This window comes from Dipodomys merriami, unplaced genomic scaffold, assembly GCF_024711535.1.
Source record: "Dipodomys merriami isolate MVZ:Mamm:240054 unplaced genomic scaffold, mDipMer1.0.p SCAF_3, whole genome shotgun sequence".
NCBI classification, from domain to species: Eukaryota; Metazoa; Chordata; class Mammalia; order Rodentia; family Heteromyidae; genus Dipodomys; species Dipodomys merriami.
The window spans coordinates 89,741,656-89,813,744 of NW_027204492.1; the positions used below are offsets into that span (position 1 = coordinate 89,741,656).

A 72,089-nucleotide genomic window follows, 5' to 3' on the forward strand; every position below is an offset into this window, starting at 1 on the left:
TTTACAATTAGGCATCTTTCGCCTAGTAATAGGCATTTAAATTTTCCCCACATCTTTTCATGGCTTTTTTTATTAGTGTATATTAATTGCCCAAAGGAGTTTCACCCTTTATGACATTTCCATATGTATATATATTATGCTTTGATCAGATTAACGCCATCTATTGTTCCTTCTTTTTCTTTGTTACTTTCCTTCCATTTTAAGCAGTGGGTTTCATTATGTTATCTCCATATATAGACACAGTGTACTAAGAAATTATTGACTTTCATCATTCTCTTTCCCTTTTCTGCATCCCACTTGTTCCTAGTCTCATGTTATGTGTGCATGGGGGGTTGTGTGTGTGAGAGAGAGTACTAGGTCTAAATTCTACATCTGAGAGAAAATGTGGTATTTGTTTTTCTGAACCTGACTTATTTGCTTACCATGATTATCTCTAGTTCCATCCGTTTTCTTGCAAACAATATGGTATCATTCTTCCTTATGGCTGAATATTCAATTGCATATATAAACTACATTTTCTTCATTCATCTGTCAAAGGGCATCTAAGCTGATTCCATAGCTTTGCTATTATGAATAGGACTATAATAAACATAGATGCACAGATACATTTATTGTATGATGATTTACATATCAAGAATGGTCTCCCTGGATCATATATATAGTAATATTTAGTTTTTGGGGGGAGAAAACTTCCATGTTTATTTCTACAGTGGCAGCATTAATTTACATTCTCACCAGATCTGTTCATAACTTGATAGTTGTTCTGCAGGACTGCCAGACTCCCAGCGGCGGTCCAGTTTCCAATATTGAAGATAAATGTAACCTTAAGGATTAAGGATTACAATTCTTCCAAGAGGGGCATGATCTTTATTCTCTAACTAAATGAAAACCCAAATAAAACAAAGACACTTCAGAAATTGATTTGTTTGTTGTAAGCCACTCAAAAGAATAATATACAAAAAATAACCAAAAGGAACATATGAAAATATAGGCAAAGTAAGTGAAACAAAAATCACTGGACCATGGAATGCTAGTAGGGAATCAAATACCACTTATCCATGGGATAAATTGTCCAAATGGTCCAGGAGGCTAGTACCTTCAAGGTAACATTTGAATGGATCCTTATTACCATCAAGTTGTCAGCAATGAAGTAAAAGATTCTTTCACTTAGGCAGACCCTCCAGTGGTCAAGACTGATTCCAAGTGGATACCTGAATAATGGAATAACAACGAGGTGTCTCAAGTGGAAAGCTGAAGGTATTTATAGCCCCAGAAGTATATTGACTCTGTTTTGAGATATTAGTTTTGGAGGAAAAACTCCGAAGCACCAATGACCTCATGGTAAATAGTTGTCAATGTGGCTATCAGCCATTTGTCTATCAGTCACAGCCACTTGACTCAGTTACAACCGGTTTTACAAGAAAAGCTCAACCATCTATTAAAGAATAGTCATATTAGTCTTAATTACAATGCTAATTTATTTGAATTTACTGGAATCACAGCATGGCAAAGAATACATCACAACAACTGGTCATTTCTTTTTAGAACTGAATAATATCTGGATATACCCCCAGTTCATCCATTTAACCACTACAGGACAATTTCTTGTTTCCAAGCTTGGAAATTACAGATAAATCTGCCACAAATATCTGTGTGCATGTTTTTATGTGTCAACTCAGGTGAATAAATACCAAGAAGCCTGACTGCTGGATCATGTGTAAGATTTTATTTAGTTTAGTAGAAATTGCTAGATTGTCTTCCTAAATAACTATACTATGTTTCAGTGCCATCAAGAGAGAATAAAAGTTTTCATTGTTCCACACTGTTTTCAGTGTTTAGGATTTTGTTGTTCTCATTGATTTGATATTTGGCCATCCTAATAGGTGTGAAATGATATCTCATTCTTGCGTTATTTGTTTGTTTTATGGTGCTAAAGATTAAACCCAAGCAAGTACTCTATCATGAGCTTTTATCCTCAGCTCTATCATTGCTATTTTAATTAGCAATTCCCTAATGACATAAAATGTAGAACACCTTTTCATATGCTTATTTTCCACCTGTATATAGCCTTTTATGAGATACTTCAGGTATTTTTTTTCTCCTTTTTTGGTTGTTATTTGTACTGGAGTTTGAACTCATCATACCTAGGTATCCACATCTTCAGTCCTATGTTTTGTTGGTTAATTTTGAGATAGGGTCTCAATTCCAGGCTGGGTGAATGCCTGAGTTAGATCCACCTATGTTAGGCTATAATAACAGATGCCTACCACCTATTCCAGTTTTCAGTTGAAAAGAAGTCTCACAAACTTTTCAGTCTTGACTGGCCTCAAACTGAGATCCTCTCTAGCGCAGTAACTAGCATTACAGGTATGAGTCACAAGTGCCTAGCATTTTTGCCCATTTAAAATCAAATTGTTCATTTTCCTATTGCTGAGTTTTGGGTTCTTTTTATACTTTGGATAACAGTCTTTTGATCAGAGGAGTCTTTTGTGAGTATTTCTTCCAGTCCATGGCTGTAATTTCAACTCTCATGGTGCTATCTTTCAAAGAGAAGTTTCTAATTTTAATGAGGCCCAGCTTAGCTGTGATGCCTTCTAGGGTCTTGCTTTCAGTGCTATAAGGGCAACTAAAAAAAAAAAACAAATACTCAGGCCCCAAACCTTAGAAATTCTGTTTTAATTGCCCTGGGTAAGACCTGAGCATTAGCAGTTTAAAGCTCTTCATTCAAAAGTTAAAAGCACAGACTTAAACCTAAAGAACTCTTCCTGTCTACTTTCAAGCAACAACTTTCTGGGATTAAAAACCAAAAGGGACTTGCAGAGCTTCTGCATGGCAAAGGACATAGGTAGCAAGATCAATAGAAAGCCCACGGATTGGGAGAAGAGGTTCACTAGCCATACAACAGACAAGGGTCTCATATCTCAAATATACTTGGAACTCAAAAAATTAAATACCCCAACAACAAATCCTCAAAGAAACAACTGCCCAATAAATAAGTGGGCTAAAGACTTAAAGAGAAATTCTCTGAAGAGGAAAGAAAGAAGGCCAATAGACACATGAAGAAATGCTCAACCTCCTAAGCCATAAAAGAAATGCAAATCAAAACAACATTGAGATTCCACCTCACTCCAGTTAGAATGGCAAAAATCAAGAACTCTAATAACAACAGATGCTGGAGGGAATGTGGCCAGAAGGGAACCTTACTGCATTGTTGGTGGGAGTGTAAACTTGTTCAACCACTTTGGAAAGTAGTATGGAGGTTCCTCAAAAGACTCCACATAGAGCTCCCTTCTGACCCAGCAATCCCAGTTTTGAGCATTTACCCAAATGATCACAAACAAGACCATACTAAAGCTACCAGCACAACTATGTTTATTGCAGCATTATTTACCATAGCTAAGATATGGAACCTACCCAGGTGCCCCTCAGTAGATGAATGGATCAAGAAAATGTGGTATATGTATGCATAGTAATTCTATGATTCCATCAGAAAGAATGGCATTGCCCCATTTGTTAGGAAATGGAAAGACTTGGGAAAAATTATATTAAGTGAAGTAAGCCAGGCCCAAAGAAACATAGGTCCCATGGTTTCCCTCATTTGCAATTACTAGTATATTCAGAAATAGTCAGATAAGTTGATGTTAGGTGAAATGAACCCCAAGATAAGGATTCAAATGTTTTTTTTCTTTCTTGTGATTTTCTAACATATTTATAAAATGATTTCTTTGTTGCTTTGTATGTCCCTCCCCCACAGTATAACCCCTGTTTTCACTGTATTTGATGTTGGTATAATTTGTGGAGGGGAAGGGAAAAAACAAATCATTTAAATAGGGATACAGGTGGACCCTCGCAACAATGAGATGTACAAGACGTTATGTTGATAAATGAACTTTACAACTTTGGCCTGGGGAGTGGGGGGGGGGGGAGTGGGGGGGGAGGGGGGAGAGGAGGGGGAGGGGAGGAGATGGGAAGGGGAAAAAAGGAGGAGGCAACAATGCTTGATAAGAAATGTACTCATTACCTTGCCCATGTAATTGTAACCCCTCTGTATGGTATTTTCACAATTAAAAAAAAGACAACAAAGAGAAGAGAAGAGAAGAGCGGAGAAGAGAGGGGAGGTGAGGGGATGGGAGGAAAGCAGAGAAGAGAGGTCTTATTTCTTAGTGATAACCCACCCCCTTTACTCTCCTTTTATTTTTTTCTTTATTTACTTTATAAAGTGTTTTTGAAACAGAATTTCATTATGTAGTTTAAAATATCCTCTACAAGTTGACAAGCTCTAAATGTCTGACTCTAGCTCTGAAATCACCCATAAAAAGTAAACTCTTTTATCATGCCATCTTCTCTACATCTCAAGTTGGATGTCTTAGTAGAAGACATCCTGTTCCAAAATGAATTAATGACTCCAGTTGTACATCTTACCAAACCAGTACTTGTTTCTCTCTACAATAAGGCAGGAATGCCCCTTAATATTTCTGTCTTTTTTTAAACCACTTCTCACATCCAGGAATAAATTTTGTGTACTTTACCACCACCAAAACATATCTGAAATCAGTTTACTCTAACTTCAATAACTCAATGTTGCTGCAAGTTGCCATCTTTTCTTGTCAAGGAAACCTCACTAGCCTCTTTTCTGCCCTTCCTGTCCCTTTCCATCTTCTTATCTGCTTATGATTCATCTCTCTATAGAAGCCAGAATGAACTATAAATCAAGGCTAGTTGTTGTGGTCCTTGTCTGTGATTTCAGCTAGGTGGGAGGCAGAGGTAGAGTGATAGCAATCTGAAACTAGGCCCAGTCATAAAATACAAGACCCTATCTGAAAAGAAAATAAACTAAAGCAGAAAGGGCTGAGGTTTTGCTCAAGTGGTAGAGTGCTTGCCTAACAAGCATGAGGCCTTGAGTTCAAAAACCTCAGTATTATCTTAGAAGAAGTTTTTAAAAAAGTAGCTAAATCATTGTTCTCAACCAATCAATGATTTCCCATCCCACTGCACAGGAAAATGTATTTGTTTCTTAGGGATGCTATATCAAAATCCCAGTGGTTTTGGACAACAACAGAAATGTGTTGTCTGGAAGTTCTAGAGGCCAGAAATCTGCCAGCAGGCCTGTGTTGACTTTGGCAGCCCGAAGGGAGAATCCTTCCTGGCCTCTTTCAGCTTCTGGTGGTTGCTGGCATCTTTGGTTCTTAAATGCGTCACTCCAGTCCCATGTTCATCCCTTCCTGGTATGTATCACACTATCTTCCCTCTGTGTATATATATATATATATGTCTGTATCTGAAATTCTTTTCATAAGCATACCAGTTATATTGGATTAGGAACCATCCTAATGACTTAATTTTAATTTAATTATCCTGTGTCTGGCTCATTCTCTCTCTCTCTCTCTCTCTCTCTCTCTCTCTCTCTCTCTCTCTCTCTCTCTCTCTCTCTCTCTCTCTCTCTCTCTCTCTCTCTCTCTCTCTCTCTCTCTCTCTCTCTCTCTCTTTTTCTCTCTGTGTGTGTGTGTGTGTATGGCAGTCCTGGGGCTTGAACTCAGGGCCTGAGCTCTGTCCCTGAGCTCAAGCTTAGTGTTCTACCACTTGAGCCACAGCTCAACTTCTGTCTTTTTGGTAATTAATTGGACATAAGAGTCTCATGGATTTTCCTGAACTGGCTGGCCTTTGAACCTCAATCCTTAGAGCTCAACCTCCTGAGTAGCTAGGATTACAGGTGTGAGCCACTAGCACCTGGCTTTGATGAACTTGTTTTCATAACAACATTCTAACATCCTGAGATAATAGAGATTAGAAGTTCAACATATCTTTTGTAGGGAGATAGTTTCATAGCCACAGACTCCACCAACCATACATTAAAGATGTTAGAAAAGTAGTAATATCAACAGCACAGACATATCTATACTTTTTGTCTTACCATTATTACCAACATAATAGAGGATAACAACTATTTGAATAACATTTACATTGTATTAGGAATTGTAACCCATCTGGAGATGATTCAAAGTATGCAGGAGAATGTGAGATTCCATGCAAACATTTCACCATTTCATATAAGAGATGTGAGTATCCACAGATTTTGATACACATGTAGGGGGAGTATCCTAGAACCAATCCCCCACAGATACCAAAGGACAAATGGATGTGGCCCCTACGTCTATCACTTGACCCCATATCCTATCACTTGCCTCTCTCACTCCACTCAGCTATCCTGCCATTTCTGCTACCAAGGCTTGCTCTTTGCACTCAAATACAGTTTTCACTTCCACAAACCATGTCAATTATCTTATATACTCACTCTTTTTTTCTGCACCATCCTGGTTATTCTCTCATTACTGTTTTATTTTCTTTACTAGCATTTGTTATACTTTATAAAGTCATCTTGTATATCTACTGTCCCTCTCATGGTTGTAGATGCTATGGTTATTTATTCATCATTCTACCTCTCATTGCTAACAGAATCTGACTGTGTTGAGTATTGTAGGCACCCAGCCCTAAGGCATGGAGCATAATTGGGCCAGGCCAGTGATGGCAACTGTTTCTCTCTGCAGAGAGTTCCATTGGGTTATCGGGCTAGGTGTGAATTCAGGATCTGGTCAATGAAATATAAAGAAAAACTTTTTAGAAGCTTAGTTCTCCTAACTGGGCACAGATGGCTCACACCTGTAATGACTACTAAACAAGCTGAGATCCAGAGGATAAAAGTTTCCCAGTCAGAAAAGTCCATGAGACTCCATTTCCAAAATAACCAGCAAAAAGCAGGGCTGGAGGTGTGACTCAAGTGGTAGAGCATTAGCCTTGCAATCAAGTTGACAAGAGAATGTCCCTAAGATCAAAGCTCAGTAAGGAAGGAAAGAAAGAAGGAAAAAAGGAAGGAAGGAAGGAAAGAAGGAAGGAAGGAAGGAGGGAGAGAAAGAATAAAGGAAGGATAAACTTTCTCCTTTTAGAAGAAGCTGAGAAAAAAAAACAACTTTTTTGTTTCTCTTGCTTTCTAAATTTTACGAGCTCTACTACTTTAACTTGTGTCTATGAAATGATCTGCCAGAAGAGAACTAAAGACACCAACAGGAGAACAAGGGACTTGGATTGTTAATGATAGCATGGAGCACTTGTTCCACCCTGAGAATTGCCTTCTTCCTGACCATATTCTTATGTTTCATGCTATTGACACTAAAAGAGTTTGTTCCTTACCAACCCAGATGCCCCTCAATAGATGAATGGATCAAGAAAATGTGGTATATATACACAATGGAATTCTATGCCTCCATCAGAAAGAATGACATTGCTCCATTTGTTAGGAAATGGAAAGAACTTGGAAAAATTATAATAAGTGAAGTAAGCCAGGCCCAAAGAAACATAGGTCCCATGGTTTCCCTTATTTGCAATATCTAGTGTATGTATAAGTCCAGCAGAAAAGGTCAGATAAGTTGATAGTAGGCGAAATGAACCCCAAGATAAGGACTCAAATGGTTTTTCTTTCTTGTTATTGTTTCTAACGTATTTATAAGGTGATATTTTTGTTGCTTTGTATGTCTCTCCCCAATAACGTATTTATAAGGTGATATTTTTGTTGCTTTGTATGTCTCTCCCCAACTGCATAACCCCTGTTTTCACTGTATTTGGTGTTGGTATAATTTGTGAGGGGGGGGAGGAGAAGGGAAAAAACAAATTGTTTAAATAGGAAAAAAAAAGTTTGTTCCTTGCCTTTCACATATCCTTACTGACATACAGCTTCACCATAACTGAAGGAGCTTTGTCTTATCCAGTGCTGGAGCATCTGGGATGCAAAGAGCATCACATGTTTACGAGGTTCTCAAATAATTCCTTTTTCTGTATCTCAAGGCACTCAATAATTCATTTTTCTGCATCTCAAAGTTTATTTTACATTCTTGACTGTGGCCTTGTGACAATAACTTGTCAGTAAGTTGTTTGAAAACTGGTTCTCTTTGTAAAAGAATAGTTGTTGAATGAAGGCCTGGATGAATGAAAGATCCTGTCTGCGCCCCTGTCTTTGCTCCTCTGCCTAAGTCTCCTTCTTTCTACTTAAGTAATCTATCCTCTGGCTCAGCCTGGCTTCCCGATCTATCCTCTCCTTTGGAATCCCCTCTGGCTCCATCTTCCCAGCCTGGCTATCCTCTGTTCACCATATCCTCCTGGCTCATCCTAGAATAGGAGGCCCAGCCAAAATATCTAGCTGCTTGTCATTCCACATACTCACCTTCTTTCTCTGCTTCCTACTCTGGGCTTTCAAATACAGACTCAGTAGAGTGGTCCATTTACTGGATGGCCCACTTCTGCTTCTTGCAACTTCTGCTTTTCTTGCGGTTCTGAGTACTTTCTACCAGACTGTCTTTGTGAGCATTTTTCCCTTCCTTATTTTATCATAAACATGTTAAAAACCTGGTTTGTGTCCTGTTTCTGTTTGTCTCCTCCACGAATAGCAGGTGCTACTCTGGGAATTCCTGTTCAATGGAGGCAGCATGATGCAGTGGTTAAGCCATGGCCATTGGAGTGGCTGAAAAACCAGAGTTTCTATCTTCCATATGCTTGCTGTGTTTACCACAGGTAAATCACTTTGCCCCTCAGAGCCTATTTGTACAATAGAAGCAGTAATAGTATCTACCTTATATAATTATTGTACATTTCTCTAAGAGAGATAATATACATGGGGAATATTTGATAGAGTCTAGCAAAGAGTAAATACCTATTAGTAAGTTGCAATTATTATTATTATTAATCTTAGTAGTAGTAGTAGTAGTAGTAGTAGTAGTAGTGTACTAGGGCTTGAATGCAAGGTCTGGGCTCTGTTCCTCAGCTTTTTTGTTGTTGTTGTTTTAGGCTGGCACTCTACCACTTGAGCCACAGCTCCATTTCCAGTTTTTTTTTCTAGTTAACAGAACATAAGAGCTTCATGGACCTTTTGGCTCCAACTGGCTTTGAACTACAACCCTCAGATCTCAGCCTCTTGACTAACTAGGATTACAGATGTGAGCCACTGGTGCCCAAATCAGTTACTATTATTATTAGCAAGCTTATTTTTGTTGGTTATAGGTCTTGAGCTCAGTGCTTTCCCTGAGCTCTTCTGCTCAAGGCTAGCACTCTACCACTTTGAGCCACAGCTCCACTTCAGTTTTCTGGTGGTTAATTAGAGATAAGAGTCACATCCTTTCCTGCCCTGGCTGCCTTTTGACCATGATCCTCAGATCTCAGCCTCCTGAGTAGCTAGATTACAGGCATGAGCCACCAGCACCCAGCTTTAACAAGTATTTTTGAATGAACGAATGCCATCATATTCATTCAGGAGGACAGTAAAGATTAGTACAGTATACTCATACATAAATGTAAAGTGCACCTAGTAAACGATGCTGGTGGGCCATGGTTACACACATAAATACACACAGGTGCACACACACACACACACACACATACACACACACACACATTTTCCATCTTGTTATACACTCATATAAGAATTTCTTCTACATTGTTTTAGCAGACTATTGCAAATTGACAATGAAGCTGAAGCCATTTATCTGTTTGGGAAAACAAGCAGGAAGTGGAGGCTGCATTTCTATTTGTATGCTAATGATGCTAGTTTGCCTGAATTTGAAAAAAAAAAGTAGCATTCAATTCAAGTCAAGACTGCTGGTTGCCAACCTCCAAAACTGTCTCTAACTAAAGCAAAAAGGAATTTACTGGCAAGATGTTGGCAGGAGTGGGGATGTGGGGCAGATCATAGGATCACCCCAAAAGCTGAAGGCACAGCCTTATGAAATGGGGTCGGGGTGTAAACACAGATGCAGACAGAAAGATCAGACTACTAATGTGTCCTCAAGGACACTCAGCTACACATTGCTGGCCTGTGATGTCCTGCCATTGGCCTACTGCAGCTTCTGGGCTCTTAATCTCAGTGTGACCACAAGGAATGGCCTTTGAAAATCTACACAGCTTTGATCACTCTTCCAGGTTGGCTTGTCTGGAAATCCAGGCTTTTTTTAACACCTGAGGAAGGGAAAGAAACTATTTGCTCCCACAAGCTCTATAGCAAGGAAGCAAGTGTTATCTTCTACCAGCTTTAGGTTTATCCATCCTGCCTCCCAGGAGAGTTGGGCTGCTGGGCTGCTCTTGGAAAGCAATGTCCACTAGGGTTCCAAGAAATGAAGTGGGTTCCTTGGGACTGCGATGTAGTTCAGTGATATGTGTAGGGCCCAGGGTTCTATCCTCAGCACCACACAAAAAGTGGTCCCTTGAAGGATTTTCCATCCAGTTGCTAGCTGATAGACATCTTCTGCAAACTCTTCCCACCCTGTCTGAGTGCATATGAAATAGCAGGTGGGATATCTTCATCCATTTTTGCATAAATGGAAATTTAAAAAACACCCTTTTCTTTGGGCAACATTAATGACAGCCAGTGAAGTAACCACATGGCATAGTGACATTTCTAAAAATGAAAAGAGTGCTGTTGCCAGATACCTATTGACAGGCTTAGAAACAGGTCCCCTGGAGTCCAATGGGCGGAGGCTAGGCTTCCCCCTTGAAAAGGGACAACAGATGGTAGTCTTCGACACCCCAACAGGGGAGACACAGGAGGAAGCCGCCGGGCTCCATCTGGGATCTCTCCCAGAGATCAGCCTGTCTTCTGTGGCCAAGCAGTCAATGTGTTTGCAATCTTTACACTGCCTGTGGTGCTCTTTCAGAAAGGCAGATTGCAGAAGGCTGGAAAATTCCATCCAGGAAGAACCGCACCTTTTCATGTCACTTCACAGCAGATAGGGCCCACCCTGAGTACCCCAAGGCGTAACCTGACAGGGTGGAGTGGTGAGTATATGTTGAGGAAACCATCCGTGATTTCTTAGGAGAATTGAAAAAGTGGATGGACGTCAATCTCTGATATTTGAAAATATTTGTGGCTGAAGACTTTATTCTCCTTCCCAACCAGACCCACCCAGTTGAGCCAGAAAATGGATTCTTGACTGTTTCTGAGTCTGTTACTCAGTGACAAGTCATTTCCCACTTCCCATTATTTCCATTTTTAAGGCCCAATTTCCATTTGCTTTTTGATCTTTTGCTTTAAGACATTTAGCCAATATCATCACTAGCCAAATGCCAAGTTTTCTTTCAGGGCTTTGAACTTGTCATTTAGTCTTCCATGTTCCTGCAGGTGTTCTGTCTGCTAGTGATACAAGGTAGATAAGTTTACCAGGTAGGACAAAAGAAATGGCACATTTTATTAAAAGATTGAGGCAAATTTGAAGCTTTTTAAAAATACCAGTCCTGGGGCTTGAACTCAGGGCCTTGATGCTGTCCCTGAGTTTTTTTTTGCCTAAGGCTAGTGCTCTACCACTTGAGTGACAGCTCCACTTCCAGCTTCTCAGATAAGATAATGTTCATGTCTCATGAACATTCCTGTCTGGGTTGGCTTTGAACCTCAGTCCTCAAAATCTGAAACTTTTATGACACCTCTTATAAATACTAACCACTGACTGAGATAAAATTCTGGGGAAAAAAAGGAATGTAATGATCAGTTTATTAATAAATAATACATGGCCCAGTGTAATAGAACATGATAATTTTGAAATTCAAACTCCAGAGAGTTCCCAAGAGAACTTTCTTAAGTTTGGTGAAGTAAAATTTTCTCTTCTGAGAAATGTTGGGTTGTTTTTGTATTCTTAGTTTAATTCTTCATGAGCATTAATAAAACAAAATAAATTATTCGGGTGCTGAATCTACCCTACATTAAAAAAAATGACTAACAAAAAAAATGACTAACAATTCTTTGTATTTTCCACAAAAATGCTGACAATTTTTCTGCTTTAATTTTAAGGTTTTTGTTTGTCTTTTTTTGGTGCTGGTACTAGGACTTGAACTCAGAGCCTAGGCAGTCTTTTAGCTTTTCTTGTTCAAGCCTGGCGCTCTACCACTTGAGCTACAGCTCTACTTCCAGCTTTGTGGTGGCTACTTGGAGATGAGCTTTATGAACTTTCCCGAGGACCCTGACTTTGAACTGAGATCCTCAGATCTCAGTCTCCTGAGTATTTAAGATTACAACTATGAGCCACCAATACCTTGCTAACTTTAAGGCTTCTACAGGCAAGATTTATGAAATATTTCCCTTTGTGGTCTTATAGTTCATAACATAGCATTCTCCAGCCTGAAACACTTAGCCCACACATAAAGTTACCTTTGTGAATTTTCTACTAATTGTGATGTGGTGAGTTGCCCTTACCTCTTACACCCTCGCATGTCTGGACCACATGTTTCTCATTGTTTCTAAATCCGATAGAAAGTTTTATTCAAAATGATGTAGATGAAGGCACTTATTAAAGTGCCACAGTGAGTTTAATAAAAATAATTTAATGGATGAACAAGTGGGAAAGGGGGAAAAAAGCCTCTCACCACCCACACACATTGTAATAAACTAGGGCAGCATTCTGCACTTGCTTTAACAACAGAGCCTGAGAAAGCTTTCTGATGTCCATCTTTCCCCCCTCTCTTACTTAGCAATTCAACTTCATCCCCGGCAGCTGCTGAGTTGTTAAACAGAATGCCACTCTTGTCTTTGCAGTTCCCAAACTGTGTATCTCTATCGCAGATTGGATGTCTTTATCGCAGCCACATGCTTAGAAAAGAATTAAACTCAGAATATTCATTTAAACTTTTATTATCTTTCAAATGACAAAAAGGGACAGAAAAAGAAAGAAAGAAAGAAAGAAAAATAAAAAGCAAGCGTCCATGCCCTTGTTCTATGCTGTTCCCATCATAAGATGCTAGGTAAAAGGGAGCCCAACGGTGGGCAAGAGCCGCGGGCCCCCCGATAATGATAACGAGCGCCTCACATTTCCGTGCGATTTCCCATTTGCTAGTGAGCTGTTGCGGCCGCATGCCTGATTGATATATGCCTGCAATGGCACTTTTCCATTTGACATTCTCGCTCTCCCTCTCTCTCCCTCTCTCTCTCCCTCTCTCTCTGTCTCCCTCTCTCTGTCTCCCTCTCTCTGTCTCCTCTCTCTCTCTCTCTCTCTCTCTCTCTCTCTCTCTCCCTCTCTCTCTCTCTCTCTCTCTCTCTCTCTCTCTCTCTCTCTCTCTCTCTCTCTCTCTCTCTCTCTCTCTCTCTCTCTCTCTCTCTCTCTCTCCCTCTCTCTGTCGCTTAAACAACAGTCCTAACTTTTGTGTGTTGCAAATATAAAAGGCAAGCCATGTGACAGAGGGACAGAAGAACAAAAGCATTTGGAAGTAACAGGACCTCTTTCTAGCTCTCAGAAAAGTCTGAGAAGAAAGGAGCCTTGCGTTTCCCCCCCCTAAGGTAAGCAGGAAAAACAAGCGCTGACGGCTGGCTTTGCCTAGGAAATTAACTTCTTTTCCAAATCCAGCATTTCATCCTCCTTGCAGACAAAGAGACAACCTTTAAATCCCACTTGTAAATTTGCATTACTTGAATTTGCATTACTCAGTATCGTGCTAGCTTTGTGTGTGTGTGTGTGTGTGTGTGTGTGTGTGTGTGTGTGTGTGTGTGTGAGTGAGTGTGTGTGTGTGTACTTTTTTTTTTTTTTAATTTTTAATGAACGTATCTTTGAAGTCTGTAACAGAGCGCGCCGGAGCGTCCCAGAGAAGCTTGAAAAATATCTTGGGGGTTGATTTCGATTTTCTTTTCAAACTCTCTGCGTAGTTAGATGTAACTTGGTAATGGTGCTTCTATTTGACCCTGTGAGATGGGGCAGAGAAGTAGCAGCAGTTTACGGGACCTGGATTCATGGAGCGCGATATCTTCCTCACCGCCCTCTTCCCACTTACAATGGGGGCACTATTAACGCAGGCAAGCTTGCGAGGTTAAATGCGCACGGTTTGCTTTTATTACTACTTATGTATGCGGCTGATCTCCTGCCAGGGCTGTGCCGGGAGTGCTCAGAATGACTTCAAACAATAGGCAACATTTATGCCTAGCTCTCTCTGTCACGCTTTGCAGGAATTCTGTTCTTTTGCACCTCTCTCCCATCCCCGCAACGGGATTTCGCTTCCATAGATGCATTCCGGGGAGCACCCGGGAGAGACGAGGATGGTTTTGCTATGTGATTTTGATTGGGGGGAAAAAAAGTCCGAGGAAATGCATGCTGTTTGCCTTGGCCTTATTGCAAGGGGTTTATTTTTAGTAGTCAGCTTGTCCCTGCAGTACGATCAAAGCTCCAATAGAGTGACAGGGGGTGTGGGGGGGAGGATGCTCCCACTAACACCCAGACCCAGAACTGGAGAGATGACTCCTGCACACACCTGAGGAACATTCAGAGGGTTCTTTCAAACTCCTAAATACAAGTTCTATCATTACATGAACAATCTAGCTGTAGGCGGTCTGGACATAACTCTTTCTTGAGGGACGGGAAGTTTGATTGTGTATAGAATGTTAATGATTCAGAACAGCACAGAGACTGAGGCTCCTTGTGTTGGACAAGCCCAGATAAGTCCTCAGGCAAGAGGCAGTCTCCCCATCTCAACGGTGATTCAGGTGCTGGAAAGGAAGTAAATTTGGCAGGATGAGTGGGAGTACAACACCTTTGCTTTATAACTGTCATTTAGAGATGGCTGTAGTAATGTGTGCCTCTTTTCATTTCTAATATTAGTGCATTTTTAATTACAAGGAGCTGGTACTGCAAATTGCTTCAGCATAGAATATTAAATACCAGGTGCATTTGAAAGTACAGAGATGCCAAAAATGCACTGTTGGCTGTGGGTGGCAACTAAGTAGAGTTAGGACTTCCAGACTTCTCAACTGAGCACTTAGATCACTGCAAAAAGATCTGCTCATTTTCTTCTCATAAGTCTTGTCTGTAGAAGTAAACTTCAGAGTCCAGTTGACAGTTTTTATTAAGGTGTTAAGTCATGATTTATGGCCAACTTTCCTGATTTCCTTTAATAACAAGCCTAAATGTAAAAGAAAAATCTGAATGCTAGATGAATTAATTCACCACTCTGGGATAGTCACTAACCAGAAAGCTAATTCACAAAAGGATACTATGGTCTGTAATGCTACAACATTTTACAGTGATTTTCTTTAAACTGCTGCTGTTAGCAAAGCATTTGGGTGATTACAAACAATTTTCTTAAACTATTATTCAGCTCATTACATGAGAGTGTTTGAATGCAGATGCAAAGCATTGCATCATTTATTTTAAAATACATTTGTTCAGGTAGTAGGAGAACTGGCCAAGGCCTTCTTAGGACTGTGTACCAAAGCAGCTGACACCCACAGATGGAAACGTGCCTATGGAGTTTTCAATCTTAATTCGAATTCCAATGACACTCTCAAGGGAAAAATAAATCATTTTTCAATACATTTAACAATTTCCAACTCATTTATTTTCCTGGGCTCTTGAAAAATGTTGGGAGTTTTCTTAGAATTATAGCCACCAAGGATGGCCTGCGAATTTCCTTCTGATTTTAAGAATTCACGATTCATGCACTATTATTTTGACTGGTTAGATATTCATTCTAGCAGTCATTTAGTAAATATTTAGCGTTTTCAATATGCCTGGTACTATGCTAGTCCTGATGGACACAAAGGTGAATGAGACATTGTCCCACACCCTAATTCTCCATCTGTATGCTCTTTCTAGTTAGGTAAAATGCTCTCTCTAGTTTACTGAAATGGACTTTGCCAGTGGGTAAACTGGACAAGAACTTTCTGGTTATAAAGAACCATTGAAAATACCTATTAGTGTCTAGGTTTTCTTGAAATGATTCTCACTCATCAATGGTGATTTCCCCATTTGGCCTTTAGCATCAGATCCTAAGTATATCTTAGCTGTATAGCTAACATGACCTGGAACCTGCTGGCCTTGGCAGGAAAAGCCTGGAAAAGAGCAGTTTATCCTTTCTTTGCTCTCTCAAGCACCCTTTGGAAAGGACCACGGCTGTCTCTATCAGGGATGGGTGTGAGTCACCTCGTCAGCAGCTGACATCAGGGCTATTTGATGAATCATTGAATTAGAAATATGTTTGGAGGAAGAGGATGCAGTCACTATCTCCCACTACTTACTGGGCCTACTCCCAGGATCTATGCAACCAGTGACCTCTAGGCTTGGCCCACATTCAAAAATCCCCTGGGAAGTTGTCGGAAGTTGTTCCCCAAACCCAGGTCTCTGTCTGAGCCACACACAGAGTTGCTTTCAAATCACAATCTGGTGTTTTATCACACAGTTGGATGACTGGGAATAAAACCCCTGAAGACATCATTAGCAGGGACCTTGATTCGGGTTCTTATCACTAGATAATTCCCCATGGTTGGATTAAAATGCCTCTGAGTCCCTGGGGTGCCTGACTCACCCTAGCCAGCCCTCAGTTTCTTGGCCAGCCCTTAGCCTTAGAGCCCATGCTCACCTCTTCCCATGACAGTCAGTTAATGCTGCTTTGTCCTGGCAGAGCAGCAGTGGCAGTGAGGATGGGGAAGCAGGTGGAATGACTGAGAAGTGTGTATCTGGAAGGGGTGAGGGGCACAGGATCATGGGAGGATGAGTGAGCTCCAGGGCCTGAGATTTTGTGGTCTGTCCAGTGATCAGCTGTCATTTCCTCTTCGTGTATGACACTGTGGAACATATTAAAATTTCTCTGGGATGGTATGTTTGGAATTCCTCTGATGCCCCACCTCACCAACTTACTCAGACAATAAAAGCAAGGTTGTAAGCCTTTGAACAGCTGGCCGGCTATATATTTCCCCTCTTTCTTTCATATAATCTAATTCAGAAAAGAATCCAGCTAGCCTGGCAGTGCCATGTCTGGGTACTTGTTTCCTTCAAGTCCTTGCTCTACCATCTCCTCTGCTCTCCCTGGGTGGCATGTGGCTTTTTCTTTTCTTTTGCTTACCACCAATCATAGACCAGCCCCTTTTCCCTTCGCCTGGGCTCCTTCCATTGTGAGCTGGCTCTTTTGCTAGTCTGTTTTCCAGACAGCTTGAGTCCTGTTCCATCCGGGGAGAACAGGCCACAAGATCTCTGCATCTCCATAGTATTCCCAGGATGTCATTCTTGGCACTATTTCTGCTGGGTTGATAGGATATGGGGGCTTTTTTGTAGCCCTGAGCCTGAACCCACTTACAGAGAAGAGCAGCCACGTGGCTCAGAGAGAGCAGGGCTTGAGTGACCCGTGTTGGCAAGGACAAGCATACCATCACAGTGACCCGGACATGTCCAGCAAAAGCTGGGGGTGGGTGGGAGCACTATGGGAATGCCTGGATACACTCTGGCCCCACATTAAGAGAAGTGTGTTTATTCTCTGTTTCAAGCGGAAGAGACAAGTGATTTGGGGCGTGCAGGGGGCGGGGGGGGGGGGGGGGGGGGGGAGGTCCTTGAATCCTAGGGCTCTTTCCCTTTCTCTTCCCCCATCTCTCCACCTCCTTCCCCAAACAGAAATAAAAAGACAGAATTTTTGATTTAGGTAGCCTAGGCTTGAAGGTCTTTATGAAACCGACTTGATGAAAGGGAAAAGGAAGAAATGGACCCTGGGTTGGGCCAAGTGAAAAATGCATGGTGCTTTGGAGATGGGGAAGGAATTTGCCTGCCCTCCCTCCCTCCCTCCCTCCCTCCCTCCCTCCCTCCCTCCCTTCCTTCCTTCCTTCCTTCCTTCCTTCCTTCCTTCCTTCCTTCCTCTTACTCTTTCTCCTTTCCTCTCTTTCTCTCTCCTTCCTTCCTTCCTCCTTCCTCTCTCCCTTTCTTTCTTTCTTTCTTTTTCTTTCTTTCTTTCTTTCCTTTCTTTCTTTCTTTCTTTCTTTCTTTCTTTCTTTCTTTCTTTCTTTCTTTCTTTCTTTCTTTCTTCCTTTCTTTTTTCTTTCTTCCTATCTCTTCCGCTTTCTTTCTTTTTTCTTTCTTTCTTTCTTTCTTTCTTTCTTTCTTTCTTTCTTTCTTTCTTTCTTCCTTCCTTCCTTCCTTCCTTTCTTTTTTCTTTCTTCCTATCTCTTCCGCTTTCTTTCTTTTTTCTTTCTTTCTTTCTTTCTTTCTTTTTTTCAACCACAGCAGAGCAGTTTTTGATGAGCTGAAAATGGAAGGTATTGCACTTGTCAATTAGAGATTCTTATTTAAGACCTACCCTATGCAGCATCCTTAAAAGGTACTGCTAATATCCTTGGGAGCAAAGGGCTTTGGTTGTCTTTTCTGAATTAGCTAAAGTTCATTGAAAGACCTAAAAGGAAAATTTTAACACAGTTGAATTAAAATGAGTGTTTTCCTGTTTGCTTGCACAGAGAGAGAGGGGGAGGGTGGTAGAGAGGAGAGGAGAGGACCAACTTCCCCTGACTGCCCCTTCTTGGGTTTTAATATGAATTATTCCATACAAGTCCCTAGGCTAGATGATCTATTTAAAGACGCCTGGCAGCACGAAGAGAGAGGGTAAAAATACAACCACTCCTTTGTCCATCAAAGGTTTTCTTTGGGAGGACATTAAGAGCATTCCTGTTTTCCTGTCTGCCCCTGCCAGTGGCAGCCTTCCAGCCGGTAGTACCCACTCCTCACCCATCAGGTCAGCAACCGAGAACTTCTCTGTTTGATTCCAGAAAAAAAAAAACAACAACAAGAAAGGGCAAAGAACCCTTCTGAAGCTCCCATGTGTGGGCAGTGGGCAGTAGAGGCAGGGACTGACATCAGTGCTTGCTGGCTCAGCTGTGAGGGTTGCATGCTGTACATTCACAGCCACATAGTGGAGTTTTGGAGGAAGATTGTGCCAATGGCATTGTTTCTTCCACCAGCAGTTCTCACATCTGCAAAGCTGCCTTCTCTTGTCTTCTTCATGCTCACTGTCCCTTTTATTAGAGCCTGATCCTTGGGTTATATATTCCCTAGACCTGTTTTCCACAGTCAGAACCTAACAGCCTAGATGGGCTTTACAGTCTAGAACAATTCCTTTCTTGTTACAGAGTGCTGACTCAGAAAATTCCAAGAATGGGTAACTTCAGTTGGCAATGCATCCTCAGGGCTGAGAGTCAGTACTTCATACAACTGGGGTCCTTTTCACCCTGTGTTGAAATCTGGACATGAACATTGGGGAGTAGTAGCTGAGTGTGAGATTTGCAATAGATATCTTTCATCTTTTATTCCACAAAAGCTAAAAATCATTCAGATTATTTGCTCTCTTCCAAGACTTAGTTTTGTCTCAACTTTTTCTTTTAAGCTTTGATCCAACTGATTGCAATATTATTTTAAAATGAAAGGGCAACAGGCTAAGACATTGAAGAAAGTCCACGAAGAAAGTCCATGTCAGAAAATGCTCAGGGGTGACCTTTCTCCAGTGTCACAAACCAACAATGGCTCTAAATGTGTAGTCACTTTGTATCCTTTCATCCATAGGGAATAAAAATAAAAAGAGAGAAGGTCAGGGGAGATGTAACAAAAGACAAGAAGAAAAGATTACTTTTGATGTAATTCTGCAACTGCCCTTTCAACTTTTCTTTTTCAAATAGTACAATTTTGAAGAAAAGGATCTCTCCTTTTCACCCACTCCCTCCCCAGAAGGGGTCGGAAGTTGCCTTCTCCTCCTGAAAAAGAGGTCAAATCCCAAAGTGAAAAACATTCCTCATCCTTCTATAACCAGTGTAAGCTAATGAAAAAAAAATTCCCTAGTGCTCAACTCTAGGTAAAGTGGAAGTACATGCATTCCTAACATGGATGTAAAGAACCTAAACAACGCAATCCTTAAAGTCCTATTTTTCTTTAAAGCTCAATGAAGATATTTTAGGAGTTGATACATTTCTGTGATCTCCCTCATTATCATTATAGAAAACCACTCTTTTACAGAGTTAAAGTTTTTCTCTTCAGAATACAAACCTTAGGCAGCAGAATAGGATTATGGCAGGAGAGGCTGGGGTGTGTGTGGGGGGCGGGTGGTTTAAGCAAAGCAGAATACAATCCAAAATTCAACAGCCCAACAAATTCAGAGTGATTAGTAGCATAGGGAAACATTTTTTTAAGTGATGTGTGTATGTTGACCATGTGTCTTTCCCTTACACCTGCATCATGAGTGTTCTGATTGAGAGCTGGTTGAATTCAGTATTCAGATCCTACCACGGAGCAGAACAGACCAATTGAATGGGGACTGGAAAGATTGAATTGCTTCTATTGTTTATGCTTCACTCCTAACTAAGGGCCCTACAGCTATTAGGTGAGATCACTACCCACTATTCCAGAACGCAGTTTCGGGTGAGGAGATTCAAATACAGCTTTGGAAACACTTCGCTGGACACTTTGAAGAAAAGCCAACCTGTTCATTTGACTCTGGGGTAAAAGGGAGCCTGAACCCTTAGCTAACACTGCTCACCTCCCTTCCCCTAAGGCCAGGCTACAGAGCATGTATGCAATGATTTCAGCTCAAGGCTATCTAGAATACCTGGTCATCTTTTCTTGTCCACAGGGAAGTCTTAGCTTCATGTGTTTCCACAGCACTGAGTCTTCTAGTTTGGATGTCTCAGAATTCTCCTGCTTTATTTCCAAAGAATCCTGTGCAAGGTGAGTAGTAGTTTATGTTTCTCCCCTTGCATGGGACCTCTCCATTCCTGGGAGGGAATGGGGAAAAGGAAGGGGACCTTACCCTTTTGGACATTGTGCTAGTTTTTTTGTTGTTGGTTTGTGGGGCTTGAACTCATGGCCTGGGTGCTGTCCCTGAGCTCTTTCCCTCAAGGCTCTACCACTTGGAGCCATAGCTCCTCCTCTGTTTTTTGAGTGGTTAATGCCCAGGGTGGCTTTGAACTGTGATCCTCAGATCTCAGCTGTCTGAGTAGCTGTGAACCACCAGCTCCCAACAATACTGTGGTATTTGAAAAAAAATTGCAAGTGTAGTGGCAGGTTTGAGACATCAAAAATAATCCTTCCTCTTTCTGTTTGGGAACTTCTGTGGTTTCCACTCAGCCTATTTTAATTCTCTGAAGGGATAAAAAGGAGCTCTGTTGTGTTTAGAGCTACTGATGATTTGTGGCACTGGAGAAAGGCCACCCTGAGCATTTTCTGACAGTTCATCACCATATCAGTCACAGCTTATAGTCGGGTGGCTGGATTTACGGAAACAATCCAAACCCCCAGAGGAAAAGACTTCAACATAAAAGTGCTTCCTGACACTTGGGTACTCAGACCTAGTCGTTTCCAATGAATGCAGGATTTATATTCTAAAAGTCAATTAGTTACGTCAACTGTTAAGAAGTCAGAGTGAGTCTTCCCATGGAAACTATGAAAGCTCACATATGCCCAGTATAGGATCCAAGAGCCAACTCTGGTGATCAATGCTTTCTGACTCAGGTCTTAATACAGGGCTTCAGAAATATCCCTTTCCTAGCAGAAGAGGTTCTGAAGATACGTTGATAGGTAAAAGCCTTATTCTTGACCTCTAGGGCCTTATGAATTCTCATTTGCAGAGAAGATAACTCTGCTGATCCATCTTTCTCTCTTTATCAAATGAAAGAAGTCTAATTCTAATGCAGTCAACAACCATTAACTTTCCCCCCTCTCCCTACTTATGTGGAGATTGGAAAGAAGCATCATAAATCTTAAGACAGCTTTAAGAGAATTAAAAACTGGTTAACTACCCTCTATACCTACTTTCTGCTATTATCAGGGTATTATTAATTTATAAATTAGTACATTATAAGCACTGGATAAAACTGGTTATTAAAGGCTATGCTCACTTCAGGTTACTGATAAGGTCTCACCAAGGAGCACATTCTTAAAGCTTAGCCTTTGGTGTGATCAGGTACTTTGTTAGAACTTGTTTCAACTCCTGGCAACCATTATTTCCTTGAAGATGAAAGAAGTCTTGTTGTAGTATTAAACTGGTGACTCTATAGCCCCAAGAGAAGATGTTATACTATGAAAGTTAGAGACTGTTAGAAATGGGTAAAGTGGTAGACATAACTAAACCAGTTTATTCATCTTGAAAATTAGGAAACAGAGTCCTACTGAAGCCAAGTGACTTCATCATGATCATGTAGCTAGTGATGTATGCACTGAGCTCAGAGCTTGAAGGCCATCAGATCAGCTTTCCTTTTACATGATCAGACAATAGTAGATGTTATATCAGTTCCTGAAGGCAGAGATGTAATTATCCGATATTTTGGATAGGTGAGTGCAACATGCCTGGACACAGACCACCAACTACATAGTCCTGTAATGGTTCTGGGAAGGGAAACATGAAACTATCAGTAAATAGGAGAGTGGATAGCAATAAGGTTCCTCTGGATTCCCTGATAATGTCTGAAGATGAGGATTTTAGGTGTTAGTCAATTTCAATGTCAAGTCCCCCCACTGAAATCCCTACTCAGTAACTAACTGTTTAAGCCAAGGGACACAAACACAGACCCACAGACCCACAGACACACAGACAGACAGACACACACACACACACACACACACACACACACAGAGGTAGGGCCATTTGACATTTGGCTCCTCCTCCAAATTATTTCTACTTCCCATCCTTTGTTTGAATTCCCTTATCTACCCCAGGATTGTGATTCATTGCCTTTTGCCCAGCTATATTCCTCCTACTTTCTTCCTCCGTAATCCCCACTATGGAACTCAGCCACAGTTGGCTAGTCATGCAAGTTGGGGAACACAGGGTCCTATTGAAGATTAGAGAACTATTGTTTACTGGCAAGGATATTGTCATTTCTCTCCTAAGATGGCACTAAAGGAGGTGGTCATTGCCTCTTACTCTAAAACAAACTTCAGGAGATGAAAGGAGGAATGGGATCTACTCTCTCTCCACTGATCTTGTGGCTTCCCATCCTTGGAGGTCCATGAGTATGTCTAACTGGATTGGGGGGGGGGGGGGATTTGGCAGCTTTGCTAGTGGGTACTGCTGCTGCTTCTGGGCCAGCTTAGGCTTGGCTGCTACTCATGGACTATCAGATAGGAAGACTATTAAGAACCATTTATTGAGGACAAGGGATGTATTTATAAAATCCATCGTGCTGTTTACAGTTTATAAATCAAGTGCCTTGGGAAGAAGCATATGACTTACTCTCCAAGGCTAGGTGATTAGATCCCATTGGATTCCTTTGGCTTTCTCAGAAGGAGCTACTTATTCTCTGAATAAGACTTTGAGTTTCATGCTTTTCCAATCTATGCAGGAAATGTTACCTATTGGCAAGCTATCTATCTATCTATCTATCTATCTATCTATCTATCTATCTATCTATCTGTCTGTCTGTCTGTCTGTCTGTCTGTCTGTCTGTCTGTCTGTCTGTCTGTCTGTCTGTCTGTCTGTCTGTCTATCTATCTAGATACATTCATATATTTTTGTTTTTGTGGCAATTCCCTTGGCTTTGTGTTCTGCTCTCTTTACCCATGCTTTCCTAGTATCATGTTTTTAAAATTGCAACAAATAGCAAATAATTCTCTCTGATGCAGATGCCATTTGAAAGTCATTATATTTTATCTGTTTCATTTGATCTCCTTGGAAATGATGCAGTGCATGTTGGATATAAATTTGATGCTAAATGAGTTTATCAAGATGTCCAAATATTAACCAGGAGAATAGGCCAGGACTCTACTTGGATATTCAATGGGTAAAAGGATCAGGATGTAGGTTAAGACCTGTTTTTTTCTCTGAACTTTATCTCTTTTTAGGTGTGTGTGTGTGTGTGTGTGTGTGTGTGTGTGTGTGTGTGTGTGTGTGTGCGCGCGTGCGCACAGGTGTGTGTGAATTGAGGCCAGGATCTTGGCAGTCTCTGTACTCCTGATCTATACTTCCTGTCCTCCATCTCTTTTTGCTAAAGTGAAAGGAGTAAGTGTACTTTGAATATGTGTTAAATATTTGTTAAAGGAGGCTGCAAGAGGGAACACCTGCATATATAGTCATACCAAAAATGACCCAGGGAGAGATTTAGTTACTGAAACAGGGCAAGAATCGGACCATTCCTGGCACAAGCCACTTAGCCAGGAATCAGGCTGGAATCCCTCATGCAAAACCAGTGCTTTACTCTGTGCTTGGGAGAAGGTCAGCCCAAGAGTGAGCTGATCTGTGGGCACAATACCATCTCTCACTCAGGAGGCTGCTCTATTATTTCTCTGAAGATGACAGGTGGGGCAATCTGGGCACCAGTTGTTCTTTTCCACTGGTAGCATTTGGAGGACAGCTCCAAAGTCGGACATGCCAGCCTACGTGCCTCTCCTGCTGGCAGAGACTCTACACTGGATCTAGGAGAATGTGGGCTCTGTACAGTGGCCAAGTTCACATCTCAGGCACTGTACTCTGAGCACAGAGCAGCCGGTTTACTGAGTTCAGTAAGAAAGTGCTTCTCTCATTCACCCATTGTTGTATGAGTTGAAGTTCTGTCTTATAGTCATGAGGCTCAAAAAAAAACACAATATTAAGGTAAGCTGGAATTCATTTAGTTTGGAGAAAATGACAGAAATTCCCATAAAACAGACATAGCCCAGGCCTCTGGCAATCCAGGATTCCATTTCTGTGAATTTTCTTAATTACAGATTTTCTTCTTTGTGAGCCCTTACTGCTACTCAATAAACCAACACAATGTCAAATCAAGTCAAGTCAAGCTTTTCTTGAACTTTAGTCTATTTCTTCTTCAAAACAACTCTGTTAATTCATTCAATTTGATCACTTAAGGCAAGAAATAAAACAAAACAAACAAAACCCACCCAAATTCCAATATTATGGTATAAGTATCTTACCTTTGTGTTTTGAAGAGCCTGTAAATTCTATAGTCTATTACCATTGCATATATTACTGTGTGAGTGTAAGTGTGTGTGTGTGTGTGTGTGTGTGTGTGTGTGTGTGTGTGTGTGTGTGTGTGTGTGTGTGGTACTGGATCTTGAACTCAGGGCTTGGACACTGTCCCTTAGCTTTTTCCCTCAAAGATAGCACTGTATCACTTGAGCCATAGCTCCGCTTCCAGCTTTTTGCTGGTTAATTGGAGACAAGAGTCTCATGGACAATCCTGCTTTCCTCCTCAGATCTCAGCCTCATTAATAGCTAGGTTTACAGGTATGGGCCACTAGCATCCACACCATGGCTTATGCTCTGAAGTATTTAATATATAAGCTGAACAAAAATGTATCATGCTTCATGAGTGTACTGGAATGAAAAAAATCTCAGAACTAGGGGTTGTGAGACAGCCGTCTTTTCTATCAAACTGGGTCGCTTAAAAATTCTTGCTTTGGCCTGGTAGTTTGGCTTTTGTTGATGATTCTGGTGAGACAATATCCATAAGTAAATAAAGTAGCAGAAGGTGGGAATAATTAAGACACAGGTTGCTCAAGAAATTAGCAGAGAGTGTGAATAATTAAGGAATTCTGTACTCTTCAAAGCAGCCAATCTGTGAGTGGATCCTGAACCTGAGCTTGGCCAATTGGACCAGAGAGGTAGAGCCTGCTGCTTTAGGTATAAAAATGAAACAGCTCCCGGTCGCACCCACTCTTCCTCCCCTCCTCCTATGCTTGCTTCCTTGCTTGGATTTCAGCTAGTGGTGCTCCCTTCTGCAGAAGTAAACTTTGCCTTGCTGAGTTCCTTTCAAGGTGGTGTCCTTATTCTTATATGACACCCTAACATCCTGAGCCATTTCTAACAGGTGAAGCAGCATTTCCTCTTATTATTTACTGATTTAATTTATACATGATATTAGGGCTTGAACTCTGGATTTCAAACTTGCTAGGAAGGTACTCTGCTATTTGATGGATGTTCTCAGCGTCTTTTTTTCCCACTCTACTCTCACATTTTCTCTTGGGGTGGGCCTCTCTGTAGCTAGGGTGACAGACCCACATCACTACGCCCAACTTATTGGTTGAAATTTTTTTTCCCTAAGTGACTTTGAAGTGCAATCCTCCTAGAATCTCCTTCCTAAGTATCTGGAATTAGAGTGGTGAGCTACCAGATTCAGCCCATTTTACTATTCAATGTGATTTCCAGGTTTAGCTTATCTGTGAAGAGACAGTATAAAGTTCATAATACTTCTGAAAGTGTTTTTATTCACTCATCAGGAAAAATGTTTTAATTGTGATTGCAATGAAGGATAGTTGTTATTTGTTGGAAATAATGTGCAAGAATAAATGGTAAGCTGGGTGTTCTGGCTCTCAAGCTAGTAATTTTAGTTACCTGAGTAGCAGAGATCATAGGATACAAATTGGAGGCCATCCCAGGCATAAAAGCTCGTGAGACTTCTTTTTAAACAATTGTGGTTCTATCTCAGTCATGGGGGAAGCATAATGGATGGGCATCCCCAGTGACACACAGGGAAACACAAGTAGGAGGACCACAGCCCAGGCCTGACTAGGCATAAATCAAGACCTTACCTTGAAAATCACACAAAAAGGGCCTGAAGGGGAGCTCAGGTGGTGGAGCACCTACCCAATAAGCTTGAGGCTTGAGTTCAATCCCTAGTACTGCAAAAGATACAAAAAAACAAAAAACAAAAAACTAAAGGAACTACCCAGAAGACTATTTGACTAAGAAAAAAAAAGACTAACCTATCTTTCTGCATTCATAAGAGATGGAAATACAATAATAAAATACCTCAAACTGATACAAACATTGGACATCCATCAACTGAGTTACCAATTGTCAGCTGAGCTTTTACAAGGGAAAGCATTATTGGTTTTCTTTTCAATAAAATTTTGGATAAGTAATATATTTAAGTTCAAAAATCTAAAAATAAGAAAAATGTATAAAGTGAAAAGTATTTCCTTTAAGCTTGTTCCCAGCCCCCTACAGGTAAGTAATTTTGTTAGTTTCTTGAAAATAACAACTGGGCACCATTGGCTTATGCCTGCACATTTTGCTATTCAGGAAGCTGAAAATGGAGGCTCTTGGTTTGAAGTAAGCCAAGACAGAAAAGTTTGCTAGATTTCATATCTAAACCATAAAAATGTGGGGCTGGACATGGGGTTCAAGTGGCTGAGCACCAGCCCAGCAAGCAAGGCCTAAAATTTGAACCCTAGTACCATATATATTACCCCCTCAAAGAAGTTCTAGAAATTCCTTCCAGAGATTCTTTATTCGAATAACAAATATTCTTATATCTCTCCATTTTAGCACCGGTCAGAATTTCTGTGCCCGTCTTTATATAGTGATCTGGCATTCCATTGTTTTAATGTTGTATAAGATAATTAGCCTATTAATATTTTGTGCTGTTTCCAGTTTTAGACCATATGCTTGTGTGATTTCATCTGAAGTTATAGTTTACAGAAATGCAACTGCTAGGTCTAAATTATATGTTTACAGTTCGAAAAGATATTGCCAATTTGTCCTCTTAAGAGCTTTTTACCAATTTATACTGTACTATCTCTGATATGGGCCCATTTTCTCAAAGCCTTGTCAACAAGGTGTATGATCAGGGTTGAACAAAGTATCTCCAAGCACTTAATTTTCATTTCTCTTAAACAAGTGTCCATCCTTTTCTACTTTTAGGGGTCCTTTACATATCCTTTACTGTGGAGAAAATGGAAATACTGGCAAATGAACTATACACACATGTGTAGAGATTTGTCATTGATGTTGTTACTTAGTTTTGCCATCATACCATACATATTTTAAATATTTGCTTTATGCATCTAACTACACCTCCTGGTCCTAGCTCTGGAGAAAAGTTGCTGGCAACGGGAGGAAGCACCAGAATTGCAATGTCTGCTTTTCCCTTCATTTTTCTGCCATTGACTCCTGGGGGAAATATCTGCAGACTGGAGTGATGAAAGGAGAAGTCAAATCAATTCTCTTTCTGAGACTAATTAAAGCTTCAAAGAGACAGATAACCACTTGGGATAATTGAGTCATATTGAAACTCAGGAAATGGTTAGTAATATTGCATCTTCTTACCATGGACCCCAAGATAATTCTGGCTCTTTGAGGTGAAATCTTTGTGAATCTTATGGTGGTATATATAGAAAAACCAAGACTATATAGTTGTTAAGAAAACAAAATATACCCATGTTAACAATTTTTATTCATATGTATTAATTATATCGATTAAGAGATTCATGTAATTTTCTATACAGTATATAGTGTGCACTATCCAAATCCAATCACCTTTCATAAAAACATTCTGCAATTTTTGCTTATTTGGAACTTTAGGCACAGGTTTGATCTACTTTAATGAGATGTTGTCATTAACATGCACATAAAAGAAGACTGTGCCAGATTGTATAAAAATAGGGTCTATTCAACTTTAGAAATACCTTCTGCATATGGAAATGTGGTATCTGAATCCATAGGCTTTTTTTTTTGTTTGGTCACAGGGCTTGAACTCTGGGCCTGAGTGCTGTCCCTCAGCTCTTCAGCTCAAGGTGAGCACTCTACCACTTGAGCTACAGTGCCACTTCCATCCATAGGTATTAAGGGGCAGTATTTTAGAGCAAGAGAGGAAAGCAGATGTCATCTCTGTCAATTCCCCTATCCTACAGGCAAGGAAATGGGCTGGAAGAATTTAAGTGACCTGAGCAAGGTGCCCAGCTGATTAATGACAGTGTCATGATTTAACCCAAGTGGGTTCCTTCATTATTAGAATTTATATGACTTTCCTGAATCAGAGGCACTTAGCCTTTACCATAGCTGGCGATGCTCTGTTCTCAAACAGCTCTGCCTCATACACCTTTTTCCACTCAGAATCTTGCCCCACATTAGGAAGGCAGCCAAGAGCAGTTAGGTAGGTCTAAGGTCACTCCGGGAGGGCAAAACAAATTGGTTTGTACCAACTTGAACTTCTAATCTTGATCCTATCAACATTTTGTCCTGTTTGTTTAGACTGTTCATGAGTAGGAAGGAGGGAGAAAAAAAGAATTGTACTATAAACAAAACAATCAAACTCTGAAATACCTTTGCAAGTTTTTCTGAAGCTTTAATTATCCCATTCTGTTCATTGTGGATATAATGTCAACTCCTCCTCCAATTTTCCTAAATGTCTGAAAATATCTTTGATACTCTTGGTATTCTGGTACCATAAAAAGCATCCGTGTGGGCCATGCCTGAGGGGTTGTAAGGTGATTTGATGAGATCTCTGGATCCCATTCCTTTGACCAAGAGGTATGGTTAAAAGAACAAAGTAAATTTCAACAATCAGTATAGCATGGTCCTATTTTATGGTAAGTCTCTGCTCCAATGATCACTTTCATTTGCAAATTATACCATGGGTTGTGGCTACAATGACTCTGAAGAAATATGTGAGTATGTTGGGAAATATACATGTGCTACCATGCTAGAGGCCAGTGAACAAAATGTGTATTTCAGATGCAGTGTGCCATTGATACTGGGTGGCATGAAGCTGAAACAAAAACAGGATGAACCCAGAGCACAGAAATGGAACATTAAATGGGTGGGTGGGTGGGTGGGTGGGTATAGACATGGAAATGGAAAATGCATTCCCAAAAGACAAGGTCTGTGTTCATTAGAGCTGACCTGCCTCCACGCTAGTCCCATAAACTGATGTTGATACCAGAGTTTTCTGAGAAGCTGCACAGACCCATCTTCTCCCATCAACTAAGGATAAAGATGAGAGGACTCAATTTAGTTATGCTGTGACTAGAATGACATGTTTAATTTTGACAGTGGGCTCAAACTACTCTTGTCCCTAGGAACATGGACTCCAGCAATTAAAGTCAATATGTCCTTCCATGAAGCCACTGTGTCTTCCTCCAAATGGTTATAAATATGTAGCATAAGCAATGGGGGATGGAGAGATAGAATAGAGGACAGCATATGCTAATGACACTCTAGAATCCAATATTCACCACTCAAAATGACATGGAAAATTTTGACTTAATACCTCCTGCATTCTATTAGTGTCACTGGATAAATATTTCTGGGGAAAATCATTTCTGTTTTCATTCCAGCTGTGCACCAGATACTGTACCAGATACTGTGATGATGGATCCCAAGTGCCAAGAGTAAGACAAAACTCAGCCATACAAAGGACAATGACAGCCAGAAAGCTTCAGCCAGATCCTGCTGCCATTGCCTTGAAAGGAACTGGATCCTAAGAGGTGAAGGCATTTCTAATTTTTTGTCCTCGGTCTCCCTCTGCTGTTCTTCTAGAGAAGTTTTTCTTCACAACAATGAGAAATCATGTACTAGCTGCATCCTTTTCTATGCTCTCCCTACTGGCGATAATGGGAGATACAGACAGCAAAACGGACAGCTCGTTCATGATGGACTCTGACCCTCGACGCTGCATGAGGCATCATTATGTGGATTCTATCAGTCACCCACTGTACAAGTGTAGCTCAAAGGTAAGCATAGTGTACACCCTCACACAGGAAGCAGAAGAGAAGCCATATTTATTAATTAGGGAAGGAGAATGGTGTCCAAAGCTCAAATTGTAGCTCTGTAACTGGCCTGTGGTGTTTGTGGGAAAATCCTTTTATAGTTTTCATCATGCTTTGCACTTCTGGAAATGTAGTGGAACATGTGCATACTCAATCCCATTAAGTGGGTGTCTTCTGTCCCTGGTTGTAAAATTCATGTGTGGTAATGTCCTTATATCAAGAAATAAATATGGAATCTACAATGAATTGTACTTCCTACCCCCTTTAACAGTAAGGAAAAAGGGAAGGTAAGGAAACATGACTGAGAGTTTCCTGGTGAATTCTTCAGAAACTAGCTGTGTGGTCTGAGTCATAGTCAAGTGATCTGAAAAACTTAAGATGTTTATTTGATCATTTCTCATTTTTTACCTTGGCTATCCAGCTCATTCCTGTTGGAAATTGATGGTGGTTCTTGTGGAGGCTACCTAGGCCTCCATGTTGAGACAGGTGATATCATGCTTTAAAAGCCACCAAAAATGCTCAGCCACATGGACCACCCAGAAAGGAAGCACACTGTAGGATAGGATGGACTCTGAATGAGAGTTCTCATGAGTGTCACCATTTCCCAAACAGTCACAGGAATGATATTTGTCCACACTTGGTAAATAAGAATTTGTTTAGCTCAACCTCAAGAGATTGTCACATTAATTCCAAGACTAAAACCACATAGTAAACACTTTCACATGGTAAGTCTCCTTTTTTTAATTACCAGAGTAATTTAGAATTTTTTGTAATGCCAAGCAATGGAATCAACCAAAGGCTGTATAATCAATCTCCATAACCTCCATTTAAAACATTATGACTTCAGTCTGCTCTTAACTTTTCCATAACTTCTGTGATTATAGCTTAGTGTTTTAGTTAAATTTGAGTTAAATCACTTTAACTATTATATTAATAAGACCTATGACTGTGGGAAAAGAAATAGAAATTTTTCACTTAAGAAAAATGTCTATTTGTGCTTGTAGAACTAAAACAAAAAAGAGAAATTACATCAATATAAGATTCTGCAAGAGGCCTTTATTAGGAAAAGGAAACTAGGGGTTAGGAGTGCAGCTTACTGATAGAGAGGTTGGCTAATGTACGCAAATCCCTGTGCTTTGTCTCCAGCACTTCAAACACACACACACACACACACACACACACACACACACACACACACACACACACACACACACACACACACACACACACACACACACACACACACACACACACAAAGAAAAGCACCAAAAAGAGAGAAAAAATAAAATAGGATAAGCATTTTTTCGTGTGTACCAGTACTGGGTCTTGAACTCAGGGCCCTGCATACTCCCTTGGCTTTTTAGCTCAAGCCTAGCCCTCTACCACTTGTACCACACTGCTACTTCCAGCTTTTTGCTGGTTAATTGGAGATACGAATTTCATGGATTTTTCTGTGCAGTCTAACTTTAAATCAAAACTCTCAGATCTCAGCCTCCTGAGTAGCTAGGATTACAAGCAGTACTGCTATTTCCCAGCTTAGCATAAACATTTTTTTTTCTGGTTTATGGGGCTTGAACTCTGGTCCTGGGCACTGTCCCTGGGCTCCTTTTCTCTAGGCTAGCACTCTAGCACTTTGAGCCACAGTGCCATTTCTGGCTTTTTCTGTGGCAATAAGAGTATCAGACTTTCCTGCTCAGGCTGGCTTCAAACCACGATCTTCAGATCTCAGCCTCCTGAGTAGCTAGAATTATAGGCAAGAGCCACTGGCACTGGCTAGGATAAATGTTTTTATGACAATGATTAGAAATTGCTGACTCCATGGGCCAGTGTGTGGTTCAAGTGATAGAACACTTGCCTAGCATGTGTCAAGTCCTGGGTTCAATCCCCCATACGGCAAAGGAAAAAAATTAAGGAAAAAATGGAAAAGAAAAGAAATTATATATTCTAGTAAGTTTGTAAGCTTCTCATCCCATCTTCTCCTTCCCTCCTGTTTTATTTTTCTTTTTAATTTTTTTTATGTTGGTCATGGGGCTTGAACTCTGGGCCTGGGCACTGTCCCTCAGCTCTTCAGCTCAAGGCGAGTGTTCTACCACTTGATCCACAGCACAACTTCTGGTTTTCTAGTGGTTTATTGGAGATAGGAGTCTCATGGTCTTTCCTGCCCAGGCTGGCTTTGAACCGAGATCCTCAGATCTCAGCCTCCTGAGTAGCTAGGATTACAGGCGTGAGACACCGGTGCCCGGCTCTTCCTTCCTGTTTTAGAAGCAGGCAACGCCAACATTCAGTGTTGATTATCCATTTATTGAGTGGTCCTCCACAATCACAGTTCTTTAAAAAGCAAAAAAGTATTTCAATAAAGTGCAATGACAAGAAGGTAATAAAAAATAGGAACATCTATAAAAACTTGAAAATGAGCTGAGGCTATAGCTCTGTGGTAGAGTACTTGTCTCACATGCATGTGGTCCTAGTTTCTACCCCCAACACTCCAAAAACAAAAACAGAATAAAAAAACTGGAAAACAATCTGGAGAGTTTGGGCAACATAGTGGAAGACCTCTTGCCTTAGGAACGAGCATGTCAACCCAAGGAAGGTCAAGTTCAAACTCATAGCACTTGGACATTCACACTCTTAGAAACAGATGTCAGTCTACTACTATTCACCTTCACTTTTTTCAGAATGCCACAGCAAGTAACAGCCCCAAATTGTGATAATAGAAGAAATATTTGTAATTTCATGGGAACAATCTGTTTTCAAATCTCCCTAACTGTACCAAATATAGCAATGGCTTCATGTTAATGGTGGTCATAATTATAAACCTTTCTTTCTTGACCATAAAATATGCCTGGCAGAATTTCAACTACCCAGCACTTTTTTGGATTACATTTTCTTTATGTATCCAGGAAGAAAACTGTTTTCATTTGGAAATATTTTATAACTTTTAACATTCACAGACTCAGGCTGGGTCTCATTTAATGTAACTACTTTCCTTTAGAGACCTTGGATAAAATACTTATTAGCCTATGTTGGAAAGAAAAGACTAAGGTAGATTTTTTTTCCCTCTACAAACATTTCCCCTCAATATCATGATGGGGGGGGTCACTGTTCACTAAACATATGCCTGTTGTTTGTTAATGCTTTCAGACATATGTACCCAGTGTCTGGCCTTGTAAAGACAGATGAAGGGCACATGTGACCCAGGCTTAAGGAGGAGAGGGCAACTGGCTTGAATATATAAGGGTCAGGCGTCTCAAACAGTATGTCCTAATCATTGCCAGCAAACATGCAATGACAGGAATTATTATTCCCATTTTCTAGGTAGGGAAACTTAAGATCCAGAAGAAGAATTAAGTAGGTTGCTTGATGCCACATAGCTGGGAATGGAAATCTCTGTTCATCTTTCGCTGCTTAATTCTTTAAATTGGAGGAATGCAGGTAGAATATAGGAGCTACTCTTTAGTGCTCAAACTTTGGGTATGCAAGCAATGATGATTTAAACCCACAATTTTTTTCCTAGAAAAAAAACTAGTACAAGTTTTTCTGGAAGCCTCCATTTGGAACTATCTACTCCAGCCTTGAATTTGCAGCTGGCCAATCTTTACCTACCACCTAGAAATTCAGGAAAGGACTAAGTTGGAGTAAAGAAAGTAGAAAAAGTGGACCTAAAAGCAGGACATTTGTAATCACCATTTAACATGTGTTTGATAACTTTCTTGATGGTAGTGCCTCCTGGAACTAGGCCCCAAAGGTCTTGGAAGTGACAGGTTCACTTACAATCTTCCCAGGAGACCATGTTTGTATGAGTCAAGGCAGTAGAACAAATAGGGCAAAGGCTAGTAGTTAGTACAAATAAGATGCTTAGGAAATGTTGAAGGGACTTGATGTAACCTCAGCTTTGAAGGGACAGAGACTTGGTTTCCAATTCCAGCTCCATAGCTTGCCCAATAGGTGACTTTGGAAAAGCAAAGTCATTCTTTGGTGGTTCATTTTCTTCCTGTACAAAATGAAACTGTATATTTATTATGGGTATCTATGGACATTGTTAATAATATTTGTTAAGCTACCAGCATAGTTTCCAGCATATAATAGATGTTTAATGCATACTATTATGCTCTTGATGATGAAATTATAAGCTAGACAGGTGTTTTGACTCACTTTTCTATTTCCATTATTACTGAGAACTCAATAACTGTTGGGATCTCCTATAGCCTTAAAGGATTAGGAAAATGAAGCTTATTGTGGTTCTGTTGAGCACAGGGTGGGGCAGAAAAGCAAAGTAGCCATAAGCCATTGTGTTGGGTGCTAAGAGTGAAAAGAGGAACAGATGTGCCGGCTGACCTTTCTTAGCAGGTGGATGGAGGAAGCTGCAGGAGTGAGTTCTGTTTCTCTAGCCAGGGATGAGATTTCAGCAACCCATGCTGGGAAAGTGAGCTGGTACAGTAGGTCTATGAAGCTTGAGTTGTATGAGAAATGGGAGATAGTAGCCCTTGGACAAGGTATAGAACAACCAGTGCACAGTAGTAAGGATCCTTAAGCACCACGGGAGTGGAAGGGGCCTGAAGTGCAACAATGAAGGAGGAGGAGGAGGGTTTAGGTGGCAAAGTCTGTAAAAATTCCCAGAGGATAAGGGATGTGATATGCTAAACACTGAGTCCTGGGATTGGAAAGGAGATGTGAGGACTCCCTAAAACCATCTTCTGCTGCTGCTTATAGTATAGCAGAAGACAAGAGGGAAGTCAGGGATATTGAATTCACAGCATAGTTAACCATTCAAGAGATGTGACTTGATTTTTCAAATAGGTCTCAATTTATAGTAAACATCTACTGTGTCCATGCCCATGCAGTGTGTAAGGGGCTGGAGACACATAAGGCTTGTAGATAAACAAGGGAGAGAAAGAAGGGAAAAGTTTAGGGTGCAAAGCCCCTTTGTGTCAGTTTGATCTGTAACCTGAGGGATGGTTCCAGGCCAGTGAGAGTGAATTGAGTTCCCACACAGCCCTTCAAAGCTTCCATTGTCCTTGTGCTGCTTTGTCCCCCTGGTTGCTTTTTTCCAATGCTCTTTAGCATAGCACAGAGCCTTTGGAGGTTGTGCTGGATCGGTGGAGATGATGTGAATAATCATGCTTCAAGGTTGTTGGTGAGGAAATAACGAGTGAATCAGCATGAATGAATCTTGTTTAAGTTCTCATATAGACATTGTTATCTTCTAGAGTGGATATAGTGAGAGAGAGAGAGAGAGAGAGAGAGAGAGAGAGAGAGAGAGAGAGAGAGAGAGAGAGAGAGAGAGAGAGAGAGAGAGAGAGAGAGAGAGAGAGAGAGAGAGAGAGAGAGAGAAAGTTGAGAATATCAAGGGTCCAATAATTGTTTCATGGTTCTTTCTTTGAGGAAGTATTTGAATTTGGGTCATAGAGGGTGGATAGGTAAGATTCCATCAGGCTGAGCTAAGTGGAAAGGACATTCTGATGACAGAGAAACAATGAAGGCAAGAGTATCTGGAGCAGTTCTTGGAATAGCATGTATTTTAGCTTGATTAAAGCAGGTAATGGATGATAAGAACATCTGGGAAATTGAAGATTATACTTCCCACTTGGGTCATGGAAAACCTTGACTCCTGCTTGGGATTTCGGATTTTATTCTGAGGGCTAAAAGCAGCTCCTGGAGGGATTTTGTAGACTTGTTTGTGCATAGTTCTTGTGAAGAAAGTCCAGCTCCTAAAGAAGAGCAGCCAGGTGCATTGGAGGTGGCCTCTGTTCCTTCAGTGCTGGAGGTTGTGACCTTCACAGTGGTCTGTAGGTGGAGCTTGACACCCTGAAAACTTTTAGTGGAATCACTGTCTAATTAGCTTATCTGTGAATGGCCTACAATGTGGACTTAGTTATTTTATGTACCCCTAAATAGTTATTTTATGCAAGGCTATTTTTAGTTCACCTGCATATGAATGTTTGTGTTCAATGCTCCATATAACTTTTGGCCCTTCTTAATGAAATAGCACAGGTTTGCTATATCCTGTGAGTCTAAAACTGGATCTCTACAAACTCCATTTGGGAAGATGGCTTTGAATAACTGCTTAATATCCCCAAGAGATGATCTAGATAAGAGATGCTTGCTTGCTCCAAGGTGAGATGTCAAGTATTTTTCCATGCATGAACACAAACCTGTTTCAGATCATGTAGTCTATCAATATGAAGAGAGAGCAAGTAAGATAAAATTAAAATCTTTAATAAAAAAATCAAACAGCAGCTGGGTGCTGATAGCTTACCCATAATCTTAGCTACTCAGGAGACAGAGATTCGAGGAGTTCGGTTTGAAGCCAGCCTGGGCAGGAAAGTCCCAGAGACACTTATCTCCAATTAACCACCCAAAAGTCAGGAGTGGAGCTGTGACTCAAGTGGTAGAGCTCTAGCCTTGAACACAAAATCTCAGGGACAGTGTCCAACCCTGAGTTCAAGCCCCAGAAGGGGCACAAAAAAATCAAACAGCAGCTCTTTGGGAGGTGGAAATAGGAGGATGGATCATGGTCTGATGCTCTCCTGGGTAAAGAAAAAAACATGAAACTCTATCTGAAAAACAAACTAAAAAGCAAAGGACTTAGATGTGATTCAAATAGAATCGCCTATAAAGTACAAAGCCCAGAGTGCAAACTCCAGTATCACCAAAGATATAATAAAATAAAAATAGTTTATGGTTATTTTCTCTCAGCTTTATTATCTTTTAAAGAAAATTAATCAGTTGGTTTAGTCCAACCTATTCTTCCACTAGCCTTTCCATGTTTTTCTTCTAGTGCTTCATATTCTTTTAGTAGTTGCTAAGTGATTATTAGATTTACCTCCAGGATATTCTCAGATAATCATGTTAATAACCTGTAATTACCAGAACTCACTCTTTCCCTTTTTTTAGAAAGATGTACTAGTCATTTCCTTCTTTTAATCCTTGAGTGTTTAATTTTTCCCTATTGGGTGATATCTGAGATAATAGCTGTGAGTCCTTAATTTTAACTGCTAATTCCCAAATAGTGTAAGGTAAATGTCAAAAGGTTTCATACATACATATATACATACATATATGTGTGAGTGTGTGTACCTTTGCATTTTTCATTTGAACTGTTTTACTTTTTATGCTCTTGCTATTGGTTCTGGAATTACAGGGTAACTTTTTATTCATCACTTGATATGAGAATCACCAAACAAGAGTCTCCCACATATACAAGGACCAGTAATCTCAGGTTCCCTACTGCCTTCCCTGCCATGGTCTATAAGATTACATAGCCTTGTCAGTTAAGACACCCCACCCCACTCATGACTTCTACTCCCAGGATATCAAGATCTTATATGGGGTGTAAAGATAAGTCTTTTGACCTTTAGAAGAAAATTCCTACATTAACACACAAAATGTCTTATCTGTTTGTTCAGGCAAAGCTTTGTGGAAAAACTGAGCATGCTCAGAAGTGTTCCTTTCCATCATTTTAACCTTTTGAACATGTGCTCCATGGCTTTGAGCTGAGCATGCCCCCCAAAATGTAGTCATCATCTTTCCTTCTTAAACTGAGCATGCTTAGGAGTGTGTCCACCCCTAAAGTGCATTTTGATAACATATATAAGCTCTTGGAACAAAATCCTCAGAATTTCTCTGTTGTGCTTTGGAAATAATTCTTGTGCCTTCCTTACCTGGTACGGGTCATATAATTTTTTCACTCTAAAAAAATAGAAACTTTTTATTTATCTACTTATGCTGTATGCAAAAAATTGAATAGATGCTTATATCCATTTTTTCCAAGAATTTTTAAAAATAAGATTCCTAAAAGAGTCTACTAAAGGAGTTTACAAAAGTCAGGTTAAGAGCCTCAATAAAGGAACACACACCTTTGTTATTCTGGCCCAAACGTTTAGAAGTAGAGATGGCTAGAATAGATAAATAAATAAATGATTCTGAAGATGCCCCATACAATTGTGTAAATCCCTGGCTTCTTTAAAGGGTCATCCCAGAAATCCATAGATTCCCTGTGTCTAATTGTTTTGTCCCAAGTTGTAGTACCTAGAACACTTCTTCACCTGTTTTTTTTTTTATTATTTTGGGTTTTTTTTCTGCTCAATTTCAATTTGTAACAGCTTTCTGCATTTTGCTAGTAGCAGAATTACAGTGCATTGGGCCAATAGTAGAACACTAACCTTCAGGAAAAATTTCTTTTGTTCTTATGTTTTATTTTCACATCATGGTTGTGGGCCTTGTTCAGTGGTTCTAAATCCTCAGTGCACATCATAATCAACTAAGGAACCTTGAAAATCATGAATGTCTGGGCCAAGGATTTTAATTCAAATGGTCTGAGATGGGAGTACTATTGAGTCTGTTTTTCCTTAGTGCTGGGGATGGAACCTAGGGCCTTGTATATATACTAGGCAAACACTTCTTTCTAATCTGTATCCCCAACCCTGATATATTAAGTTTACCCAATTGATTCCAATGTACAACCAGGTCGAATCCAGCAGGGATTGGCAAAGTAGAGTTCAACCCTTTCAAAGGAAGCTATGGTACCTGGCTGAGGGTTTGTATTCTCCACAGGGTAATCACTTCCTCCTCTTTCCCTAGATGGTGCTCCTGGCCAGATGTGAGGGGCACTGCAGCCAGGCATCGAGATCGGAGCCCTTGGTGTCCTTCAGCACTGTCCTCAAGCAACCTTTCCGTTCCTCTTGTCACTGCTGCCGGCCCCAGACCTCCAAGCTGAAGGCACTTCGACTACGCTGCTCAGGGGGCATGAGACTTACCGCCACCTATCGGTACATCCTCTCCTGTCACTGTGAGGAATGCAGCTCCTGAGACCAGCTGCCTAGTGCCTGTGGCTGGAAGAACCACAGAGCAGAGTTTGACCAGCCAGAGAAGGACCAGCAAGAAAAGGGTTAAGGCAAAGATAACAGTAATTCCCAGGGGATGCTGCATATTCTAGTAAAGACTGTGCTTCTGGACAGAGAGAACTACTCTGGGAATTGGCTTTTAGTTCCCATCTTTTACCCTCCCCCCCACTACAATTTCTTTTTGGTTTCTTTTGAGATTCAGGTATTCCCCCCATGTGCACATCCTCCCCCCATTGGCTCTGAATGCTGTTTGGGTTTGCAACAATTCCATGTGAGTGGGAAAGATGTGGAGCCCCATGCAAGAGTGTGTCAGGCTGATACTGTTTGGTGCATATTAGGGAAGAATTGGTTTTGAAACTCAGGAAAATCCAACTCTTCCTGGGACATCTGGGTCCTCCCCCCCCTTCTTTGTCTTGTCATTTTGGTCTAAAGTTGTCTCTGCCACTAAAAGTTACCAATTTCAGATTCTGGACATCAAGCATATGGATATGTTTAGCAAAGTTTATTCATAGACAGCTAACTGGCATCATAATAACTAACAAATGAATTCTTTCATGGGATTCAAGCTCTTGACAGCTCTAATTATTAATTCACAAATGACGTGGGGAAGTAAAGAAGGCATAAAGAATGTGTCACCTGAATGCTCTTGCAGATAAATTATGGTCAAATTTTTGTAAAGGAACAGACTTGCAAAGACTTGCACAGATACGGATCCTGCACTGACTTTGGAAAAGGCATCTATGAACTAGGGCCATGAAGAATGCCCTGTACTCATGCATGCACATTAGACAACCAAGTATAAGTCTATTTGTGGATGTGCTATAGCTTTAGCCATGTCTCAGGCATCATTTTCTAATATCCGCTCATTCATGTGAGGCTTGTTACCACAATGGTGGCCTGGCTCATCTTCTGAGCATTTGGTTCCAATATATTTTGGTCCTTGATGCTCAAATTTGGAGTTATTCCCATGTTTCAAAATAAAAAAAAAAAGTATCTTTACAGTTTTGGCTGTGTTAGTGTTTCCCCCTCTCCCTCTCTCCTCCCTTCCCTCTCCCCCCTCCTGCTCCTCCTCCTGCTCTTCCTCCTGTTCCTCCTCCTCTTCCTGCTCCTCCTCCTTTTCCTCCTCCTCCATCTTAATGCAGTGTGGACTGTAAGATCTATGTAACTGGTACTTGGACATTTACGATATGAAAGAGGTAGATAAGCTTCCACAATGCACAGTGGGACATTTTTATGAAGCTGATGTATTAATGGGGTTGGGAGGCTCTGAAATTTGGCTGTTTCAAATTTTAGTGTAAAGTCTAATATATTCTGGCTTCCTTAGATGCTAGAAAAGTTGCCTTTCTTTTAACGTTAACTTTTCCCAGAAGAGAGTAATCAAAGTCTGAAGAACCAGCATCATAGAGTTCACAATGACTTGTGTGTCATCAACAGTCCAGTGCTCTAGGTCCAACATATTCCTGACACTAGCCTACTGCTATGCTCACTATAGGCATCTCCATACCAAACCTCGACTTGGAAACTCAGTTTCCAGGGCAACCTTGATACCATGCTGTCCTGAATAACCAGAGAAGACAGTGTCCCCACTGTTAGCCCAGTCAACCTGTGAATTGTTTTTTCCCTGTAGCGATGATGGTTTTGCACACTCATTGGTCCCACTTCCACAGTTTTTAGAATGCCAGCAGGGTTAAATTTGTACTTGTGGCTTTGAAACAAAACCTTGACCTTGATTTTAACCTTCATGGTGATAGAACCAACCAGCCCATTAAACTGGAGATTTACCCTCTTTTGCAAACAACTAAGAAATAGCTATTTAGACCATTTTATGAAAGGAAATTTTGTCATAAAGAACTAAATTTAGTACAGAAGATTAAATGGTTATACTTCTCTTGTTTCATTTTGGGAGTTTCCCTAAGTAGCTCAAACTGACCTCAAATTCACTATCTTCTATTATCATCTCCCAAATGCAGGGATTTCTCTATGCTAGGCTAACTGGTTACAGTTCCTAACTGATAACAAAAGTACTAATGGTTTCTCATGAGTATTCTTTCATGTTGCTGATTTAAGCCTTAAAATGTCTCAACTTTGAAATCTCACTTTGCTTTCAGAATCTGTAACATATCCTCCCAAACACCAATTTTCTTTCCTTCCTATGAATTTGTTACTGGAGGGAGAATTATATGACTCATGACTTCCAAATTATCTAGAAGCCATAGAAAATGTCCCCATCAAATCCTATTACATGGTCTTTTGTCAAAGTTCCCCTCCCATGGAAATGAACAAGAGCATTAGAGAGTGTAGGACAGTGGGAGTGGAAAGACAATTAGAAAGCACTCAGCTTCTTCCTTTCCTATGAATGAATCCTGCAGAAATCCAGGAACTAGCTAAAGTCACACACTTAATTTTAGATTTGGAAGTATGGTCTAAACTTTCTGATCTCCATAGCCATGAGTCCTTTGGGGCTCTTGCTGAACAGGGAGAATGAGCTGGAAAAGAGTGTAGGGAGATAAGTCAAAGCTGAAAAGAAAAGGAAAAAAAGAGTTATATATTCCCCCAAAGACCCTCAAAATAGCCCTGGGAACTCAGAAAATTGAGACATTATTGGATATTAAGTTACGATGGAATTTGTATATATCTTTTAAAAAATTAAGCATATTTAGCCTTATTTTAGTGTTTACCCCTAAGGATGGAGAAAGAAGCAAATGAAAACATTGATCAGTTACAAATACTATTCCTGGAATGCCTAAGGAATGTTCTCTTGTCTTTCTCATTTAGTCTGCATGAAAAAAGGAGAAATTGAGATGTTATAATCTTTGTAGCTGACATCTTTGAAATCTACATAATAATTTATAAGGGTAGAGAAAAGGCTCTTGTAAACTGAACTTACTCTCATAATTTATAACATTTAATAATAATGAGTTGCTATTGCAGTGGAAGATAAAGGGTTCACTTTTAAATCCTGGTTTTTTGACATTCCGGCTTGTCAGGACAATTCTTTGAATAAACTCCTGAATTGTTTTTTACAAAAGCTTAGAATGAAGGACAAATCAACCCTTCTTGCTCCTGAGGAAATAATGGTTAAATTTCTTTTCAACTGTTTTTTGCTAATCACCCCTAAAACATTATTTTGTCTTAGACAGAGCAGTTTCATGCACATCTGAGTAAGTGGAGTTCTTCATCTCATGATCTTGGAGAAATTAAGATCTGAATTTACTTTCAGTTAAATCCTTGAGTCTTGTTGAAACACATAGAAGGCCAAATGTGTGGGGTAGAATGTAGAAGTGGGAGTCCTTCACCAGAAAGCTTATATCAGAAAAGAAATCCACATTCTGCTGACTCTTTAGGACTTCCTGATACTTCAGGAGCTACAACTTTAGAGAAGCTTGGAGCTGAGAAGATTTTGCCTTTGGCTGTGTGGTTATACTCTTAGGAAGAATGTTTTACTCAGTAATGACTATTTTCATGAACAAGCAAGTACCCAGCCTGGCTTGCTGAAAAAGTTCAGCATTTCATGAGAAAAGGATATCTATCATATGCCAACAAATCAATGTTAGAGAGCTCTTGCTTCCTCTAAGTCTGCACTATATTAATAAAATGTTTTGGTCTATTCTACCATAAGATGATGACAGTATGGATCTTTTCTTTGAAGTCCATGGTAAATGTGATTTGCAATATCCTATCTCACTGTGCCAGATGTGGTGGTATATTCCTGTAATCATTTTTTTAGTTTTTCAATTTTTATTGAAAAGGTGATGAGCAGGGGGATTACAGTTACACATTAGGCAATAAGTACATTTGTTTTTAATTATTCTTACCACATCCCTCATTATCTCCTGCTTACCCCTCCCTACTACCCTCCCCTGCAGTTTGCAATGTTCATATCCAACATTGTATCAAATGAGTATCAATGTTGCTTTGGTTCATCCTTTGTCCTTCTGTTTCTGTGATTCCCTTTCACTTCCACATATTGAATAATCTTATATGCTAAAAACGAGGTACAAAAACCAGAGAAATGAAAAAAATAGAAAAGAACAAACAGTAGAAAAGAACACACTACATACAGGGCCTAATAAGAACCTCTTGTTTCAGTATATTGGAGTTCATTACCTATGGTCCTTTGTGCTAATATGCCTGTAATCTTAACTACTTGGGATACAGAAATGAGGAGGATCCCAGTTCAAAGCCAACTCTGGGCAAAAAGTTAATGAGACCTCATTTGAACAAATGAGCCAGTCAGCTTAACAGCAGTTATTCCAGCTATTCAAGAGGTATAGACAGAAGGATCATGGTTGCCAAAGCAAAATATATGAGAACTTATCTGAAAAATAACCCAAGCAAAAAAGAGCTAGGCACATGGCTCCAGTGGTAGAGCATCTGCCTAGCAAATGTGAGATCCTGAGTTGAAACTTCAGCACTGTCAAAAGAAAAATGAAAAAAAAATGACTCTTTGATTAAGGCCATTCTGTGCTCTCACACACCAATGTCATCTTCTCTTGTGGTAAACAGAACATTTTCAATTGGACAATGATGGTGGACATAGAAATGCATCAGCAGGTTCTGCTTTAAGGAAAAGTTTGCTGCCTCATCCATGCATCTCTTCAAGAATTGACTCAGCTTCAGAAAGTCATCTTGACCAATGAAGTGCCAACTGGAACCCTTGAGTGAAATATCTGAATGTCTTGGCCTAGTGGAGTGACTCTGATGAAAGATCCTTGATCCAAATCTATGTTTGGGGTCTCCTTTCTACCTACCCTTACTTCTCTCTGTGGCCTTCCATGAGTGCTGATCCCTCATAAATACTCATCACTACAAACCCATCCGTAACTCTTTGGCCTATAAAAGGGGAATGAATATGTTCTTTTTCTTTTTCTTTTTCAGTCCTGGGGCTTGAACTCAGCACCTGGGCACTGTCCCTGAGCTCTTTTGCTCAAAGCTAGTGCTCTACCACTTGAGCCACAGCACCACTTCTGGTTTTCTATTGGTTTATTGGAGATAAGAGTCTCACAGACTTTCCTGCCCCGGCTGGCTTTGAACCATGATCCTCAGATCTCAGCCTCCTGAATAGCTAGGATTACAGGAGTGAGCCCTGCTGGGGTTCATTTCTTTTAGCATCATCATTATAAAAGTTTTGTAGACAAGAAATTGGGGTCCATCTTTTGCCTTTAAAGTCCATGGTTTTTTTTTTTTTGTTGTTGTTGTTGTTTTTGGGTCCAGTCATGGGGCCTGTACTCTGGGCCTGGGCACTGTCCCTCAGCTCTTCAGCTCAAGGCTAGCACTCTACCACTTGAGCCACAGCGCCACTTCCGGCTTTTTCTTTTTGCTTATGTGATGCTGAGGAATCGAACCCAGGGCCTCAGGCATGCAAGGCAAGCGCTCTACTACTGAGCCACCTTCCCAGCCCCCATGGTTTCTTTACTAGTCGTCTAAACTTACATTTTCTTTAAACAAACGGACTGGGATGTAGCTCAATGGCAAAGTGCTTGCAAGTTGCAGTTGCAAATACAACATTCCGGGTTCGATCCCTAGTACCTAAAAAGGAAAGACCAAAACAAAACAATTTTTAAAAACTTGCTTTAATTCAGAGCATGGGCACTGTCCCTCGGCTTTTTTTTGTTTTTTCCGCTAAAGGCTGGTGCTCTACCACTTCATCCACAGCTCCACTTCCAGGTTTTTTGGTGCTTAATTGGAGATGACTCTCATGGACCTTTCTGCCTGGGCTGGCTTTGAACTGCAATCTTCAGATCTAAGCCTCCTGAGTAGCTAGGATTACAAGAGTGACCTACTGGACTTAGCTTTAATTTTAATTTTAATATCTGACCCATTATCACCTTCCCCCTCCCACTGGTTCACTCCAATATTCCCTCCTTTTACATTTATGTCATTTTGTTTTAGGCCTAGATTCCATACATGAGAGAAAGCATGTGTTGCCTGTCTTTCTGGGACTGGCTTATTTCATTTAACATGGTGATCTCTACTTCCCTTCTTTTCCTGAAAATGACATAATTTCCTTCAAAATCCATTCATCAACTGATGGGAGTACATCTAGATTTCATTAATGATTCTTTTGGTCTAAAGCATGTAGACAGAAAGACAGGGCTGCTAAATCATCATGTGTTGATGTCAGGTTTTCATTTGCATGCAATGATTCCAGAAAGCAGAAAGCTCTATTGACACAGAGACCATACACAGCCTTGAACCAATAGGACTGAATCAAAGATACTATTCTGCCATTAATTACTGAGGAAAATAAACATATTCTAAATTTGTATATGAAACAAAGCTGTGCTTGCGAGTTTAAAACCCTATAATATTTGATAATTTTGGTAATCTTCTGAATAACTAAAGTATCCTAGTGTCAAATTATGTATGAGGTAAAAATTTTAGTGACTTTTTTTTTGTCGGTCCTGGGGCTTGAACTCTGGGCCTGGGCTCTGTCTCTGAGCTCTTCAGCTCAAGACCAGTGCCCTAACACTTTGAGCCACACCACCACTTCCAGTTTTTGAGTGGTTAATTGGAGATGAGTCTCACAGGGACTTCTCTCTCTGGGATGCTTTGAACCATGGTCCTTAGATCTCAGCCTCCTGAGTAACTAGGATTACAGGTGTGAGTCACCAGTGCCCAACAATTGAATTCTTTTTTTGTGTGTGTGGGTCATGGGGCTTGAACTCTGAGCCTGGCTGATGTCCTTGAGCTCTTCAGATCAAGGCCAGTGCTCTACCACTTGAGCCACAGTGCCACTTCCAAAGTGACTCTTAAAAATTACTAAGATTTACCAGAAGCTGAGATCTGAGGTTCACGGTTCAAAGCCATACCAGGTAGGGAAGTCTGTGGACTCTTATCTCCAATAAACTACTCAGAAAAAGCCAGAAGTGGTACCATGGGCCAAGTGGTAGAGGGCTAGCCCTTGAGTTCAAAGAGGCTCAGGGACAGTGTCTAGGCCCTGAGTTCAAGCCCCAGGAACCACTCTTCACAAACCCACCACACACAAATTAAGATTTAGAAATAGACACCTAGAAGCAGTTTGACTTGTGTAACATGTCATTGTCGTTTGATGGTGACTTTTCCTCATTTATCTCATTTAATCATCGTTGCTGGAGGTGCCTATCACCTTCACTTTCTAGATAGTATTGGGAAGTGCTATGGCTCCTACTCACTGTTTTTTAATTAACTTTCTTTTGAATCGCAGAGATCTTCATCTTCTTTAAAATAATCACCAAAACAAATGTTGTCATCATTATTACAATGTGTCTGTGCATACATGTGGGCTCCAAAACTAAGTTTAAATAAGGACATTCTCTTCTTGTGTTTGCTGACATTCTAAACCTTGGTTGTGGTTTTAAATGAATTTTAAACAATATGTTCTTTTCAGTCTTTGGTCTATTCTAGCAGTGTTTTTTCCCCCATAATCTTAATATATCCAATTGTTTTCCCCTCCGTTAGGACAGTTGCCTTCTCTTTCCCTTATTAGGTGCTACTCTATTTGCAATTCGTGGCTTTTTAGGTAGCCATTGTTGGAAGAAGCTATGAGAAGCCACAATAAGAGTTTCTGGTTTGAGTGAAGTACAGAAGGCAGTTAGTTCAATCCTTTTGGGTTTGAATGTGTCAGTCTTGAGGGTCGAACTCTGGGTTTTGTGCTTTTGCTTGGCTTTTTTGCTCCAGATTGGTGCTATGCCAATTGAGCCACACCTTCCCTTCCTGTTTTTTGCTAATCAGTTGGAGATAAGGGTGTCTCACAGGCTTTTCTACTGAGGCTGATTTTTGAAACTTGATCCTCAGATCTCAGCCTCCTGAGTAGTTAGGATTACAGCAGTGAGCCAGCTACTACCACTTTTTGTTGTTGTTATTGTTGTTGTTTTGTCAGTCAGAGCTTGGGCACTGTCCCTCAGCTCTTCAGCTCAAGGCTAGTGCTCTACCACTTGAGCCAAAGTGCTACTTCCCATTTTCTGGTAGTTTATTGGAGATAAGAGTCTCATGGAATTTCCTGCCCAGTCTGGCTTTGAACCATGAACCTCAGATCACAGCATCCTAAGTAGCTAGAATTACAGGCATGAGCCAAAGGCGCCCTGTGGTTAACTCTGGGTTAATAGAAGTTTGGGGGTCCTCTGTGTCGCTGGGCAATGCTGTGCTCTCAACTCTTCTCACAGAAATGATTTTTCCCTTTTTTCTTTTTGCATCTGTGCTGAAACCAACATTGTGTAAAGTTATTTGTCCATTCTTACCTGTCATTTTACAGTGCTCCTGGTTGTATTATTAAGAGCAGGCAGTATAAGAGCTGGCTGACAGACATACAGAGTTACTCTAATATGTTTCAGCCTTGAGACTTAAAGCAAGTTATTTAGCTTCCGTGTGCCTCAGATGTCACATTTTAAAAACAGGGATGATGATAACCTGCATATGGTTTCCTGACACTATTTCGAGGATTAAATGACATAATATATGATGTGTACAGCAATTTTTCCCATTTACACATTCACAGTTTCAAAAGGCTGTAACTTCTCAAATGTAGCATTGGTTAAGCAGAATATCATTCTTATCTCTATTTATTTTTGAAAAAAAATATATTCTTAAAATTTCTTGTTATATTACTCTATAATAAAAGTATCATTTTGTAAAGGTTGTAACACTAAACTTATAGAAAAAAATCCCAGAGCTCAATGTATTTTTGTAACTTAATTTTTAAAAATTTACTTATTGTTATTATAAAGACAATGTACAGAGGGATTACAGTTACATGAGTAAGGCAATGAGTACATTACTTGTTGATCATTGTTATCCCTTCCTTGTTGTTGTCCCACTATCCCTTCCCTCTCCACACCTCCCACAATCCTCCCCAACCCCCCTGCTGTAGCTGTAAAGTTTGTTTCCAATATACTTTCTGTGGGTATCCTTGTTGCAATGGGTCATCCTGTATCCTTGTTTCAGAACTCCTCTATGACCCAGCAATCCCACTCCTGGGCATTTACCCAAATGATCACAAACATACTAAAGCTACCAGCACAACTATATTTATTGCAGCATTATTTATCATAGCTAAGATATGGAACCAACCCAGATGCCCCTCAGTAGATGAGTGGATCAAGAAAATGTGATATATATATATATACATATATGTATATATATGTATATATATATATATATATATATAATGGAATTCTATGCTTCCATCAGAAAGAACAATACTGCCCTATTTGTCAGGAAATGGAAAAATTAAGTGAAGTAACCCAGTCCCAAAGAAATTTAGGACCCATGGTTTCCCTTATTTTCAATAATTAGGATAATCTCATCAGATGAGCTAAAAAGCTCAAAATCCATGTACATATGACCATATAAAATGATGCTAAGTGAAATGAACCCCATGATATGGACACAAGAGTTCTGTCTTTATTGTTATTGTTTTAAATTTACCATGTGATTTTATTCTTTGTTGTTGTTGTTTCCTTTGTATGTTCTTTCCCCAATGGCATATCCCCTGTTGTCACTGTATTTGCAACTTAATTTTTAGCTGTATAGTCTGCCTTCAGATTTCACTCATTCCAATGACAGAAAATGGCTGAAGCCATCTTAAGAGTTCACCTTGGGAAGTGGATCTGTGGCTTAAATGGTAGAGTGCTAGCCTTGAGCAGAAGAGCTCAGAGACAGTAGCCTGATCCAGAACTCAAGCCCCAGGACTGGCACACACACACACACAAACACACACACACACACACACACACACACACACACACACACACACACGCATACAGAAAACCAAACTATAAAACAGAAAAAAAGGGTTTACCTCCACAGTACCTAAGGTCTTCAACTGAAACAAGAAAAGCAATCAAATATGCAAATGCTTTTCCTGGGAAATTATTCTTATATAGGTGTAAGAATTTCATTTCTTCCCATTATGCACTTTCTTAAATATGCAATCCCTTCACCCTCTCAAAGGTGTGAGCTAGTCAGCTGCTCAGAAGTATGTTCTAGCTGCGATCTGATGAAAAACCCTTATGAAAGAAAATCTTCTGGTAATTTCTTTTCTGGGGGTTGGTGATGTTAAGAATTGAACCGAAGGTGTGGCTAGGTCTACTGATGAGCTATAACCTCAGTTCCAATCTTAAATCACACCTGCAGGCCCCAAACCCAATTCTAAATTTAAGAATATGGAGAGACTAAGAGCATATCCCAAGGTAAGGAATAGTATAGCAACCCAAGGCCTCTTGCATGCTAGGTAAGCACTATTAACTTACATCTTTTCTCTGTTTTTTCTTTCTTTCTTTCTTTCTTTCTTTCTTTCTTTCTTTCTTTCTTTCTTTCTTTCTTTCTTTCTTTCTTTCTTTCTTTCTTTCTTTCTTTCTTTCTTTCTTTCTTTTGCAGGGTGGGGGTACTACTAGTGCTGAACTTAGAGCTGATTGCTTGTGCTCAGCTTTGCTTGCTTATAGCTGGTACTTAATGACTTGAATCATGCCTCTAGTTTGTCTTATTGCTGATTTATTGGAGTTTGAGTCTCATGGACTTTTCTGCCCAGGGTGGCTTCCAGCCACAGTCCTTCAGGTCTCAGACTCCTGAGTAGTACCTAGCTCATTTGAAAAAAAATTTAAACATTTGAATATAGTGATTTTTTATGGAGCGTGTCTCTCAGTCTCCCCCCCCCCCCACTTTTTTTCCCTTTTTGAGATGGTCTCTTTATGTAGCACAGGATGTTCTGAAGCTCATGATCCTCCTGCCTCACTCCTCCAATACTGGGATTACAGGCATATACCACAACAGTTTTCTTCCCTTTGAAACAGGCCTGAAACAGCAGATGGATAGCAGAGGGCTGGGGGTTGGCTTGCTAGTGGGCGGGTCAGCCATCCATTTGCTTTTGTGTAATGGGGCCTTGGCAAAATGCCAGAGGTATCTAAAGAACAAAAAGAAAGATGCATGCTTTTAGGCAGAGTACTCATCCATAATTAAGTTGCTTAGTTTCAAGTCATCAAAGGAAAATCTCAAATGCCCTCATAGCAAAAGTCACTGGTGTTAAAAACAGAAGCAGCACCCTGCAGGTGAAAGGAAGCAGCAGGAAGAGAGAATAGTTGAAAAGACAAAGACCAGGCCCTGGACTCTGTTTGAAAAGACAAAGACCAGGCCCTGGGCTCTGTGTGAGGAAGCTGGCAAGTCGCTTTGTTGTGTCTAAGACTTGGAATCTATCTCTTGGGCCTGAGCTCACAAGCAAGAGAGCATTTAGCCTTGCTTTGTGTACTGTGTGGCTTCAAATAGGAAAATGGATATAAGAGGAGAATCCAATGACATTACTCACATCATCACCCCCTGTATCTAGAATGAAATTGCACACAGTGTGCACAGTGTCTAAGTGCATCCTCTCAACCACTCCATCGTTAACCCCAATGGATAGACCCGGAAAATGAGGCTTAGAGAGGTGGCATGATTTGCTTGAGATTCTCTTTTTCTTTGTTGCTTCCTACACCTTCCCTTTCTGAAGCTACTTAGCTTTGACCTTCACACAGGGCACTTTCTGACTGGATGACTATATCAGAGGGCCTATGTCAATCAAAATCCATCCCAGTCTTAAAGAGAGACCTAAAAGATCCTTGGGGAATATTCCAGTTTCTAGGGACTCCAGTGACTCCTGCTAATTACTAGGGGTCATCTAACCTTCCTAAGGAAAATTTCAGCCAGACTCTTCCTTTGTCTTAAAGCCAAAGTATTTGGTGAAACTGGCCAGGCTTGGGCTCTCTACAATAGAGATCTGCCTGGAGTAGTGTGTTTTTATTCCTTGCAATGACAAGAAATAAAGGCAAGAGGCTAGATCATCACTATCATTTTCCTGGGTAGATTAGGATCATCACTGTCACTTTCCTGTCCAAACAGGACAGGCTCCTTGTATTATGGATGAGAGGTGCAAAATGGTGAAAATCACAAACCTAGCACAGAGCAAGGCAGAATTGAAGCCCCAATCTCTCACACACAAGCTAATAATAATGGCTGTTTGATACCCACCCCAACCTTCACACCATTGCCCCTCAACTCTAGCACTCCTGGCCAAGTTTAAGACAGATCTATTGGCAGAGTGAATATCCTAAGCTGAAAAACCACAGGGCAACTGACCAAGAAATCAGGCCAGCACAGCTCCCAATGGGCACAACCTACTGTCTGACCTCTTTGAAACAGGCACAAGCTGCACACAGCATGTACTTCCCCAGAAACAGTCATCACAATGCAAAGCATGCCAAACTGGCTTACTGTTTTTAGAGGGTTGGTTCCCTCAAAGAATTCTGTTGTCAGAGCAAAGAGCAATTTTTGCAATGTGCACACTGGCAAGATATTTGGTGTGTAGCCTTTAGATGGTGCTAATGGTCTACTGTTACAGACAGCAAATGTTTTGTCCTCGGGATCAAGGAAGTGGATAAGACCTCCAGAGGTTAGCTGTATTCTCATCCCATGGCACAGGGCCAGGGTGCACATCTATCAACACATCCTGGAGGGGTCTTAATTCAAGAAATTTCTGGAGTTTTGGGTGTCATAGCAAGGTTTTTTGGTAATGCTCACTTCCTAGTCTATTTGAGGCAGGTCTAATGCAATCTGTGGCCCAAATTAATGCTTTCAACATGAATATACATCCTCAGCATTCTGATTTATGTTACATTTTTGTGCATTGACTAGAGCTTGTGAAGATTTTGGTTCATAGTCTGATTTTGTCACCATATCAAACCATTTGTTCTATGTTACCATTTTCTCCAGGAAAACCTTATTTATTTATTTATTTAAATTTTTAATTTTTAATTAATTTATTTTTTTCATTGGTCATAGGGGCTGAACCCTAGGCCTGGGTGCTGTCCCTCAGCTCTTCAGCTCAAGGTTAGCACTCTACCACTTGAGCCACAGTGCCACTTCTGGCTTTTTTCTGCTTATGTGGTGCTGAACCCAGGGTTTCATGCATGCGAGGCAAGCACTCAACCATTGAGCCAACTTCCCAGCCCAAACCTTATTTATTCACTTAAGAAAGAACTGGGAGTTGGGCGCTGGTGGTTCAAACCTGTAATCCTAGCTACTCAAGAGGCTGAGATCTGAGGATTTCAGTTTGAAGCCAGTCTGGGCAGGAAATTCTGTGAGATTCTTATCTCCAATTAACCACCAAAAAGCCAGAAGTGGAGTTGTGGCTCAAGTGGTAGACTAGACGAGCACAAAGAGGCTCAGAGACAGCACCCAGGTTCTGATTTCAAGCCTGAGGACCTGCCTACACACATAAAAAGTTCTGAAAAAGAAGAATGGAAAAGAACACATCATACCATAGCAACTATAGCAAGCTTTTATGACTTACTTGTTTTCCTTTTCACACATTATGACTCCCTGAGGCTTTATCATTCTCCTAGTCCATCTCCAAATGACAGTGCTTTGTTACCCAGTGACTGACAGGTTACATCACAGTGACATTGAGATGCCCTGGGTGTTATTGGGATTTTCTACACAGGAAGGAAAACAATGCCTTGTCTATTCACATGGGTGGTTCCACTCATGTGGGAATTGACATAGGTCCCCCAAACACCATATGGCACTTAGAACAATTGCACAATGTTTGTGAGGACGTGTGTGTGTGTGTGTGTGTGTGTGTGTGTGTGTGTGTGTGATAATTATAGAAGTACTTACAAACTGAAAGAGGCTAAGTGTCAAACCAATTTTCATTCAGATCATCTGGTAAGAAAAAGTCTTGGGCAAGTCATGCTACTATTCTTCTAATGTCTGCAATTCTTTTCTGGTACCAAAAAAAATTATCCGAAAAGATCATGTTAGAGGCAAGATTAGATCCAAAGAGACAGGAATCTTTAAGAAATAGCTTTTGATTCCATTTCAACCATTTACAGTTTCAAAAGAATTGTAAGTAATTTCTAACTTACAGAAGTGTCTCAAGAAAAGTACCAAGACTGTACAAGTAACTACCATACTATTCTGTTTCTAAGTATTTTTCTACTTTTGCTTGTTTGGTTTTTTCCTTCCTTCCTTCCTTCCTTCCTTCCTTCCTTCCTTCCTTCCTTCCTTCCTTCCTTCCTCTTTCTTTTTCTTTCTTTCTTTCTTCCTTCCTTTCTTTCTTTCTTTCTTTCTTTCTTTCTTTCTTTCTTTCTTTCTTTCTTTCTTTCTTTCTTTCTTTCTTTCTTTCTTTCTTTCTTTCTTTCTTTCTTTCTCTTCTTCCTTCCTTCCTTCCTTCCTTCCTTCCTTCCTTCCTTCCTTCCTTCCTTCCTTCCTACCCTCCCTCCCTCCCTCCCTCCCTCCCTCCCTACTTCCCTCCCTCCTCCCTCCCTCCTTCCCTCCCTCCCTCCCTCCCTCCCTCCTTCCTTCCTTCCTTCCTTCCTTCCTTCCTTCCTTCCTTTCTTTCTTTCTTTCGTTCTTTCGTTCTTTCGTTCTTTCTTTCTTGTCCAAGATGAGGACTCAAACTCAATACTTGCTTTTACTCATTGGATGGTGCTCTACCAGCCACTGTTTTTATAATGTGTGCCAGTACTTGGGCTTGAATTCAAGTCCTCATGCTCTCACTTGGCCTTTTCCCTCATGATTAGTGCACTACCACTTGAGCTACAGCTCTGCTTTTGATTTTTTGCTGGCTACTAAGAATCTCTCAGATTTGTCCACCAAATACGGTTTGGAACTGAGATCCTCACATCTCAACTTCCTAAGTAGTTTGGGACATATATATATATATATATATAATATATATATATAATATATATATATATATATATATATATATATATATATATATATATATATGAGTCTCTGGTACATGGCTGAGTTTTGACTTTTAAAAGTTCCATATATGAATAAGTCATGTAATCAGTGTCTTTTTGTGTTTGATTTGTTTCACAATCATGACTTCAAGGTTCACTCATGCTATGGCAAATATCAGGATTCTTTCAGTTGTAGGGTTGTCTTCCACTGTGAATACATATGACATTTTCTTTATGCATTCATCCATTGATGGATCCTTAGATTATTTTCACCTCCTGGCTATTTTAACAGTGCCTGCAATGGATATAGGCGCATGGCTGTCTCTTTGATATATTGATTTTGTTTCCTTTGGAGATATAGACAGAAGTGGGGATTCTGGGTCATATTGTAGTACTATTTGTAATTTTTTGAGAACCTCTACACTGTTTTCTGTGATGACTGTACTAATTTACAGTCCCCCTTGCCAATAGTGCACAAAGTTTCTTTCTCTACATCAGCACCAGAACTTATTATCATGTGTCTTTCTGGTAATAGACATCCTAACAAGTAGAATGTGACATCTCATTATGATTTTGATTTTCATTTCTTTGATGATTAATGATGTAGCACTCTTTCCATGTGTCTGCCTTCTCTGAGAAAATGTCTGTTTCATTCATTTCTAGTGTTACCTAGTTAAGCAAAATGTCTAATGTAAATCATTTATTTATTTGTTTATTTATTGTTATTGAGTTGTATTGATACTGACAAACTGTAACACCTGGATCAGATCCTTTTGTCTCTATGATCTCAAAGAACAAGTCTACGAACACAGAGGGAGGAGTACAATGGCAAAGATTTATTGAAGAAAATGATAAACAGATCTCCTGCTAGACAGGAGAGGTCCAAAAGGAGGGCACTTCCAGGGGTGCATTGTGCAGAGGTTAATAAAGTGTCTCTAGGAGAGAACTATGTAACTCTCAAGATCATTGGACAGTCTGTGGGACATATCAATGCCCAGAACCAATCAGAGACTCCATGAAGCCTGCACAGCTCTCCATGGATCCTTGCTTAACCACTATTACTAGGTATCCATTCCAGGGCACACCTATGGGATGCAATAGTCTTTTGCTTATGTGCAAGTCTTCCAAGGCCAATGGGCCATGACATGATTCTCAAAGAGTGCATGTGCAATGGCTCAAGGTTATGGTGATGTGATATCTAAAGAGCTGTGTACAGGACTGGTCAAGGCCATGGTGAGAAATCCCCTATAGCAGGGAAGCTTTAGCCCTGATTGTACAGCCAGACCGTTTTTCTATACTTAGGATGATTTCTTTATATATTTTAGTTATTAAATCTTTTTTTTTTTTTTTTGGGTCCGGACATGGGGCCTGAACTCTGGGCCTGGGCGCTGTCCCTCAGCTCTTCAGCTCAAGGCTAGCGCTCTACCACTTGAGCCACAGCGCCACTCCGGCTTTTTTTCTTTTTGCTTATGTGGTGCTGAGGAATCGAACCCAGGGCCTCAGGCATGCAAGGCAAGCGCTCTACCACTGAGCCATCTTCCCAGCCCTAGTTATTAAATCTTTATTAGATATATGATTTAAAAATACTTTCTCCCATTGCATAGGTTGGCTTTTGCTGTTTCATTTGTAAAATAAGAACTATAAAAATTAAAATTTCTTAAGCTTTGAAGCTCATCTTATTGGTTATATGAAGTGGGTTCTTGTTTTTTTGTTGTTGTTGTTTGTTTTTGTTTTTGTTTTTTTTGTCAGTCATGGGGCTTGAACTCTGGACCTGGGAGCTGTCCCTGTGCTCTTCAGCTCAAGGTGAGCGCTCTACTGCTTGAGCCACAATGGCACTTCCTATACAGTGTTTTTGTATGTTGAAAAGAATGTCTTTATTTGGTTAGCTGATTAATGATCATCTAATTCATAAATCTGAAGATCAAATTTTACTAAATATTTAGCACCATTTCTACCTTTAGTTAATCAAATTAGTCTCATGTTTTGGAACTACAATTAGAAAACTGTCTCATTTTATAGAGGCAGAGTCACAAATCTAACAAGAAAACCTTTCTTACTGTTTTTGCAGATTTTTTTGGCATTTTTTTATTGTGAAAATACTGTACCGAGGGGTTACAATTACATGGGCAAGATAATGAGTACATTTCTTATAGAACATTGTAGCTACCTCCTTTGTTTCCCCTTCCCATCCCTTCCCACCCTCCTCCCGCTCCCCCACCCAATCCTCCTCCCCACTTCCCACCAAAGTTGTAAAGTTTGTTTTTCCACATAACGACTTATACATGTCATTGTTGCAATGGATCCACCTGTATCCCTATTTAAACAATTTGTTTTTTCCCTTCCCCTCCACAAATTATACCAACTTCAAATACAGTGAAAGCAGGGGTTATACCATGGGGGAGGGACATACCAAGCAACAAAGAAATAATCTTATAAATGTGTCAGAAACAATCACCTGAAAGAAAAAAAAAACATTTGAATACATATCTTAGGGTTCATTTCCCTAGCATCAACTTATATGACCTTTTATGCTTGACTCAGACATATACTAGTTATTGCAAATAAGGGAAACCATGGGACCTATGTTTCTTTGGGCCTGGCTTACTTCACTTCATATAATTTTTTCCAAGTCTTTCCATTTCCTAACAAATGGAGTGATGTCATTCTCTCTGATGGAGGCATAGAATTCCATCGTGTATATATACCACATTTTCTTGGTCCATTCAAGAAGGAATTGATTTCTTTTCATAATATTTCTATACACATTTATGAGATGAATAAAGAGCAATTTGTCACAGAGTCAACTCCACAGCTATCACCTGTTAGTATCTATGAATCCAAACCTATTTCCTATGTTGGTAGAGATTGTAGATATATTAAATAACTGGAGGGGCCATCCATAAAAGATAGCAGAGACTTTGCAAATAAAGACCCCTGGATATTAAATTGCGACAAAACTTCTGTTCAAATAAGTAAAATTCTACTTTTCTTGATAACTAATATTGACAGTGTCATTAAGTTGTCTCATTCTCCCATCAGAATGTATTCAGCCTATAATTAAATAAAGGCTACTTGCTGGGATTTTTTTTCAATCTGTCGAGAAATCTATGTGGTGAGCAAAAGAAGATTTTTTTTCTTTAACCTCCAAACAACAATTTTTCTTTTTCAGCAATTAGAGCCATCCTTTCCCTGCTTCTAATTCTAGGCCTCCAAACTCTAGAAAATAGGAACAATTTTAACTTTAGATTTTTGGACAAAAGCCTACTTTGTCATGTTTGCATACAAGCTCCATATTCTCAATCACTGTGTCTGGTAAATGTTCATGGAATCATACTGATTTGGAAGGACCTCATGCTCATTTGAGTAATTGAGCTAAGCCCCTTTTGTTTGCATTTTGTGTTTTATGTAGGATCTCAATAACTTTGCCCAGGCGTGCTTCTGACTCCAGATCTTTCTTATCTGCCCTGTGCAATAGCTGGGGTAACAGACGTGTCACCATGCCCAGCTTGTGAATACCTCTACTGTGTGAAGAAATTAAAGCCAATAATTACATAAAAGTATCCCTTAGGGTTTTTTTTCTGGTGGAGATTGCATTGTTTTTGCCCTTTGGATTTTGTTGGTTTTTTTTATTTAATGTGTCTTGTTTATTTATCTGTCTTTGGGGAGCAAAGGGGAGGCACAGAAATGAAGGGACAAAGGTTGGATAAATGCATCAGTGGTATTCAGTAGACACTACATTAAAATGAATATACAATTTGTGGGTGGGGACAGGAGGAGGAAACTGGGAAAGAGAGCAAAGGAAGAATGATACCGCCCACAAAGAAATATTATAATTACCTGATTTATGAAACAGTAACCCCTCTATATATTACCTTAATAATAACAAAAATTAAACCCAAACAACCTACCCCTTGCATTTCTTTTTTATTAATGTTTTTTATTATGAAAATGCTGTACAAAGATGATTTCTTTGTTGCTTTGTATATCCCTTGCATTTCTATAGTCATAAGTTTGAATCACTGAATTTTCTGGCACCCTAGCTTTACTCAAAAGACATCTTTACTCTCCTAAAATTGCAAACCTTGAAATTGAAAAAAATGTTGTATCATCAATTATTATACCCTGAATTTCTACAGACTCTTTTGCCATGAAAATATATGACTCTTATGATCATTGCATCCCTTTGCTCTTTAATTAAAGCATAGATTAAATTCACTTTTCTTCATCTGAACTAGGTACTACATTGTTCAGTTTCTGATAAATTATCAGCAGTGCTTTGCTGTTCTAATGAACTCAGGACATTTGAAATCAGTATATCACACACTGTTTTTTTCCTAGCTTCAATTTTAATTTAAATGATCTCCAAGCAAAAGGTCAGAAATCTAGTATTTTGGCCTTAAAAAACTTATCCTAGAAACCTTGTTCCTATGTGAAAAGGGAAAAAAGCCTTCACAATTATAAATTTGCCTCTAAGGATTATATAACCAGTCCATGGGAAAGTATTCTTTTTTGGGGGGAGGGGTCCGGTCGTGGGGCCTGAACTCTGGGCCTGGGTGCTGTCCCTCAGCTCTTCAGCTCAAGGCTAGCGCTCTACCACTTGAGCCACAGCGCCACTTCCGGCTTTTTCTTTTTGCTTATGTGGTGCTGAGGAATTGAACCCAGGGCCTCAGGCTTGCAAGGCAAGCGTTCTACCACTGAGCCACCTTCCCAGCCCCTCTATGGGGAAGTATTATGTGGTATCTATTGTGCCTAAGACAGGAAGAAATTATTTGATGTTAAAGTAGGACTTCTAACTTTAAAAATTGTCTAGAGCACTCTATTAATCCACTGTTTCTGTTTTTTTTCTGACGTTTCTTTCTACAATATTGATAAATAGGATAAAAAGGTATAGACAATTTTAAAGAGCCTTGCATATGCTTGGATGCAGGTAGATTATTTTCAGTGAAGCCAAAATGATCATCTATTTGAATACGTAGCTGTTTATCCTTTCTTACTCAGTTCCTCATTATCTTTGTGAAAAGGGAAACAGTAAAGCAAGAAATAAGTTAATCTGCCCATCAACATTTTAAAGACAAGTACATCTTGATTTCATTCTGAGACATTAATCTCCTTCTTGAGGTAAATAAGCAGACAGACAAGTAGATGGAAGATGTCAAGAGGTGAAATGGCGGTCAAGAGGTGAAATGGAGTTGTCACAAGATGGCGAGGCTTTGGTGAGAGTTTTGGCTAATCTGTGTTCATTGAACCATAGTGACCCTTTCTTTCCACTTACAAATCAGCACAAAAAATGTGTAGCCATTAAGTAATCAGATATAGTGATTAAGAATATGGAGGTGATAAGAAAGCATAAAAGGAGGGCAAAAACATTTAGATCAGCATGGAAATCTTGTGAACAAAAGGAAGTTTCTGTAAACCCAAGAAAAAGTTTACTCACAATACTCATGTATTCCCTGGATTCCATCTCCTTCACACACATGCACATGCACCTGTGTGTGTGTGTGTGTGTGTGTGTGTGTGTGTGTGTGTGTGTGTGTGTGTGTGTGTTTGGTAATGGGGTTTGAACTCAGGGCCTGGGTGTTAGCAAACACCTGTCTATCTAGCTACATGGGAGGCTGAGGTAGGAAGTATTATAGTGTGAGGCCAGCCTTGGCAGGAAAAGCTGAAAGACTCCTCAAAAGAAGAAGGTGGGCATGTTGACATGCACTTGTTATATCAGAAATTGTGCAATGCCTAAAACAGAAGGATCATGTATCAGGTACATGCCTAGGTAAAAAGTGAGACCCTATCTCAAAAATATCCAGTGCAAAGAAGAGCTAGAGATGTGGCTCAGGGAGACAGTGTCCGTCTATCAAGTGCAAGGCCCTGAGTTCAAATACAAGAACCACAAATAATATCTTAATGACCAAATGAAAAAATGCCATTATTTGGAGACTACATAATAAATAGTTTCCAAAAATTTTTCAAGGAAATTTTTATAATTAGTGAGTAAACTTATTGCAGAGGCTCAATAAAAATGCCCCAACACACTAGCTTCTTTACGTACATGTCATTACTTGTAAAAACTGAAATTTGTTTCGTTTTAGCATTTTATACAATTACTATTTATTATTTGAGTAATGAAGTATGATAGTTGATAAAAAGAAAAAGCCACAAGTTTCAAACATGCTTATGTTTAAAGTAGTTTTCACCATAATTATATACTTAAAAATTAATGCTTTATGCTCAATAGGAAATGTACTATTACCTTACTTATGTAACTGTAACCCCTCTCTACAGTATCTTTACAATAAAAAATATGCTTTGTTATGGTAGTAGAGATTGAACTTTGATTCTTGGGCTTGCTAGCTAAGTGTTCTACCACTTGAGCCTTTAAAATTCTTTTCCTGTCCCTTTTTCTCTTTTACTTTGAGAATATCAGTTATGCACATATTACAATACTTGGTATTTCCCCACAATCTCATTAATGTATCATTTTACTTTTTTCTCTCTATTTGCTTTAGAATAGATACTGTTGCTATGTCTTTAGGTCTATCAATCTTTTCTCCTGCAAAGTCCAATGTATTATTAAAGTTATCTTGAGTAGTTTCCATCTAAAATTTTAGCATTGCAATTGAGTCTTTTCTATGTCTTCCATATCTCTACTTATATGCTTATTTTCTCCAATATATGAAGTATGTCCATAATTGCTTTCATGTGCATGTATATTATTCTATTTTTTCTCTCATTTGTGGCTATGTTCTGATACGTTGCTTTTTCTCCTCATTTTGTGTCAAAATATCCTGCCACTTTTCATGTTTGATAATTTTTGATTGGCTGCTTGCCATTGTGAAATTTACCTTGTTGCTGATTATATGGTTTCGTACTTCTGTGTGTGTGTGTGTGTGTGTGTGTGTGTATGCACGTGCGAGCACATGCACACAGTTGTGTGTATTCTGTTCCTGGGGCTTGAACTCAGGGCCTGAGTGCTATCCCTTTAGTTTTCTGGTCAAGGTTAACACTTTTCCAATGAAGCCACATATCCACTTTTGGTTTGTGGGTGCTTAATTGAAGATAAGAGTCTCACAGACTTTTCTGTCCAGGCTGGCTTCAAACCACGATCCTCAGATTTCAGCCTCTTGAGTTGCTAGGATGAGCCATTCCACCTTCACAAGGCTGATTTTGTGTTTCTAAAAAGAGAATCTGCAGGCTTTGTTCTAGGATTTACTTAAGTTACTTGAAAATAATTTATTTTGAGGTTTTGTTTTAAGCTTTCTTAAGACAAGATCTGAACAGCCTTTTGGGTAACTCTGCTTTTGATATATGATTCAGCCAATACCGTGTGATTACTCTATTCAGTGCTCCATGATTCAGGAAGTTTTCTCTCTGACTTAAGGCAACACAAGCTATTGATAATATTATACTTCTCCCTCTGCTGTTTGTTGAGTTATTGTTTTGCCCAGTCTTTAGTAGTTCCCTTATGCACATGAGCAGATCTGCTCTCAGCTGCAGAGTCAAGGACGCCCTAACCAGGTCTTTGGAAAAGACTTTTTGAAATTCCCTTCCTTGGTACTTTGTCCTACAAACTCAACCCAAGGAAATGAACAGATTTCATCTGGGCTCCCTCTGTCTGCACTGCTTCCAGGATATTCTGTCTGAACAGCAAGTTGGGATAGTCCCAGGGCTTCTGTCCTTCTCTCAGATATGACTCCCTTGCAAGTCTATTGTCCAGTGTTGGTAAGCTATAATATTACGCAGTTTTCTATTAGAAAAAGTTTCACATCTTTGCTTTTCCATTTTGAATAGAAATAAAAATAAATCTATTTCTAATATGCATCATAAAGATTTAATAATTAAAAGTTGTTGAAGGTGATATAATAAATTCCTAGACAGATCAATAAATCTATATATCATTGACAGTCATATAATGTATCATAAAGGTGACAGTATAAGTCAGTGGCCCAAAGAAGGAATTAATCAGTAAAATGAAGTGGAAACTTCTTTAGTTAATGGGAAAAAATTGATTTCTATCTCCACCAGACATCACACCTAAAATAAATTTCAGTTGGCAAAATAACTATAAATCAAGGAATGAACACAAAAATGGATATGAATATTTAATCCCTCCACTCACAGTTCTTAAATTCAAATTAAAACCTATGTTAGAAAACACAGAAGAATAGATAACTCTGATAGAAATAAAAATTACACGTCCATGGTATAACCCCTGCTTTCACTGTATTTGTTGTTGGTATAATTTGGGGAGGGGAAGGGAAAAAACAAATTGTTTAAATAGGGATACAGGTTGACCCATTGCAACAATGAGATGTACAAGATGCTATGTTGAAAAACGAACTTTACAATTTAGGGGGGAGAGGGGAGTGTAGTTGAGGTGAGAGGGAAGGGATGGTAGGGGGAAAACAAAGGAGGAGGCAATAATGCTTAATAAGAAATGTACTCATTACCTTGCTGATGTAACTGTAACACCTCTTTAAAGTATTTTCACAATAAAAAAAACTTGTTTAAAAAAAGAATTATGAATAAAAGAGCTGAATACTGGTGGCTCCTACTTAACAATCCTAACTACTTGGAAGGCTGAGATTGTGAAAATTATGGTTGGAGACCAGCCAGGATGGGAAAGGTCTCAGAAACCCTTCTTACTCTGTAGCTGGGTGAAGTTGTGCACCTGTCATTGCAAGCTAGTATGGGAGGATCTTTGTACCAGGCAAGCCCCAAGATTTCTTAATGCGATTGTGGAGATGATGGAAAGCGCAAAGGATGGCAGATTGAAGTTCAGGCTTGTGCTAGATGAGAGGTAAAACTCTATTCTAAAAGTAACTGGTGAAAAGTGGGGCTAGAGGCATGGTTTAGTGGTATGGCGCTAGCCTAGCAAACAGGAGACTTTGAGTAAGAGGATCTTCTACAAAGCTTTACTGAATAATTGTGTCTCTATTCCTGACACTTGCTGAGATACTTTCTAAGATTCACTGGTTATATACATAATCTCCTTACTAAACAGATGCCCTCTCCTTAGGTTGGTGTACAGAGTATGCTACTTGGATAGGTTGAAAAATTTCTAAACTATCAAGTACTGGTTCCTGTGGGCTTATCAGTTCATTTGTCAAGCTATCTTTTCTCTCAGTTTTTAGCTGTAAATACCAAGGAAAAAGCAGGTTATACCAACTACACTTTACTCTTTAGACTAGTATATTCTAAAGTGTACACTTTTAGAACAATAGATGGATAAATGATTAACAAGTGCATTATAAAAAGAACATGGAGATAAAAATATGTTATCCTGCAAGAAACAATTAGATGAGAAAATGAAATGCATATGGGCTGGGGAATGACTCAGTGGTAGAGCATTTGCCTAGCATGTATGTGACTCCCAGGTTGTATCCCAAATGTTGAAAAACAACAACAAAAAATCTAAACAAAAACCACAATGAAACTTTGTGAACTGGGCCACAGTCATCTTTTTCTCTGGTGGTATGAATGGAAGCCAGGGCCTCACATATGGGAGGTGAGTACTCCATCAATAAGTTATGCCTCTAGCTTGATATTAAGCTGCCTTTGTCACCACTGAGGAAAACAAAAGTCTTTCCTAGACATTTTTAAACTTTCTGTGAAACTATAAGTACTTTAGGAAGTTAAAAAATTCCTATATCGGATTATATGTAGATGATATTATCTATAGAAACACAATGTAAGCCATATATTTAGAACACATAAATTTTCTGGCTTGCATTGGCCAAGCTGAGATTTTCCACAAGTGTACACCAGATTTTGACTTGAGATGAAAAATAAATCGAAGTAAGAAGTGGGTAGTGGTGACTCACCTCTGTGATTTTAGCTAATTTAGAAGTTGAGATAGAGAGGATCACATGTTGAAGCTAAACTGGGCAGAAAAGTTTGTGAGACTGCATCTTCAATTAATCAAAATAATGAAAGACTAGACTGGAGGCATGGCTCAAGTGGCAGAGCATCAAATGAAGCACCAAGCTGAGCTCAAACCTGGGTATTGGGCTGGGAAGTTGGCTCAGTGGTAGAGTGCTTGCCTCACATGCATGAGGTCCTGGGTTCGATTCCTCAGCATCACATAAGCAGAAAAAAGCAGGAAGTGGCACTGTGGCTCAAGTGGTGGGGCATTAGTCTTGAGCTGAAGAGCTGAGGGACAGTGCCCAGGCCGAAGTTCAGCCCCCATGATTAACAAAAACAAAACAAACAAACAAACAAAAAACAAAACAAAAAAACCAAGCCTGGGTATGGGGAAAATTTTTTTTAGGTAAAGTAAAATTTGTCACTAATTATGTCATAATGAAATGATAACATTTCAAATCAAACTTAAATCAACTTTATTGTAAATTGCATATGTTTATTTTTAAGTTTTCATGTGGATGCCAGAAAAAGTCAATTAATGCAATTTGAAATACATGAATATGCACAATCAGTGGCAGAGAGTCAATATCTATTACCAAGAGGACTGAAAATTGAATAAGCAACATCAAAATCCATAACTAAACTATTAGAGTAAGATAAATACAGTGACTCAACAAGTATATGAAAAGATGACCATTGAATTAATGATGAGATTTCACTTTATAACTACCAAATCAGCAAAAGTTAAAAAAAATAACTTTTTTGGCTTGGAAAAAATTATATTAAGTGAAATAAGCCAAGCCCAAAGAAACATAGGTCCCATGGTTTCCCTTATTTGCAATATCTAGTATATGTATGAGTCAAACAGAAAAGGTCAGATAAGGTGAAGTTAGGGAAATGAACCCTAAGATATGTATTCAAATGTTATTTTCTTTCATGCAATTGTTTCTAATGTATTTATAAGATTATTTCTTTGTTTCATTGTATGTCCCTCCCCCACAGTATAACCCCTGCTTTCACTGTATTTGATGTCGGTATAATTTGTGGAGGGGAAGGGGAAAAACAAGTCGTTTAAATAAGGATACAAGTGGACCCGTTGCAACAATGAGAAGTACAAGTCGTTATGTCGAAAACGAACTTTACAACTTTGGTGGGGGTGGGGCGGGGAGTATTGGGTGGGGGGGCGGGGGGGAGGATGGGAAGGAATGGGAAGGGTAAACAAAGGAGGAGGCTACAATGCTTGATAAGAAATGTATTCATTATCTTGCCCATGTAATTGTAACCCCTCTGTACAGTATTTTCACAATAAAAAGTAAATAAAAATTTTAAAAAATAACTTTTTTGGCAAGAACTAAAGGAAGAGATTCTCCCCAGGTATTTCTGTTCAAAATGAAGAAGATAAAGTCATTTTGGAAAGCGGCCTAATTAAAAAGTGAGTATGCAGCTGGGCGCTGGTGGCTCAGGCATGTAATCCTAGCTAGTCAGAGGCTGAGATCTGAGGATTGAGATTTGAAGCCAGTCCAGGCAGAAAGTCAGTGAGACTGACTGTGGAACTGGAGCTGTGGCTCAAGTGGTAGAATGCCAGCCTTGAGCAAAATCACTTCAGGGACAGTGCCCAGGACTACCAAAAAAAAAAGTGAGTATGCCTTTTGACTGAATGCTCTGGTCTTGGAAATCTTTTCCTTAGAAAAAAATTTCCAGCACCTAATAATATTTGTAGAGGGACATTTATTGTTGTGTGGCTCATAGAAGTAAAACGCTGGAAACAAATGTAATCAGAAGGGAGATGTTTGAAACCATTATGTTTATGAGCTATGGACTATCATCACCCTACTAAAAAGAAAGCACTGAGATGGCACTATAGCTCAGTGGTAGAGTGCCTGTTTAGCATACACAAGACAATGGGCATGTGATTCTTGTTCTTACTTCTGTTAATGTGTTGTATTACATTTATCTATTAATGTATGTTCAACCAGCTTTGCCTACCTGGGATATATCTCACTTGATCATAGTGCATGTAATCAACTCAGATGCACCTCAATGGACTAATGGGATCAAGAGAATGTTGTATATACACACAATAGAATGGACCATTTGTGAAGAAATGGGAAGGCTTGGAAAAATTGTTGAGTGAAGTAAGTCAGGCCCAGAGTCAAAGGTTGCATGTTATCCCTTGTATGTGGAAGCTAGAATTAGCCTATATGCCTATAAGGAAACAAGTTGGGTGGTATGCAAATGGTTACAAATGTATTAACTGAAATACTGTAGATTCAAAGGAGAACTCAAATAGTATAATTCCTTAGAAAGGCAAAGTCAAAGCCCAACAAGAAATGGGTACTTGCAAGGGGTGGGATGGGGCCAAAGGGAGAGGGGTAGATGAATGAAGAGAAGAAGGAAGAGAAGAATGTAGTCAAGAATTCAATGTATATACAAAATCAAGAAAAGTAATAGAAGGGGTGGCTTGGGAAGGATGGGGGAGAATGCACAAAGAGATGACATAGATCAAGGTATATTATACTCATAAACTGCTTTGTTAAATGGCAACTCCTTTGTACAACTACTTAAAGATAATAAAAAAATAAAGTAACCTTGAGCTGAAGAACTGAGGACAACACCCAGGCCCAGAGTTCAGGCCCCATGACCAACAAAAAAAATGTACATGAAGACATATATGAATTTACCTGAAACTTAAACATATATTTCAAAGTTGCTTTCTAAATAAAAATTCACATATTTTGTAGCCATACTTAAAGCACATATGAACTTTGAAGCTGATGCTTATAACTGTCTTTTGTTTTGAGAGACTTACTAAACAAAAGAAGTATTGTTTTTCTTTAGGAAGGATTTCAGTATCATATATTTTATAACTTCTGATCTTATTGCCAAGAAAACATTAGAAGCTAGTCTATAAACTCCACCCTTTGGAAGTGTCACTGTGGTTCAAGTGGCACAGCACGAGCCTTGAGCAAAAGAACTCAGAGATAGCACCCAGACCCTGAGTTCAAGCCCCACAATCCACAAAAAACCCAAATCAAAATCCATCCTTTTTTGCCCATCCTTTGTTTTAAGTTCACATATATACATACACTATCTCCATTGCCTTGTCTTGGGCATAAATATCTGGCAAACTTGAAAAAATATTGTTGTTATGATCAGAATGAGATATTCTGCAGTCATTACTGACTGAAGGAACTAGAAGATAATATAATGAAATTTGTCTTAAATAACATTTTTCATTGCTCTGGATGGTTTGAATCTGAGCAATTACCTTGAAATCTCAAGTAAACAAGCTCTGTTTTCCCTCTAGAATTAAAGTAACATCTGCTTTTTCTCAGGATAGTTTTATCAATCTCCGTCATATGCTATTTACTATAAAGAAGTCCCAGATATGAAGTACCTTGGCACCGATGTCACTGAGAATGAAAGGCAGGCATCAACAAACTGGCAAAATAGCATAGGAAAAATACACGGGATATTTACACTTGAAGTCAACAGGCATAGTAGGTAGGTAGCTGTGCTTCCTTAGAATCAACATTCTCTATGGTTATTAAGGACAATGGGACTATTTGCTATTATTTACATATGAAAATGAAAGGAAAAATGTGACCAAGAAAGATACAAAATTCAGGCACAATTTTAGAAAAATCAACCATGGAAGTCTGTCTGTCTGTCTGTCTGTCTGTCTGTCTGTCTCTCTCTCTCTCTCTCTGTGCACTAGCACCTCAACATTATGCCCATGGCTGGTACTCTATCACTTGAAGCATGACTCCAGCCCAGCCTTTTGCTGGTAAATTGGAGATGGAGTCTCACAGACTTTTTTGACCAGGCTGGCTTGAACTGTGATCCTCCAGGTCTCAACCTCTTAAGAAGCTAGGAAGTGTATGCAGCTGTGTTCTGTTACTAGTACTTAATGTTTAAGTAACATTTGGAGCTGGAGCTAGGTTAAGGGGAAAAATATTTTTGTTCTATTGGATTTTTTTTTTTAAATCTTGGGAAAGGATTTGGGTGGGGGAGGCAGAAAAGGACTAGAAATAAGAACTAAAGAGTCACTAAAACCTCTTGGAGTAAGTTTAAGTAAGTTTAAGTAGCTGACCACTTCTCATTCTGTTTGAACCAAGTTATTCATGGTTTTTGCAAATTCCTATTTATTTATTTTATTTTTTGGGTGGGGATCCGGTCGTGGGGCCTGAACTCTGGGCCTGGGCGCTGTCCCTCAGCTCTTCAGCTCAAGGCTAGCACTCTACCACTTGAGCCACAGTGCCACTTCTGGCTTTTATTTTTTCTGCTTATGTGGTGCTGAAGAATCGAACGCAGGGCCTCATGCATGCTAGGCAAGCGCTCTACCACTGAGCCACCTTCCCAGCCCCCAAATTCCAGCAAGTCTTTTTTTTTGGGGGGGGGTCCGGTTGTGGGGCCTGAACTCTGGGCCTGGGCGCTGTCCCTCAGCTATTCAGCTCAAGGCTAGCGCTCTACCACTTGAGCCACAGCGCCACTTCCGGCTTTTTTCTTTTTGCTTATGTGGTGCTGAGGAATCGAACCCAGGGCCTCAGGCATGCAAGGCAAGTGCTCTACCACTGAGCCACCTTCCCAGCCCAATAAAGCAAGTCTTTAAAACACATTGGAGTTTCACACTGACCACAAATGTAAAGAAAATATATTAAGAGTTAAAGATCAACATACTCACAGTGAGAGTTGAATTAGAAGAGGCATGCTTGCCTGAGATAGTTTTATTCATATGACCTAGTAATGGAGATGATTGAGCTAATATTTCTACTACCTCTGGTCCAATTACTTTTGCGTATATGGTATGTGTGTGTGTGTGTGTGTGTGTGTGTGTGTGTGTATGTGTGTTGTGTGTTTGTCATAATGGAGCACAAAATATATACAACCTCTAACTCCCTATTTCTCAGCAGTGCAGTAAATAGGACAAGAATAACTGTAACTCAAAGCAATGCTATAAAACTGAAAGGAAATGAGATTTGTGAAGGGCCTAGTACCTTCCTTGGCCCACAGTGAATATTAATTACATTGTTAGGCAAATGGATCATTTGCATACTAAAGTTCTGTATACATTTTAATCAAGTTCAATGACACTTTACAAATTGTACACTGAATTAAACAGCTTTCATAAGTCAATTGAGCAATGCATCATACCAGACACTATGAGCACAAAATATAAAACTTAATGAATTGCAAGTTGGAGTTGGAAAATTGTTCTCGCTTTCCAAAAAGGGAAGCAAGATGGTTTCTGGAAGCCATGGAAGAAAGTGCTAGATGAGATCTCTCAACAAGTGCCTCAAGCAGATAGACTAGGACATAAGGAAGTTTTAGTCACTGAGTAACAGAATGAGCTCAACAAACAAGCCATGCTGGGTTTTCTTTGCTGGCAGCTGTAATGGGACTCTAAGCAAGGGATTCCTAGGCCTAGTTAATTTAACATTCAACAAGGTATTGGACAAAATCACTTATTAAATCTTTGTGAACATAATTGGTGAATGAATACAAAAGGTTCTTATGTCAGATTATGAGCCAAATGAATTTTGATATTTATTCAGTTCCATCACATTTATAGCATATAAGTAATATCGCAATATTTACTGTAAAAGAATATGAAATAAATGTTTAAGGAAATGTCTCTAAGAAGATAAGCTTGTGTTTTTTTACAGGCAATTAAAGACATTGTAGATTAAAAATAAGGATAACACATAGTAAAATAAGGAGATTAAGTATAATAGATACTGGAAATTGAGTAAGAATTGGCCCAAAAAAATAGCTGTAAGATTACATTGATATTTGATATTCTTTTCCCTAGGTAGGATTTATGGCTTGTATGCTTGTGGTTTTGAGATCTTAGTAAAACATCCAGAATAGAACATAAGAACAGCAAAGAGAATACATGCAAGCCTAATCTTTGTTAAGGCCTCCTCCTCTTAAGTGTCAGGCCCACATACAGGCCAGAGGTTTTAGGATCTCACTGAGCCTTTGCTATTGATAGTAGGATAGTCTGGCCAAGAAAATGTTACCAAGACTCCATCTCAATCAATAAGTGGTGGCATGCGCCTGTAATTTCAGCTACAAGGGAGGCATAGGTAACAAGATTACAGTCTAAGGGCAACACTGAGCAGAAGTGTGAGATGCTACCTAAAAAAATGAAACAAAAAGGGCTGGGGGTATGGCTCCAGCGCTAGAGTGTCTGCCTAGCAAATACAAGCTCCTGATTTCAAACTAGAACCCAGCCAAAATAAAAATAAGAAATAAAAGTAAACGGTTGTATTCATTCTGTTCTTGCTAATAGGAAAGGAGCTAAAAATGAGGGAATAGCCCCAGGAGAGTCACTTAACCAGGAGAACAAAAGCTATAAAATTATTTATTTTTATTCTTGTCAGAAAAATGAGATCAAAGGTCTACTTAATAGGAATCTTTAAATACACAAGCCACAGATTGATGACCGCGAGGTTTATTTTTCCTTTACATTGAAAGAAATCTAACAGAATGATGAACTTAGATATGCTGGAAGAAAAGGAGGATTTTAAAAAAGATTTTCATTAACATATGTTAATTATAAAGGGAGATTTCTTTGTAATATTTCCATAAGTGCATGCAATGAATCCTGATCAAATTTACCCCCTTCCATCTCTCTCCCTCATTCTCTCTCCTTAAAACAATCATTTTCATTGTTCTATTTTTCATACAAGTACATAAAGTACTTTGACCATAATCCACCCTTTCTTTGGCCTCCTCCCTCCCAATGGAACCCACTGCTCAACATAGGCTGATTTACTTTCCTGTGGTTCATTTTTTTTCTTATAATAATTGTGCAGAGTTGTTTCACCTGTGATTATTATGATTTAGTCAGATAACTCTCTCTTTCTGGGTCCTGTTACCCTCAGTAGGGTAATAATAGGTGGAATAATAGGTTTAACAACTTTCAATGAGCTTCCTTATGCCATCTTCATGAATAAACACAATGCATTCCAATATTATTTGTCTCCATCATTCTCCTGCCCTCTCCCTTGTTTCCTGTATCTCCTCTGAACAATTTCACAGTTGCATGTACATTCTCTTTTCCTCTTTTTCTCCCTCTTTTCTTCCTTCCTTTTTTTAGTCAGTTGTGGGGCTTGAACTCTGGTCTTGGGTGCTGTTCCTCAGCTCTTCAGCTCAAGGCTAATGCTCTACCACTTGAGCCACAGCGCCACTTCCAGTTTTCTGAGTGGTTTATTGGAGGTAAGAGTCTCATGGACTTTTCTGCCCAGGCTGTCTTTGAACTCTTATCCTTAGATCTCAGCCTCCTGACTAGCTAAGATTTCAAGCATGAACCACTGGTGCCTGGCTCCTCCTTCCTTTTCTCCCTCCTTTTTTCCCTCTTTCTCTCTCTCCATGTCTTTATGTACATATATGTCTTTGTATATATGTTTCTTTTAAGCCTAGAGTTTGCTAATCAGTGAAAATGTGGTGTTTGGTTCTAGAAGCTTGGATTAACACAATGTTCAACTCTATTTACTTTCCTGCAATGTTTTCATTTTTCTTTATGGTTGAGTAATGGATAAATTAGAATTTTTTGATGAATAAGAATCTTCTAATCAACTCGTGAATGGAATCCCCAAAGTTGCTGGAATCTTCCATGAGTGTTTTCTGTAAATAATTACAAGAGCTCTGATCTGGACATTGGAAGACCTTTAACCCTTAGTTACTAATCAGTTCCATTGGACAAGATAGTGAGCCTTTCTGGATCTTAATTTTTCTTCTCTATGAAGTGATGGCTTTGGACTAATAAAGGAGGGCATTGATTTTTCTTTGCTACAATGATTCTTATCTCAAATTAAGAAATATGGTGCATTTCTTTGCTGGATTGTTAGCTTGGGATAATGATTTTCCTCTAAAAAACTAAATGCCCTACATTTTCTTATTGTTTCAATAACACCTCCGAGATAGAACAATGTGAAATATGTTTTCCCCTGAAGTCACAGAGGAAGCATATATTTGCCTTCAAAGGTCAATCTCTGTTTCTTTCTACAGAATACTATCTGATTTCTTAAAGCTCTTTACAACTGCCCTGCATATTTCCCCAGCACCAGGGAAAGGAATGGGCTCAGCTAGTAGAAAAATCTCCTTTTTATTTCATTGCTGAGAAAACAGAGAGAACAATGACAGACTTTTTCCTTTAAACCTCTTTCGACTGGCAGTTGTTGCATTTATCTCTAAGGCTATATGGCCACTCATTCCTCAGTACCTATAGGAAGTTTGGTTCAGTATCACCCTTGAACAGAAAACCCTGGATGCTCACATCCCTTCTATGAAATGATGTAATCTGCATAAAACCTATGCAAATCCCCCAGTCTACTCTAGATTACTTAAAATATCACATGTGATGCTGCTGTTATGGAACTAGATGCTATATTGTACTAATCAGTACAATAGGGAATAGTGATAAGAAATAGGTCTGTATAAGTCCAGTTTGGACACAATTT

At 39.7% G+C, this 72,089-nt stretch overlaps 1 protein-coding gene across 5 annotated transcripts; it reads left to right on the forward strand.

The window, feature by feature from the left end:
* Positions 1-13,136: 13,136 nt before the first annotated feature.
* Positions 13,137-40,086, forward strand: Ndp (norrin cystine knot growth factor NDP). Of its 5 annotated transcripts, XM_070039206.1 has the most exons (4): positions 13,137-13,297; positions 20,377-20,471; positions 29,793-30,188; positions 38,805-40,086. In XM_070039206.1, exons 3-4 carry the CDS (start codon positions 30,015-30,017, stop codon positions 39,030-39,032), a joined length of 402 nt encoding a protein of 133 aa, XP_069895307.1. In that variant the 5' UTR covers positions 13,137-13,297; positions 20,377-20,471; positions 29,793-30,014; the 3' UTR covers positions 39,033-40,086. The 5 variants fall into 5 exon arrangements, with proteins under 5 accessions (XP_069895307.1, XP_069895308.1, XP_069895309.1 ...); XM_070039207.1 differs by lacking the exon at positions 20,377-20,471; XM_070039208.1 differs by lacking the exons at positions 13,137-13,297; positions 20,377-20,471 and adding an exon at positions 22,702-22,754.
* The last annotated feature ends 32,003 nt before the right edge of the window (positions 40,087-72,089 follow it).

Bases quoted from the DNA above. Each gene is read 5' to 3' on its own strand.
- Ndp (XM_070039206.1), top strand. From the start codon at position 30,015: ATGAGAAATCATGTACTAGCTGCATCCTTTTCTATGCTCTCCCTACTG. The intron at 30,189-38,804 runs GTAAGCATAGTG...CTCTTTCCCTAG, and splicing joins TGTACAAGTGTAGCTCAAAG to ATGGTGCTCCTGGCCAGATG.